This window comes from Leuciscus leuciscus (genome assembly GCF_965113295.1).
Source record: "Leuciscus leuciscus genome assembly, chromosome: 13".
NCBI lineage: Eukaryota > Metazoa > Chordata > Actinopteri > Cypriniformes > Leuciscidae > Leuciscus > Leuciscus leuciscus.
The window spans coordinates 37,487,206-37,559,294 of record NC_138737.1 but is presented as its reverse complement, the minus strand read 5'-3'; the positions used below and the strand labels follow the sequence as shown (position 1 = coordinate 37,559,294).

Below are 72,089 nucleotides of genomic sequence, written 5' to 3'. Positions count from 1 at the left end.
CAGGTGTGTTCGAAGAACCAAATTAGTCAGATCATGATTAGCACGATGATATCATCTTGGATGTCTCGTTTGATCTCAGATGTTTTAAGCAACGTACGAAACACGGGCCCCAGTTGCTATGACAGCAAGTCCAGGATGAGCGTCGAAGACCCAAACAATCCAAGATCATGCCAAATCGCCAACAATCAAATCCAGCTAACTGAGTTCTTCGACGCTCATCCTGGACTTGCTGTCATAGCAACTGGGGCCCGTTCTTCGTACGTTGCTTGAAACATCCAAGATCAAATTATGAGACATCCAAGGTGATATCATCGGCCTAATCATGATCTGACTAATTCGTTTCTTCGAACACACCTGCCAGTTATGATTAGTATAGCTGGATTGAGTTATCTGAGATAACTGCGCGTTCATGCGCTGGTTTAAAAGGGGATATGTATCGATAGTAGAAACATTGATCAGCAACGCTGCTATTGGCTGCTCACCATGGCCAAAGAGCGCGCACAGTTTTTCTCCGCAGCAGAGCAAGAGTTATTGAAGGTTATGCAGAATATGAAACCTTAATTAAAACGCCAGGGAACACCTCAAAGTGTGCAAAAGCCAGGAGAGAGGGCTGGGAAAAAGTAGCAGACAAATGAAATGCGTAAGTGTTCCATGTTATGGTTATATCACTTATTACAGTGTATATTCTTGTATTTTAATCATTTCATAATTGCTTAATGTCAGAGCCACCTCAGGACCCACTAGAACAGTGTTCTTCAACCCTGCTCCTGGAGGACCCCCAACACTGCACGTTTTCTTTGTCTCCCTAATCAAACACACCTGATTCAACTCATCAGCTCATTAACCCATGTGATAATGAGTTGATGAATTGAATCCGGTGTGTTTGATTAGGGAGACAAAGAAAACCAGCAGTGTTGGGGGTCCTCCGGGAGCAGGGTTGAAGAACACTGCACTAGAACATGGGAACAAGTAAAAGGGAAGTACAAGAATATTCTTCAAAATGGTAATCTTTTCTACTTCTACTGTTCTTTGTCTCTTTTACAAAAGAAAAGCACCGTTAAATGTGTTTGTCTGTTTATAACAGCAACCAAGAAAAAGGCTGAGCTGAAAAAAAAACAAACAGGTGGTGGTCCTGCTCCCTCACATTATACCACATTATACCCCAGCAGTAGAGCTGGCCCTGGGGTTAAATGTGAACCGACCCATTGTGGAGGGCATCCCTGGGGGCAGCTCTTCCTCAGACCAACAGCCAGGAACCAGTAGCAGCAACACCTTCATTACTGGTAAATGAGCTTTAAATGATCTTGCTACACTGTAAAATATATCTCTTTTTTTTGCCGCATTAAATTAAGTAGGCCTATATAATCCAAATGGCTGGTACAGTAATTTCAGCTGTTAAATGTTGAGTAGTGATCAATTGCTTTGACTTGTGAAGGTGAAAACTGCTGAACTTAATGTAAGAATATTTTGCCATGAGTTACTGATCACATTTGTTCATATAGTGTAGTTCATTGTAATGCCATTGTGTTTCCTCTTTTGTGCAGTTTTACATAATACACCAACACTTGTACCTGTTCCCAAGAAAGTAGTGGCTGAAATGTGTGCAGTAAGTGGACTTTTTCTAACTTTACATCAAAAGGGAAGAAAGTGCAACACTTTGTAATGCCCATTTGTTTCCATTGCACAGGACAGTGAAGAAACCCTCTCAGATGACTGTCCTTTGGAGGAAGTACTTGTAAGTGCATAAATAACTTTACTTCATTTATAGTAACTTGTGTACATATTATTTCTGACTGCAATATGAGTTGCAGGAGGAAAGGCCTACTGCACAAAGTGATACAGAGGTGGGCAGTGTAGTAACCTACTTGTACTTTTTATTTTTGTTGCATGAGGCTTGTGTTGACAGTTCTTTTTTATTTTTTTTTATTTTTTTATTCTTTTTATCCAAACATGGCACAGGGTGATATCCGTATATAAACGGAATCTACAACAGAAAATTTAGTATTTTGACCTGAAAAAACAGAAAAATGAAGGGGAGAAATAGAACTTGACACCTTAAAGAAGAAAAAACTGGCACTAGAGATTGAGTTGCTTCAAAAGGAACTTCAGAGTAAGTGCTAAATACACTATTTCACACAGAGTACTATTGCTGACCTTGGATAACAATATATCTTATTGCAGGCAAAAGATGACCATCATTGGCTTTTCTTGACAAAGAATAATTGAAATAAAACTCAAGGAACTAAGCATGTTGTCTTGTCTTCTATTCATTTAATGAAGGTTTTTGTTTTGAAAAAAAATAAATAAAAAATGGTGTTCCACAATTCTGTCCCGTGCAGCTCTGCCACTAGGTTGGTCCAAGTGCACTGGCTGGAGGTCATCATCAGGCTGCACCTCCACCACAGGGGTCCTCTCCTTTCTGATGGTGGCACTATTGTGGAGTATGGCACATGCAACAATAATGTCACAGGCCCTGTCAGGTGCAACCCTCAGACACTGAAATCTTTCCTTTAGTTGCCCAAAGGTCATTTCAATGCGTGCCCTTGTCCTGGCTAGAGCTGCATTGAAACGGGTTTGGGTCAGGGAATGGCGTCATGAAATACTGCCTGCAGGTATAGCCCCTGTCACCAAGCAGGATCCCGTCGTAAGCACCTGGAAAAATGCAGTTTTGTTAGGCTCAGAATAAATGTATGTAATACAGTGAGCTTGATATTAAATATTTCCTTACCACGTTCAAATAATGTGCATAAATGTGACTCTCTGAAAATCCTGGAGTCATGCACAGAACCAGGCCATTTTGCTTCCACATTTGTGATGTAGGACATGGAGTCACACACCATCTAAGATATTTTTAATCAGTCAACTGCATACTTTTTGATTACATTACTTTTTGTATTATTTGATATATTCTGGACTCGCTTCTCCAAGGTAAATGGTGAATTGTTTGATGTCAGGCTGCATGCTCAGAAAGCGGCAGTGGATTGTGCAGCGTGAGACCACCTTCAGCGACAGGTTCTTGTCGTAAAAACGGACAAGACATGGCTGCGAAAGACTTCCCGTATCACCTCCGCTTATAAAGCCGGGATCTAATCCTGTTAACATGAAATAAGCCTTCTCCCGAGCAGGTTTAAGCTTGCGCACCTGCTGCTATGACAGCAAGTCCAGGATGAGCGTCGAAGAACCAAACAATCCAAGATCATGCCAAATCTCCAACAATCAAATCCAGCTAACTGAGTTAGCGACGTACGAAGAACGGGCCCCTGGGGCCTGTTTCAGAAAGGAGGTTCAACTGAGTTGACTTACCCTGAGATGGGAAACTCTGAGTTTTCGGTTACAGAACAGCGGAAATTAGTTAGTTCAATCAACTCTGAGTTGACTGACTCTGAGTTAAGCGCGTGCACCACCACTATAAAAAGCCATTATCAATGGAGTGCAGATATTATGAGTCACCATGGTAACAGCGCCAGACAAAAAGAGGTCTGCATATTTCTCACCAGCTTCTGCAAGCGTAAGAAGACATATTATTATTTTTTAAATATCGGCTGCAGCAGCGAAGGACAACTAGAGTTAGCTAGGGAGAAAATAGTTGCTCGAGTCAATGCGTATGTTTACATTTTAATTAGTTATACAGTGTTGGGTGTAATTAATTACCAAGTCATCTAAATACTGTCATTTAATTAAAGGGATTACTCTTAATTCTTCTGTAATTTGAAGTAAAATCTGATGTAATTGCATTAGACTATAGAACAATTCTGTATATTTAACATACATTTTTAAAAGGTATATTTTTTATGTAACCTTCTCCCTCTACACACTTTGGTCAATTCAAGAATAATCCATGCAATTGTATATTGTTTATTTGAAAGCATTAAAGGTGCAGTTTCTTGTCTCTCCTTGTATTGTTCAAGTGGTTGAGGTTGATATGGGATTTATTAATAAGTAGACCAATACTTTCTAAAGATAGTCATTATTACATGAATCTAATTACACGGTTGAAGATGTCATTTGTAGTTAGTAATTAATAACTATTTTAGAGTAACTTACCCAACTGTTATAATATCAGAGGTGAAACTGGAAGAACAGTATGTTATTCAACCTAATTTTAATTTTCATGGGTGCAATCCTGCAGGTATTAAAAGAACATGGCAGCAGCTGAAAATTAAATATAAGAACATAATTCAATCAGGTAAGGTTTGAGCATATCATGGGTGTAGGGCTACCTGAATTTACAAATATTTGACATATTAAATAACTAAATAGCATCCCAGTGTCTAGCAGTGCAGCAGCATTTTTGGCTGGGGGAATTCCTGGAGGGACTTCAGAGCCAGTCACTCCCGAAGATCCAAGGGCCTTCATAAAATGTAAGAGGTTTACATATGTGTTATTTCTTATATAGGCTATTTTTGATATTTCCATTTATTTTACTTTGGGTTGGGTTTTTTGTTGGTCCCAACAGATTCCGATGGTAATATCTGTCTTTTGGAGCCTCCTGTCCCAACAAAACCTGCAGGCAGTTGTAAGTAGCCTACTCAATACACCAGAAATTATGACAAATCGTGTTATAAAGTGTACTCATCTTCACAGGACGATGGGGATAATGTTATGTGTCACATCAAACAATCTACACATTCAGATTTTTTCACATTTTTATGTGGAGTAGAATCTAAGTTTAAAGCTAAGTATAAATGGGTAGTCTTATCTCTCCCCCCCGCCCCCAAAGTGGAAGAACAGCAGGAGGACGGTCCATCAACTTCTGTTGCACAGATGAACAGAGTTCAGTGATTTTCAGTAAATGCCACAGTTTAATTCTGTAGAATTTGTTTAGAACTACATTATGTAACTCTAATCTACTACTGTATATTCAGTTGCCAGTTAAGGAGTTAATAGACTTCATCTTATTTAAAAAATTGAAAAAAAAAAAAAAAACAGTAAAAATAGCAATATTGTATTTATTAATTAAAGATTAATTTTATTAATAAAAATGTACTGAAAGAATGAATGAGGTGTTTAAACACCACTTCCTCTTTAAAAAAAGGGGAGGAGACCGAAAGAAACTCTGGGTTTACCGAAGAAAACCTGCTCCCGGCCAGGTTAGGTTCACAGAGTAAGTTACCATGGTAACTGACTCTGAGTATAAGTTACCTCTCTTTCAGAAACGGGCTTGACTTACTCTGCTTTCTCAGGTTTAACATACCTCCCATTCTGAAACAGAAAACCCAGAGTTTCCCTCATTTCAGGGTTAACATACTCTGAGTTTTCACTTAACCTCCTTTCTGAAACAGGCGCCCCTGGTCTTTTCACGATCGGATAGCTATCCGATCTGAGAAAACGCATGAAGTGGCCAGGTGTAAACAGCCCCAGAAATCATTCTAATATTCTGATTTATTATGAGTGTTGGAAACAGTTCTGCTGCCTAATATATTTGATGAATAAAAGGTTAAAAAGAACTGCATTTATTAAAAAAAATATATAATTTCTAATAATATAAATCTTCTTTACTATCACTTTTTTTTAAATCAATTTAACACATCCTTGCTGAATAAAAGTATTGATTTATTTAAAAAAAATAAAAATAAAATACTGACCTCAAATTACTGACCAGTAGTGTATATTGTTGTTACAAAAGATTTCTATTTTAAAAAAAATTGCTTTTTTTTTTTTTTTTTTTTTTACTTTTTATTCATCAAAGTATCCTAAAAAAAGTATCACAGGTTCTGAAAACATATTAAGCAGCAGAACTGTTTCCAACTTTGATAATGAATCATCATATTAGAATTATTTCTAAAGGATCATGTGATAGACTGGAGTAATGATCCTGAAAATTCAGCTTTGCATCACAGAAATAAATGATCATTTAAACCAATTATTTTAAATTGTAAAAATATATCACAATATTACTAGTATTTTTGATCAAATAAATGCAGGCTTGATGAGCAGAGGAAACTTCTTTCAAAAACATTCAAAATACTAATACTTATACTTGCCCTGTAATACATGTATTCTTTGTTTTAGATGTATTAACTTAAATTCTTATGAATAATAAAAATGTTGTAATGTCTATTTGTTATTTATGGCCTGTACGCCTCATTATTGATCTGAGCTTCTACATCTTGAATTCGAATAACATTCGATAAAACATAATTGCTGGATTATTTTGACTATAATAAATAAGCAGATGAAACATAGTAGGCCTATACACTGTTTATCACAGATTACTTTGGACCAAAGTTACCATATTATAATTAATTATTATATAGTTCTATTCATTCATTTTATTTAAATTAGCACTGGTTAAAATGTATAAAGCATGAACAAGATATGAAACAATATTTATTAATAATACACAGTTTAAATATCACAAATATCAAATTGTATTTTCATTTGCGTCCTATGCTGGCTAATTACGACGTTTAACCTGTTATCATAATGAAATTCATGCATTTATTTGCAGTGGTGGAATGTAACCAAGTACAAATACTTCGTTACTTTACTTAAGTACATTTTTCACGTATCTGTACTTTACTTAAGTAGAATCAATAGTGCATACTTTTGACTTTTACTTCGTTACTTTTTGCAGCAATTATTATACTTTCTACTCCACCACATTTCTACAACGTTTCGTTACATTTTCGGATCAGTTTTTCCCCTGCCAAAACAGGGATTGAAAAAAATCTCCATGTTTTCGGTGCTGATCGCGTTGGTGGCGCTAACAATAAAGCACCTAAAAGCTGTCACAAAGAACCAGCAAAAGTAATGAATTGTCAAATATAGCAAGAAGACATTTTAATTGTTTATTAATAAACAAGTGTTTTCTGTGTCGGCTGCAAAGATGAGGTTGACGATACTGATACGCGATCTTCGCAGTAGTGAACGCGCCAGAGAGAAATGCGCATTTCATACGGATTATAAGCAGAGAGCAGTCGGTTTTCTTTCGTTTTGAATTGTTCTGTTTAAAAGTACACATTTAAAGCTGTCTAAAGATATATTTATCAGGTCTGTGAGGCAAGTAGGATACCTTATAGCCTACGCTGAGTTTCGGTTCATTTATGAGACGAGCTCCAGTTCACTCGCCAGCGCCTACGTGTCGTGATTATCTATTTTCTACTTATTTATTAAATCCTGGCAATTGTTTGATGAAACATTGATTAAAATTGAGATACAATTAATACAAAACGAAATTCAAATTTAAAAAAGGCTTTGTGCTTTCTGTTTGAGGTCTTTTAGTGCCTTTCAGAGCGGTCACGTCTGTAACATTGTTTTTTCCTCATAAATGGGAACACGAAAAATAAAATAAAATGAATATGTTATGTTCTGTGGAGAGAGCCAACCCTTCATCCGGTGGGTATTACTTTTGGTTTGCGCAGTGTAATTCACAGAATTACAAAAAAATATTTTTCTACCTAAAAGTTAAATATTGTTTGTGTCCCGTAACGCATGTGTAGCCTAGTTCTCTTACGAGAGGTCTCTCGTACTGCGTAAGATATCTTACGCTAGGGGAAAATCCTTTTTCCGCGAGATATTGAAGCCAAAAATTATCCTTAATTTTGTTATAATGCAAAACGCGTTGCAGCAGCAATGCAGACATAGGCGAGACAGCTCGCGCGCCTATTGGCTGCTCTGCGGCAACTGCAGCAGCCTATCGAGCGAGGCCTGGCGTGACGTCAGACCCAATCAGGGCACTTCGCGCCCGCTACGTCACGTCCCGCCGAAATGGGCGTGGTCTAGGCCTATAAATATCGCTCGCAGGCAGCTATTATCTGATTTTTCATCCTTCAAGCGAAGCACACGCATCGCTGGAGCTGGATTAGGAGCCGCGCCGTCGAGAGAGAGCACCTTCAGCGGGACGAGTCACTGAAGTCGCTGGCCGCGCCGCCTTCCTGCCTTCCTGCTGCGCTTTCCGGCGCTTATATCCTTCTCTTTTATTACACTGTATTTCTGTGTGTGTGTGTCGCCGCTGCGACACACATTTCTAAAAGAGCTAGCGTCTTTTTAAAGATGCCTTCCTGCGGCTCGTGCAGAGCCACACTCAGCGACGGGGACCGCCACGTGATCTGCGTTTCCTGCCTGGGTGAGGAACATGCAGCTCTCGCGCTCGCTGACGGCGGATGCCCTCACTGCGAGCTGATGGCAATGGCGACTCTGAGGACTCGCCTAGCCGTCTTCACCGAGACTGCTCCCCCGCCCGCCGCGGCGTCGCGCCGTAAAAAGCGCCGTGCCCAGCGGGCCCCGGAACCCTCCCTCAGCCGCCAAAGCTCGCCGGTTCGCCCGCTTGCTTCCCCGGCTTCTTCTATTTCGCTTCCTGACGGACAGCGGCCGCCGTCTGCCGCCGCTTCCGTTGATATCGCGGATGAGGAAGCCCTGCTGGGAGAGGATGATTCCTGCTCTATCCTGGCGTCAGGCAGTGAGGATTGGGCGGGCTCTGAGGACCCCGCGCCCCCTGCCCGCACTTCGTCAGGCAAGAGAGCTTCCATAGAGACGGAACTCATGCGAGTACTCGCACAGGCCGCGGCGAGCCTCGGCCTCGAGTGGTCTTCGCCTGAGCAGCCCGCTCACAACCGGCTGGATGGATTTTTCCTGCCTGGGGAGCGCGCTTCACCTGTGTCCAGGCCGGCGCCCTTTCTTCCTGAGTTACACGAAGAAGTCGCCAAGTCCTGGAGCGCCCCCTATTCTGCTAGAGTGCGTCCTGCTGTTTCTTTGGCATTCTCCGCTGTTGACGATGCCAAGAACAAAGGATACCTCTCGCTGCCGCCGGTTGAAGAGGCGATAGCGGCCCACTTATGCCCGCCCTCCGCTGGACGGCGCGCTAAGCCGGCCCTACCCTCTAAAGCTTGCCGCACGACGTCGAGCTTGCTCCACCGCGCTTTCTCCGCCGCCGGGCAAGCTGCGTCAGCGTTGCATACCATGGCAACGCTCCAGATCTTCCAGGCCGATCTCCTCCGTAAGCTGGATGAGGAAGGACCTGACGCGATCTGCGTGCCGGACTTAAGGAGTGCCACGGACCTCGCCCTTCGTGCTACTAAGTCCGCAGCGCAAGCCATTGGACGGACTATGGCTTCTCTCACCGTGTCTGAGAGACATCTATGGCTGACGCTCTCGGAAATGGCCGAGTCTGAGCGCACCGCGTTCCTCGACGCCCCGCTTTCCGCCGCAGGCCTCTTCGGATCCTCCGTCAAAGATTTCGCGGAGAGATTCGCAGAGGTACAGAAAGCGTCTCAGGCTATGAAGCACTTCCTCCCGAAGCGCTCCAGCTCTGCAGCAGGCCGTGCGAAACCGTCTGCTCAGAGCTCACAGCCACAGCCACCGTCCACTGCCTCCACTTCACAGCGCCGCCAGGCCAGAAGCGCGAGACCGCGCTCCCGCTCATCCGGTCGCCGCCCCGCAGGACGCGGCCCGCGACCTAAGGTTACGGTGATGCCCGAGGCCCCGAAGTCGTCCTAGCACAGCTAGGAAAACGACGGTGTTCCAGTCCCGCTGCGGCCGGACTCACACCAAAGCTATTCGCTCGTCCAGTTCCAGAAAATGTGACTGTTCCAGTGTTTTCTGCAGCCAACAAGTCGGTTCTGTCACCCGCTTGCCTGCACACAAATGCCGTTTTCACGGCTACCCAGATAAATCCCCAAAAGAGCGTATTTTCTGGTGTCCCGGCCACGGCCGATGGTGTTTCGTGTGTAGTAAGAATGCCCACTGCCCAGTGCCCATCCCTACACATAAGCACAGCCTGTCACACAGGGCTCGCGCACATAAAACCGACTCAGGTCGGTTGCGCTTCAAACATGGTGAATGTGCCCACTACCCAGTGCCCACTAACACCACGTTACGCATGTCTCACGGTTTCTGTAAAAACGAAACCAACGTGCACTCGCTTCACGCAAGCGAACGATGTTTTCGGTGTGATAAATGTGCCCGCTGTCCCGCGCCCACATCCACACATAGACATGACAGTTCCCACGGGAACCGCCCAGCCCTCCCCCTCGCGGTTAACCACCGTAGAGGAGTCGAGCGCGGGCAATCTGCCCGCTGTCATCAGCGCGCCCCATGCCTCAAATGTCGCGAGCGACACGCTTGTGTTACAGCACACAGAAGCTTCTCCATCGCTGAGCGAGCGGAGCGCGCTTCGTATTCGACCCCTAGCTATCCATGCAGACGCATGGGCAAAGCTGCCCGGGGTTTCGAAGTGGGTGCTGAACATTATAAAAAGAGGCTATTCGCTGCAGTTTCGCCGACGCCCTCGCCGCTATGTGGCGCGCGTCGAGACCACGGTAAAAACAGAAGTAGCACATCTACTTCGAGCCGAAGTGACGAAACTATTGAGAAAAGGGGCCATAGAACCCCTCTCTCAAGATCAGAGCGAAGGAGGGCTATACAGCAGATACTTCCTGGTACCGAAAAAAGACGGGGGTCTCAGACCCATACTAGATCTAAGGCAACTGAACAAAGTGCTTGTGAAGCGACAGTTCAGGATGCTCACGACCAGGCAAATCCTTGTGCAGATTCGCCAAGGAGATTGGTTTGTGTCAATAGATCTGAAAGACGCGTTTTTTCAAATACAGATAGCGTCACGTCACAGGCGATTTTTGAGATTCGCCTTCGAGGGCCAGGCATATCAGTACACAGTCCTGCCGTTCGGCTTGTCCCTAGCACCCCGTACATTTACGAAGTGCATGGACGCGGCGCTCGCACCCCTCAGAATGAGAGGCATACGAGTGCTGAATTATTTGGACGATTGGCTGATTCTAGCGCAATCTCGCGCAGTGCTCATAGAACACACGACCATTTTACTCGATCACCTCGAGGATTTGGGTCTGAGTGTCAATTGGGCGAAGAGCTCCCTGTCACCCAGTCAGAAAATATCTTTCCTGGGCACAGAACTGGACTCACTATCCATGATAGCGCGACCATCACAACGGCGCGCGGTAGACATTCGACGCACAGCGAACTCTTTTCGCTGCGGCGCGTCTGTCCTGCTCAAAAGATTTCAGAAGATGCTAGGTCTCATGGCCTCAGCATCGTCAGTACTCCAGCTGGGTCTGCTCCGCATGCGCCCGCTGCAGTTTTGGCTGAAAGCGCGAGTCCCACGCAAAGCGTGGGCACCCGGTTTGCTTCGCCTCAGGGTCAATCAGAAATGCGTTACAGCGCTGAAACCCTGGAAAGCGAACGACTGGTACCAATCAGGTGTAAGCCTGGGGACTTCCTCGAGGGTGAAAGTGGTGTCCACGGACGCGTCCACCTCGGGATGGGGAGCGCTGCTCGAGGGCAGACCGTTCTTCGGCCAGTGGTCAGAACGGGAGAAGCTCCTGCACATAAACTGCCTCGAAATGCTGGCAGTAGACAACGCGCTGACGCGTTTTTGTCCCCAAATAAAAGGTCACCACGTCTTGGTCCGCTCGGACAACATGTCTGTGGTATCCTACATAAATCGCCAGGGCGGCATCAGATCCGAGAAACTGTACAGGCTGGCAGAACGCCTCCTGGTATGGGCTCAGTGCAACCTGCGCTCGCTCAGAGCAGCGCACGTGCCAGGGATCATGAATATAGGACCAGACAGACTGTCCAGGAACAACGTTCCGGCAGGCGAATGGTCCCTACACCCACAGACAGTCCAACTGCTGTGGAAGAAATTCGGCAGAGCGGAAGTGGACCTGTTTGCGTCTCAAGAAAACGCTCACTGTCAAGAATTTTTCTCCAAGAGCAGGAGCGCGCTGGCCCATGTGTGGCCCCGCCGCCCGCTCTATGCTTTTCCCCCCGTCTCTCTCCTGCCTCAGGTGATAGAACGGATCAGGGAAGAAGGATGCTCAGTACTGCTGGTAGCACCGCTCTGGAAAAACCAACCTTGGTTCCCAGCCGTGATGCAGTTAGCAAGTACTGCCCCGTGGCCAGTACCAGTGAGGAGAGATCTCCTCTCACAGGCCCGCGGCTCGATCTGGCATCCTCACCCGGATCTATGGTCCCTTCATGTCTGGGCCATCAACGGGTACATGTTGGACTCCCTAAAGGAGTATTAAACACGATCACGCAGGCTAGAGCTCCGTCTACAAGACGACTCTATTCTTCGAAATGGTCAGTGTTTTCGGGCTGGTGCACAGCCCGTGGTGTGTCACCCACAAATTGTGATGTGACGGAGGTGCTTTCCTTCCTACAAGAGCTGTTGGATGGGGGCAGGGCCCCCTCCACGCTCAAAGTTTATGTGGCGGCTATAGCAGCGTTCTCAGAAACAACGCTTGGTCAGTCAATAGGAAGGAACGATTTAGTCATCCGCTTCCTTAAAGGAGCTAGGAGACTGAATCCTCCCAGACCTCCCTCAGTCCCCGTATGGGACCTTTCTACGGTTCTGGAAGCCATGAAAGGTGCGCCATTTGAGCCTTTACAGTCAATCGATTTGAAACACCTGTCTTTCAAAACGGTGTTTTTGCTGGCTCTCGCTTCGGTGAAGCGCATAGGGGATCTGCACGCGCTCTCTGTGAGCGCGGCGTGCATGGAGTTTGGGCCCAATGACTCAAAAGTTATACTCAAACCTAAGCACGGTTATGTTCCAAAATCCCTCAACACACCGTTTAGGGCGCAGATTATCTCTCTGTCAGCCCTACCGGTCCCTGATGAGGAAAGAGACGCGAGCCTCCTTTGCCCAGTCAGGGCATTACGAGCTTATGTGTCTCGCTCGTCTGTTTTCAGACAGACGGAACAGCTCTTTGTTTCGTTTAGCGGACGTTCTAAGGGACTAGCCGCGTCGAAACAGAGCCTATCCAGATGGATAGTTGATGCTATAGCGCTGGCATACGCCTCCAAGGGCATGCAGTGCCCTTTGGGTGTCAGAGCGCATTCCACAAGAGGCATGGCCTCTTCGTGGGCTTGGTCGAGTGGGATTGCCTTGCAAGATATTTGTATGGCGGCAGGCTGGGCCTCCCCGTCTACATTTATAAGGTTCTATAACCTAGAGGTTCCCGCCCTGCAGGCCAGGCTGCTGTCGGTCTAGACTACCAGTATTATCTGACCTGATGCGTTCAGCTCAGAATGCTGCGTTTACTGAGCACAGCTCAATTTTCGACAGTTTAAAGCTGGGCAAACTGTGTAAGACCCACATTTTTTTTTCCATCAGTTCAGGCCGTACCCCGCCCTGTCTGTATGATGAAATTTGCGTCCCTTCGACGCTACTCTATGTGGAAAGTGAGGCTGCACCCCTCCTTCTCCCGGACTCTCTGTGAGTTCACTGAGTGATTGTGCACTATATGTACCCCGGGCTTTTCGCCCTTGGGTCTTTGGTGTCAGATCTCAGCACGCACGGCGTTTTACACTGGGTCCCCTAGCGTAAGATATCTTACGCAGTACGAGAGACCTCTCGTAAGAGAACGTACTCGGTTACTAACGTAACCTCGGTTCTCTCTAGAAGAGGGACCGAGTACTGCGTATCTTGCCGTGCATGCACACGCTCTGGTTGCTTCGATGATGAAAAACCAGATAATAGCTGCCTGCGAGCGATATTTATAGGCCTAGACCACGCCCATTTCGGCGGGACGTGACGTAGCGGGCGCGAAGTGCCCTGATTGGGTCTGACGTCACGCCAGGCCTCGCTCGATAGGCTGCTGCAGTTGCCGCAGAGCAGCCAATAGGCGCGCGAGCTGTCTCGCCTATGTCTGCATTGCTGCTGCAACGCGTTTTGCATTATAACAAAATTAAGGATAATTTTTGGCTTCAATATCTCGCGGAAAAAGGATTTTCCCCTAGCGTAAGATATCTTACGCAGTACTCGGTCCCTCTTCTAGAGAGAACCGAGGTTACGTTAGTAACCGAGTACGATTTCCCATTAAATATAAAACGCATACTGATATTTTTCAATATGTATTAAATGCATTTTCTGAGAATTTATATTTCAAGTTTTTACTGCAAATGTCCCGTTTATAACGATGGAATTGCCAAATATTAAATAATTTATCCTCAACTAGTTTTGTGGTGTAGGTCTACGTATTGTATAATGTTAACTTCAAAAAAGGGGTGTGTCGCGATTCTGCCTTCTCCCTTCTCACACCGCGACACAGGTTCGTAGATCTGAGTGTAGCGATTTCGGATTCATATTGTTACAGCCCTAATTATTAGAATATAGACATTAAGAGAATAAATTGTTATGCAAGTACTTTTACTTTTAATACTTAAAGTACATTTAAAATCAGGTACTTTTTACTTTTTACTTAAGTAGGGTTTTCATTGTGGTAGGCTACTTCTACTTTTACTAAAGTAAATATGTCTCTGGTTATTTGTACTTTTACTTAAGTACTGAGATTCAGTACTTCCTCCACCACTGTTTATTTATTTGTCATTTAAACTGATGCAAACAGGGAAAGAGAGTAGAAAACACTTATTATCCTGTCGCCCCCTCTAGTGGACAGCATTAAGTATTACGGCCTTCATTGCTCAGATAACTCAAGTCGATGGATTTTTTGGGAAAGTCTGACCAGTTAGAAGCAAGTTAGACCAGTCTGAGGGTCTGAGCTGAGTTTGGTGAAGCATCAAAGTTCTAGGCGGAGTCAATTTCTCATAATAATAATAACAATTAATCCCAAACCTGGTCATTTTGTCAGTATTTAATTTACGTTCACTGATTCTGGCTTCTCTCTTTTCTGTCTCTTTCTTTTCATGTGAACTGAGTAGGCTACACATGCTTAAATTAAAAAAATATAAACTTTATTTCTATTCAAAATTATTTATAGCCCATAGGCTATATGTCACACACGCCTACCTGCCTTTTGATGTAAATAAAAGACTAGAGTGGTAAATGTTACGGACATATTATCATGGTACAGTTCAGCCTATTATTGATTTTTATTTCCACTTCCCTTTTATCCAAAGAGACGGAACTATTTGCACTGTATTTGGGAGATATGCTAATATAATCTGTCATATACTGTGGCTCACATTAATGGGGTTGCTTGCAAGTCGCAGCAGCACGAATTACTTGACCAGCAACATATTTCTAAATCAAATAGTGTGTGTAGTTAACAGTGAGTGGTGGTTTCAGACATTATTTCATTAAAGGGCATTTGTCAGTGCCGCACTCGTAGCCTACTGACTCTTATTCTGCCTGACAGAAAGAAAAGCTCACAGCTTACTGAAGGCGGAGCGGTTTGACCAATCAGATGAAAGGGGCGTTTCAGCGCCGCCCACGTGTGCAAATGAAATATCGAACCCATAAACCGACTTGTAAACCATAAACGAAAAATGAAAAATCTAGCCAAAATCTAGCCAAAAAAAAACGAATAAACGAGCTGGTTTTCATTTCTCCTTATTCCATTCTAAACAGGAAATGAAATGATCAAAAAGTGCACGGACCCTATGACTAGATGTCGCCTTGGCTACGGCAGTTTGGAATATTCTGGGCTCATCTGATTTTTTTGTACATAGCATAACCTACTTTTGTTATGATTTTAGTATCATAATGATTAATAAATGCACGCACAATTATCATGAACTTGATTTGAACAAATGCCTATCAACTTGTGTGTGCAAAATTCAGAATTAAATGAATGTGCAGCAATTTGTACAAATAGAGAGTCTGTAGGCCTATACTGTTGTAGCCATTAAATAAGCGCATTTATTTTCATATTTGTTCAAATGTTATAATGTTATTTTTTCCCCCATGTATGTTGATTTATGAAAAGTGAACAGCACGAGTAAAAGTGAATTTCGTTTTGTATAAATTGTATCTTAATTTTAATACATTTTTCATCAGCCTGTATTTAATAAATAAGATAAATAAGATTTAATAAATAATAATAAAAAAATGATAATCTTGCATTGCACGTTAACTGGAGCGCATCTCATCCTAACTTAACGAAACTCATTGCTGTATGCCTCACACACAGACATGAGAAATACATCAAATACACAAAGCTTGAAATGTCTTTAAACGAAATAATTCAAAACGAAAAGAAAAAGGCTACTCTCTGATTATGTAATCCATTATGTGCATTTCTCTCTATAGGCGCGTTCACTATACGGCGATCGTCAACTTCATCTTTGCAGCCGAGTCGACACTGTCAGAAAACACTAGATTATAAAAAAAAAATCAATGCACGCGTCACCGGATTTACAAATGCACATCTTGTTGCACCCACACATATTATGTCGAAATAACGAGATATTATGTTGAAATAACATTATTAATAATAATACATATTTTAGAATATTTGATTGAATGCTGAATGTTGCGCTTGTTCAGTTAATAAAATTCAAACTTTAATTGTGATCATTAAAATAATTGAATATGAAATATTTAGTGTCCAAGTTTTGCTAATTAATTAATTTATATATGTAAGGCATTCGTTCCAATCAACTGCCTTAGCCAAGGCCACTGGTCTAGTGTATATATCTATGACTTGATCAGTCAAATGAAATACAATAAACGTATAAATAAATATTACAAATTAAAAACCGATCGGAAATGTGGTCCAATTTTCTAATACTATTATTTGATGACAACAATAGATTTGTAAAACAAAATCCAGCCATTTGTGTTTTTTTGTTTAGTTTTTTTAAAGCAAAAAACCAAGCTGCACCCTTTTTAAAATGTCATCTTTCATTCCGAAAGAGAATAATGAACGGGGCGATGTGCAGATTGTAAATATTTAAAATGATTGAATGATTTGATTGTGTCATTATGATGAAGAAACAAGGCAAAAAATGTCAAAAAAACCATTTGTGGAAGGCAGCCGATGAGTGTCAACCCGGCCAGATCAGCAAGTGCATCAAGGCAACCACGATTAGCCGGTGCACCAGCCAGCAAAGTGATTCAATGGTTCATAGGTGTAGCTCGCAGCCTCATCGCCCTACCCTCCACATCTTAAAGAGTGTACAGGCGGTTATTTATATAGGGCAGATAAGAGCTGTGTTTCTCTTCGACGGTAACTGTAAATTGAATTCAAGCTGCGATTTTTGAAGTTGGATATACTCGCGCGGGCAAATACAGATGTGTTAAACACGATAAGAACACAAATTGTACCTTTATTCGTTAATACAGTCGGTATTTCCCACAATGATTCTGCTTTGCTATTGGCCCACGTCACGATCAGTAAGCGCTGCTATTGGCGGTCACGATTATTAAGTATGAAAATGAAAATTCTGTCAGTAATTCCTCCCCCTCATGTTGTTCCAACCCCTTCGTTCATCTTCGGAACACAAATTAAGATATTTTTGATTAAATTACTAAATTGGACTATATTAACGATGTGTTTAATGAACTTTTCTGGGCCAGCAAGTTTCAAAGCCTTAGAAGCCTGAAGAAGTCTCGTTCCGAACACATCGCGATATTTGGCATCAGTTCACGTGTGTCAGATGTTGGTAAGTAGTAAATACGCTGTCCGAATAATGTGTGATATATAATGTATTTTCTGTTTGTCGATATTAATCAGATTAGCTCACGTTCAGTCACGGCATTATATCTGTCATCTCCGTCCACTGAGGCTTTGCGTTTTATTGCTTTCTAATTCAAAACAGGGTGATTAAGTTACACTGCCTGTCACATGACGTGAGCATAGGCCTAAAGACCTTAAATCAGTTAATCATATTCATATCAGATTAAAAGTAGTACAATTAGTTCCAAAGTTGTATTTGTAGTAGAAGCACAGTACAAACAACACTTACCATGCTTTTACCACATTAACATTAGTTTTACTGTGGTAAGTGTAGTAAAAAGACAGTAATCACAAAACTTACCATGCTTTTACCACACTATTGGTAGTTTTAATGTGATACTTATTGTAAATGCACATTAACCACAACGCTTACCATGCTTTTACCACAGGAATGATGTAAAACAACATAATGATATTTTATTTTCTCTTTTTTCAGCTGAAAAGACCAAAAGGACCTTTCGGACTATTATTGTTTGAGGACAAGTAAACGGAGGAGACAGACAGCTGCAAAGGCAAATATTCGCAATGGTATATACATGTGTTGGTTCGAACCCTAAATCAAACATTTTATCAAGCATTTGTTGTTTCTTAAACCTTTTCTCGCAAAACCCATAGCCCAATCAGTACGAAGATAGTCTGAAAGTCTTAATAATTCACAAGATTTTACAAGTTGTCAAATTCGTACGATACTCGTACATATTTGTATACTCGTACACACACTGTCAGAAAGTTGATATTAATTGCATTGTATTGATTACAATTAGTGATGCACCGATGTGAAAATTGAGGCCGATACCGATAACCGATATTAATATTGCTGTTATGGCCGATACCGATATTTGCCGATGTCGATATCTCTGTATAGAAAACAAATTTGAATGATTATCAAATAAAGAGCTATTTTCCAAAACACTTTTTTTTTACTTTAGAAATGACTGATATTGGGCACCTTTACCTGTGTGCAAAATATGTCACACAGACACACATGCATTATACTGCATTGCATATACAGTAATGTGTGCTGGTCAACTTGTCTAAAATTAAGAAACCCTTAGAAAACAGTAAAAAAAAAAAAAACACACAAAAAACAGGAACATTGTATAAAATTAAGATAGGCTACTTTATTTATTATTCCAATATCCAAATATCGAGGGCTTGGAACCAGAGGGGCGTAAGTGGCATTTGACAAACTTTACAGGAGAGCCAAAACAAAATTTTGACCACACTTCAATCAACTGTATTTATTAACCTTCAACCACAACATTGCAACCACATACATACTTATATGAGTAAGTTCTTAAGTGAACATATTATGGAATATTAACACGATGAACATATTCTAAAACCTTGCAAAATCTTGAAAATATGGCAAAAACATCAAATACGCCTTTTTGGCACTTTTTGGCACCAAACATTTCCAATTCTTCTAAAGAAAAATAGGGCGTATCTGCTGATCAATGCAGAAATGATTGGTCAAAACATTGGTTAAAAACACTCTAACTTCATAACTTTTCATTTTATTTAAAATACTGTATACATAGTCATTTCATCATTTCAAACTGTTTAACATTTCATTTCTAACCGTTTAATTTCAATTCTCATTTATGAGTTCACATTCATGTCAAACAGTTTAACATTTAATTTCAAACAGTTTAATTTCTCTTGTTTATTACACATTTCACTTTTTAGTTCACTTTAGTTGAACTAAAAAGTTCACTCACTGCCCACTGTCAGAGTGTTATAGAACTCTGCATAACAGTGAGGAATACTCCCATTGGTGCACAGGGTGAGTAGGTCTTTTTTCTTTAAGGCACTGATCACTGGAGGATTTTCATACAATGAGCTGGGGTGTGTGGTTCTGGTGCCTCTGGTGCCTCTTGTTGCCTGTTGTGCCACCGTCAGTTTTCGAAAGGTTGGGGCGGTGAAATCATACTTGAAGAAGATTGTTTTTGGTTCATCTTTCGTGTAGCGGAACCATTTAATCTTCTGCTAATGAACTGATTGTCCCTCCTCATCTTTTGTTCTGTTTTTGAGTATGTGGTTGGAGAGGGACTTGAAGTCCAGAAAGTCCTTGTGTCCAAGTTCATGTACACTGTATGGGTCGTTCCTTCTTGCCATTCTCACAAGTGTGTAGTAGCCATCAGTAAATAGAAGTATGGGAGTAAATAGAAATTGGAGTAAATAGAAACTTTTCTTCTTGCAGTTTACACTGCAGCATGCACACTATCACACTCCATGTCTAGTAGCCATCCATGATGGCTACTACACACTTGTGAGAATGGAAAGAAAGAACGACCCATAGTGTACATGAACTTGGACACAAGGACTTTCTGTACTTCAAGTCCCTCTCCAACCACATAACTAAATAAAAAAGTTAGGCGCACCAGTGCAACCAAGGCAAAAAGTTAGTCTGGAGCCCTGTACAAGAATATACACTGTAATAAGTGATATAACCATAACATGGAACACTTACGCATTTAATTTGTCTGTTACTTTTTGCCAGCCCTCTCTCCTGGCTTTTGCACACTTTGATTCCCAGTGTTCCCTGGCGTTTTAATTATATTTTTCAAACTCTGCATACCCTTCCAGTAAAAATTGCTGCTCTGCTGCGTTGAAAAACTGAGCGCGCTCTTTGGCCATGGTGAGCAGCCAATAGCAGCGTTGCTGATCAATGTTTCTACTATCGATACATATCCCCTTTTAAACCAGCGCGTGAACGCGCAATTATCTCACTAACTCAATCCAGCTATACTAATCATATCCGGCAGGTGTGTTCGAAGAACCAAATTAGTCAGATCATGATTAGCACGATGATATCATCTTGGATGTCTCGTTTGATCTCAGATGTTTTAAGCAACGTACGAAGAACGGGCCCCAGTTGCTATGACAGCAAGTCCAGGATGAGCGTCGAAGACCCAAACAATCCAAGATCATGCCAAATCGCAAACAATCAAATCCAGCTAACTGAGTTCTTCGACGCTCATCCTGGACTTGCTGTCATAGCAACTGGGGCCCGTTCTTCGTACGTTGCTTGAAACATCCAAGATCAAATTATGAGACATCCAAGGTGATATCATCGGCCTAATCATGATCTGACTAATTCGTTTCTTCGAACACACCTGCCAGTTATGATTAGTATAGCTGGATTGAGTTATCTGAGATAACTGCGCGTTCATGCGCTGGTTTAAAAGGGGATATGTATCGATAGTAGAAACATTGATCAGCAACGCTGCTATTGGCTGCTCACCATGGCCAAAGAGCGCGCACAGTTTTTCTCCGCAGCAGAGCAAGAGTTATTGAAGGTTATGCAGAATATGAAACCTTAATTAAAACGCCAGGGAACACCTCAAAGTGTGCAAAAGCCAGGAGAGAGGGCTGGCAAAAAGTAGCAGACAAATGAAATGCGTAAGTGTTCCATGTTATGGTTATATCACTTATTACAGTGTATATTCTTGTATTTTAATCATTTCATAATTGCTTAATGTCAGAGCCACCTCAGGACCCACTAGAACAGTGTTCTTCAACCCTGCTCCTGGAGGACCCCCAACACTGCACGTTTTCTTTGTCTCCCTAATCAAACACACCTGATTCAACTCATCAGCTCATTAACCCATGTGATAATGAGTTGATGAATTGAATCCGGTGTGTTTGATTAGGGAGACAAAGAAAACCAGCAGTGTTGGGGGTCCTCCGGGAGCAGGGTTGAAGAACACTGCACTAGAACATGGGAACAAGTAAAAGGGAAGTACAAGAATATTCTTCAAAATGGTATCTTTTCTACTTCTACTGTTCTTTGTCTCTTTTACAAAAGAAAAGCACCGTTAAATGTGTTTGTCTGTTTATAACAGCAACCAAGAAAAAGGCTGAGCTGAAAAAAAAAAAAACAGGTGGTGGTCCTGCTCCCTCACATTATACCACATTATACCCCAGCAGTAGAGCTGGCCCTGGGGTTAAATGTGAACCGACCCATTGTGGAGGGCATCCCTGGGGGCAGCTCTTCCTCAGACCAACAGCCAGGAACCAGTAGCAGCAACACCTTCATTACTGGTAAATGAGCTTTAAATGATCTTGCTACACTGTAAAATATATCTTTTTTTTTTGCCGCATTAAATTAAGTAGGCCTATATAATCCAAATGGCTGGTACAGTAATTTCAGCTGTTAAATATTGAGTAGTGATCAATTGCTTTGACTTGTGAAGGTGAAAACTGCTGAACTTAATGTAAGAATATTTTGCCATGAGTTACTGATCACATTTGTTCATATAGTGTAGTTCATTGTAATGCCATTGTGTTTCCTCTTTTGTGCAGTTTTACATAATACACCAACACTTGTACCTGTTCCCAAGAAAGTAGTGGCTGAAATGTGTGCAGTAAGTGGACTTTTTCTAACTTTACATCAAAAGGGAAGAAAGTGCAACACTTTGTAATGCCCATTTGTTTCCATTGCACAGGACAGTGAAGAAACCCTCTCAGATGACTGTCCTTTGGAGGAAGTACTTGTAAGTGCATAAATAACTTTACTTCATTTATAGTAACTTGTGTACATATTATTTCTGACTGCAATATGAGTTGCAGGAGGAAAGGCCTACTGCACAAAGTGATACAGAGGTGGGCAGTGTAGTAACCTACTTGTACTTTTTATTTTTGTTGCATGAGGCTTGTGTTGACAGTTCTTTTTTATTTTTTTATTTTTTTTTATTCTTTTTATCCAAACATGGCACAGGGTGATATCCGTATATAAACGGAATCTACAACAGAAAATTTAGTATTTTGACCTGAAAAAACAGAAAAATGAAGGGGAGAAATAGAACTTGACACCTTAAAGAAGAAAAAACTGGCACTAGAGATTGAGTTGCTTCAAAAGGAACTTCAGAGTAAGTGCTAAATACACTATTTCACACAGAGTACTATTGCTGACCTTGGATAACAATATATCTTATTGCAGGCAAAAGATGACCATCATTGGCTTTTCTTGACAAAGAATAATTGAAATAAAACTCAAGGAACTAAGCATGTTGTCTTGTCTTCTATTCATTTAATGAAGGTTTTTGTTTTGAAAAAAAATAAATAAAAAATGGTGTTCCACAATTCTGTCCCGTGCAGCTCTGCCACTAGGTTGGTCCAAGTGCACTGGCTGGAGGTCATCATCAGGCTGCACCTCCACCACAGGGGTCCTCTCCTTTCTGATGGTGGCACTATTGTGGAGTATGGCACATGCAACAATAATGTCACAGGCCCTGTCAGGTGCAACCCTCAGACACTGAAATCTTTCCTTTAGTTGCCCAAAGGTCATTTCAATGCGTGCCCTTGTCCTGGCTAGAGCTGCATTGAAACGGGTTTGGGTCAGGGAATGGCGTCATGAAATACTGCCTGCAGGTATAGCCCCTGTCACCAAGCAGGATCCCGTCGTAAGCACCTGGAAAAATGCAGTTTTGTTAGGCTCAGAATAAATGTATGTAATACAGTGAGCTTGATATTAAATATTTCCTTACCACGTTCAAATAATGTGCATAAATGTGACTCTCTGAAAATCCTGGAGTCATGCACAGAACCAGGCCATTTTGCTTCCACATTTGTGATGTAGGACATGGAGTCACACACCATCTAAGATATTTTTAATCAGTCAACTGCATACTTTTTGATTACATTACTTTTTGTATTATTTGATATATTCTGGACTCGCTTCTCCAAGGTAAATGGTGAATTGTTTGATGTCAGGCTGCATGCTCAGAAAGCGGCAGTGGATTGTGCAGCGTGAGACCACCTTCAGCGACAGGTTCTTGTCGTAAAAACGGACAAGACATGGCTGCGAAAGACTTCCCGTATCACCTCCGCTTATAAAGCCGGGATCTAATCCTGTTAACATGAAATAAGCCTGCTCCCGAGCAGGTTTAAGCTTGGGCACCTGCTGCTATGACAGCAAGTCCAGGATGAGCGTCGAAGAACCAAACAATCCAAGATCATGCCAAATCTCCAACAATCAAATCCAGCTAACTGAGTTAGCGACGTACGAAGAACGGGCCCCTGGGGCCTGTTTCAGAAAGGAGGTTCAACTGAGTTGACTTACCCTGAGATGGGAAACTCTGAGTTTTCGGTTACAGAACAGCGGAAATTAGTTAGTTCAATCAACTCTGAGTTGACTGACTCTGAGTTAAGCGCGTGCACCACCACTATAAAAAGCCATTATCAATGGAGTGCAGATATTATGAGTCACCATGGTAACAGCGCCAGACAAAAAGAGGTCTGCATATTTCTCACCAGCTTCTGCAAGCGTAAGAAGACATATTATTATTTTTTAAATATCGGCTGCAGCAGCGAAGGACAACTAGAGTTAGCTAGGGAGAAAATAGTTGCTCGAGTCAATGCGTATGTTTACATTTTAATTAGTTATACAGTGTTGGGTGTAATTAATTACCAAGTCATCTAAATACTGTCATTTAATTAAAGGGATTACTCTTAATTCTTCTGTAATTTGAAGTAAAATCTGATGTAATTGCATTAGACTATAGAACAATTCTGTATATTTAACATACATTTTTAAAAGGTATATTTTTTATGTAACCTTCTCCCTCTACACACTTTGGTCAATTCAAGAATAATCCATGCAATTGTATATTGTTTATTTGAAAGCATTAAAAGTGCAGTTTCTTGTCTCTCCTTGTATTGTTCAAGTGGTTGAGGTTGATATGGGATTTATTAATAAGTAGACCAATACTTTCTAAAGATAGTCATTATTACATGAATCTAATTACACGGTTGAAGATGTCATTTGTAGTTAGTAATTAATAACTATTTTAGAGTAACTTACCCAACTGTTATAATATCAGAGGTGAAACTGGAAGAACAGTATGTTATTCAACCTAATTTTAATTTTCATGGGTGCAATCCTGCAGGTATTAAAAGAACATGGCAGCAGCTGAAAATTAAATATAAGAACATAATTCAATCAGGTAAGGTTTGAGCATATCATGGGTGTAGGGCTACCTGAATTTACAAATATTTGACATATTAAATAACTAAATAGCATCCCAGTGTCTAGCAGTGCAGCAGCATTTTTGGCTGGGGGAATTCCTGGAGGGACTTCAGAGCCAGTCACTCCCGAAGATCCAAGGGCCTTCATAAAATGTAAGAGGTTTACATATGTGTTATTTCTTATATAGGCTATTTTTGATATTTCCATTTATTTTACTTTGGGTTGGGTTTTTTGTTGGTCCCAACAGATTCCGATGGTAATATCTGTCTTTTGGAGCCTCCTGTCCCAACAAAACCTGCAGGCAGTTGTAAGTAGCCTACTCAATACACCAGAAATTATGACAAATAGTGTTATAAAGTGTACTCATCTTCACAGGACGATGGGGATAATGTTATGTGTCACATCAAACAATCTACACATTCAGATTTTTTCACATTTTTATGTGGAGTAGAATCTAAGTTTAAAGCTAAGTATAAATGGGTAGTCTTATCTCTCCCCCCCGCCCCCAAAGTGGAAGAACAGCAGGAGGACGGTCCATCAACTTCTGTTGCACAGATGAACAGAGTTCAGTGATTTTCAGTAAATGCCACAGTTTAATTCTGTAGAATTTGTTTAGAACTACATTATGTAACTCTAATCTACTACTGTATATTCAGTTGCCAGTTAAGGAGTTAATAGACTTCATCTTATTTAAAAAATTGAAGAAAAAAAAAAAAAAAGTAAAAATAGCAATATTGTATTTATTAATTAAAGATTAATTTTATTAATAAAAATGTACTGAAAGAATGAATGAGGTGTTTAAACACCACTTCCTCTTTAAAAAAGGGGAGGAGGCCGAAAGAAACTCTGGGTTTACCGAAGAAAACCTGCTCCCGGCCAGGTTAGGTTCACAGAGTAAGTTACCATGGTAACTGACTCTGAGTATAAGTTACCTCTCTTTCAGAAACGGCTTGACTTACTCTGCTTTCTCAGGTTTAACATACCTCCCATTCTGAAACAGAAAACCCAGAGTTTCCCTCATTTCAGGGTTAACATACTCTGAGTTTTCACTTAACCTCCTTTCTGAAACAGGCGCCCCTGGTCTTTTCACGATCGGATAGCTATCCGATCTGAGAAAACGCATGAAGTGGCCAGGTGTAAACAGCCCCAGAAATCATTCTAATATTCTGATTTATTATGAGTGTTGGAAACAGTTCTGCTGCCTAATATATTTGATGAATAAAAGGTTAAAAAGAACTGCATTTATTAAAAAATATATATAATTTCTAATACAACAACCTTTATTTTTGTCATAAAGGTTGTTGTATTACAACCTTAAGAATCTTTATTCTTAAATATAAGAATAAAGATTTTTCTTGGCAAGATAACTGGTGTCCAGTCCCGTGAATCAAATAATAACGGGGAAAAGGCTACAGCATCAAATTAAATTTACAAAAGTAAAGTCTACTTTAAAGGTGACATATTATGCCCCTTTTCACAAGATGTAATATAAATCTATGGTGTCCCCAGAAAGTGTCTGTGACATTTCAGCTCAAAATACCCCCAGATCATTTATTATAGCTTGTCAAATTTGACCCTTTTTGGGTGTACCTGAGTAACAAGCGCATGTCATTCAGTGAAATGCCACAACACACTTAGCCTATATTGTTAGATATGTTCAACTTAATATTTTTTTATTGTTTGTTAATAGTTATAATATATAAGTTGAATCACTTATATTTCCCACAGGGGGCGCCAGAACTAAAACAACTATACAAAACAATACATTGTTGAGTGACATTTAAACTAGAAGCAGAACACTCCCCACCAGACATCCTAAGGATGTCTCATTTAAGTCTTAATTTTCCTTAGGGAACAGAAGAACAACCTCTGTAATTGGTCTGAGATACTTTACTTCCTTTCCAGATCCATTTTTAGTAACTTTCAACTGAACCTTGCGTACTCTCCCATCAGTGCTTTAAATACTTGGGACACAAGAGCCATAGGCCACTTGTTACGAGGGCTCTGATTGTCTTTTAGAAGTACAAGATCTCCTTCTTCAAGTTTAAAAAAGGCAAGCAGTTTCAAAACATAAATCATATAGGCTAAATGGGGAATCATATTAAATACAACAACTGTGTTATATACTGCTACTGTGTATAATTTCTCCTGTTTTTGTCTACTTTATCTCTCTTTCAACACAAGAAGCACAAAGCGGGTTCAGAGGATCCTGAAGACTCCCTGCAATGACGCTGTACCCTCACCCTGAGTCTCAGCTCAAGACTATGGAGGTATTTTTGGTGCAAAACTACTGAACGCCTGTGACAGTGGAATTTGTAGTTGTAGAGAATAGCCACACATGTGTATCAGTAAATTTGAAGTCACAGAGAGAAATGTTTTAAGAGTTGCAAACTTGTAGACTTTTTTTTATCTTCCACAAACACAACACAACAGTCACACCTTCTCAAATTCTTCATTGCAGGTGCACAAATCCTATTCTTCAAATCACAAATTAAGAAACTCATACGCTCACATTTTTGCTACAGTTGCTGCAGTGAATATGGTGCAAAACGCATTTACACCCCGCATCAAGAAATGTGAAGTCACAGAGAAATTTTGCTGCTCATCTGCAAATCAGTATGTGAATTCATCCAATGAGAGTTGCACACTTGTAGAATATTTTCTCACAAATGTCTTGTATATTTTTCTAGCACAAACACAAGTACATAACCACAGCTGCTTGAATCTGCTGCGACCAATCTCAAACACTGTTTTTCGCTTTCAAGTGACAAGTTTCGCCCGCTCTCCCTTTTGCACCAAGTGCACCGTGAAATGTGGGGCAAAAGTGAGTTGTGCAACTGTAGAGGCAGTGGGCGGAGCCTACATGAATATTCATGAGTTTCCCGGGCATGCGCGTGGAATTGCTCATTCTAGTTCACGCTCCTCGTTTCTCAGCAGGTTTAATGGATTATTTCAAAAAAGGTAAATATAGTTTCAGCGCGAACTTAAACTACAATTGTGTATCGTTTTGTTAAATTCCTAATCTTTTTATTATTTCGTCACTGACTGAATGATTGCTGGCATTCACTTCGTGTAGGCCTATATACAGTAGCTACAGCAAACTTCAACTCGCCATATAAATTGCACCTTGCGAAGCTTTAAAACTGTGGCTTTTACTAATTATTATCATTTGTTGATTGCAATAAATTAAATAAACCTTCACAAATGTATCTGTGGGCTAACACTTTTTAAAATATATATAATATATCCTGGTGTGATTGTTCTTAAATTCTTGTTCGTTTAAATAAGCCAAATCATTTAAGACCAAACTCAAGCATGAATGTGTTGCTTTAATACATACGTACAATTTGGATTAAACAAAATTGTATGGACAAAAGTGGATAAATTACATTTGATACAACTAGGTTACTGTAAATGAGAAACAAAAAACACTTAACATTATTTTACGGAATATAATAAGCCACCAATTTGATGTTCTAAAAAAAAATATTTACAAACATACTGGCAAAATAATATAAAAATATTATTTTTAATGTTTTGATTGCAAGGTGTGCTTGTGCTGGTTTTGATCTAATAATATATATACACGGTTCAAAAGTATGGTATTAGTAAGGTTCTAAGGTAAGGTACCTCTAAGGTACCAAGACTACATTTATCTGAAAAACAGTAATATTGTGAAATATTTTTATCAACTGTTTTCTATTTTAATGTTTTTAAAAATATATTGTGATGGCAGAGCTCATTTTACTCTAGATTTCAGTGTCACATGAGCCTTCAGAAATCATTCTAATACTGATTTGCTGCTCAAGAAACATTTCTGATTATTATCACAGTTGAAAATGGTTCTGCTGCTTAATGAAGTGTGGAAATTGACCTTGCCTGCTATAAAAGTATAACATTTCTTAAATCATAGTGATTCCAAACTTTTGTCATGCAAATCTTAAATACCAGAATGTCATGTTTTAACATTGATCCAACAAAGTTTAAAGGTTTCATTTTCAAGAGTTCAAGTCAGAAGTAGATCATGCATTTGTATCAATGGTCATCATTGTGTATCATCCACGCACACAGAGCAACACATAAGGTCAAAGAAAGAACATGACAACGAGAAACATCAGTATAGGGTGCAAAATGTTTATTTGGACATGGATATGGTTGTGGAGTTATTTCCCAGAGATTATTGCCAGAGATGACACAGTTGTAAAGCTTCATAAGGTAAGGTATCAGAAGAGCTTAGCAATAAATAAATTAAATGGTAATGGTTCATGTATTTAGGAATATTCTGCTCTTCTGTTGTAAATAAGTGTTGCTGTAATCATTCAGGTGTTCTGGAATTTTTGGTTTTACGGTAAAAGTGGAACGTTATTTTTATTTTATTTATTTATTATTTTTTTTATTGCAGTGACATTCAACAAATGATAACAAAAGACAGTTTAAAGCATTGCAATGTACAGAGGAAAAGCACAACGAAATGAATGAGTTGAAGTTTGCTGTGCTTTATATAGGCCTACACGAAGTGAATGCCAGCAATAATTTAGTCATTAACGAATGCACAAAACGTGCAAACTAATAAAAACATTATGAACTTTATGAAATGATACACAATTGTATTTTAAGTTCGCGCTGAAACTATATTTACCTTTTTTTAAATAATCCATTAAACCTGCTGAGGAGCGTGAACTAGAATGAGCAGTTCCACGCGCATGCTCTTATTCCGTAAAATAATGTTAAAGACCCACTCCGATGAAAATCATGTTTTTCTAGGTGTTAACATGTTCTTGTTGTATTTTTCTGATGTTAGAGGACATATCTTGAGAAAAATAAATTCAAAGTTGTATTTCTGAGTATTTCTGCATTCAAATGGCTGTGAATCAGTAACAGACGCTAAAATGCCGGCTAAAATAGACTGGAGTTGTGACGTAGTAACTCCACTGGGCGGGGCCACAAGCTCATACTCCCCTCCGCCCCGCCCGCTCAGGTTCTGAGGAGTAGAGAAGACGATGGCGGATCAATACCTATGTGCGGTAGCGGGTTGCAATGCTAAGAGGAGAGATATTGGTATTAGCTTTCATGCTTTACCAAAACATGTTGCTGTGAGAGATGAATGGAATCGTCGGAAGACCAAAGTTTCATGTGGAGCATTCTGAGATTTTTTTATTTTTTTCTGAATTGCCGCTGGGTGTGAATTGTGCTAAATAAGTTGCCTTATCTTCTCTGAAAAGCGTTCCGGACATTCAGCTGACATAAAACAACACTTTAATTAAACGAAAAAAACTATCCAGTGATGAAATGTTTTCTGTGTTGACAGAAAGAAAGAAAGACATAAAGAGGCTGTTGCTGCCTATGTATCTCGCTTCAGCCAACGGCTCCGCCCACAACGCAGAGGCGAATTGCTTATGAGCTACTGCCGCTCTGCTGAAGCGAAGTCCCAGAAAACGGCACAGGTTTTGTGATTTTGGCTAAAAACGGCATACTCATCATTTAAAGACCACTGAGAATGTTTAAAAATAGCTCAAAATATGATCGGAGTGGGACGATCTCCCCTTTTGTTCGGCTCAACAAGGCCGCTGTTCTGCCTAAATGTCTCAAACAGTCTTACATAATAGTCACCGACCCATTCATCTGGCCGTTGACGGCAGCAGCTTATCTTTTCAGTGTCCACACGTGCTGGAAAACACATCTCTTATTGCTCGTGCCAGGTCCAGGACAGCTCCTCTGTAATCGCCTTTTGCCCTGTCCGTCCAGTCCCTGTGCATGCGCCTGTGGTCTTCAATCTGTATTCGACCGGTCACCAGCTGCCACTTAGCGGCCCCTAGCTTCATGCCTAGCAGCCTCTTCAGCTCTTGTGTAGTGGGGCTGAATTCTTGGCAGAATTTGATCAGTTCTTCAGCAAATCTGTCCCCCGCGTCTTCAGGGTTTGGCAGAACTGTCATGCACTCTTTCAAGTCGGACCCGTTCCACGGTCTGTGCACGTAAATAGGGCCGTCAGTACCTGCTACTTCCACCATTGGCGCGGTGAAGCTCTCTGACTCGCTTTTCACCTTTGATTTTGTGTTCATCGGTCTCTTTCGTTTGCCGACCCCCTTGTCTTCATCCGGAGTGTCCTAAACGGCGTCATCCTCTTCTTCGTCCTCCGTGTCCTCTTCACCTTCCGTGTCTACTGGTCGTGCTCGCTTGATTGGCTTTGTCGGTTTGACGGGCTTTTTTGGGCTTTTTTGCAGTCTTTACTTGCTTCTTTGGTTCTGGCTCTGTTTCGGATTCCGTCTCTGTCTCTGGCTTTGGCTGTCTCGGCGGAGAGCGGTCAAGGTCGTGGTCAAGCTTCAGGGCTGCCAATTTCTGCTCAGGGACGTGTGTCAGTCCTGCATAAGCCGGCGGAGCATTCTGCGCGCTCGGCGCACTCGGTGCCGGGTTTACATGTGGGAAAACACAAACACAAACATTCCGTTCATTAGCTGGTGTAGGTGTCACATGTCTCTCACATGCATTCATATTTTCCTCACCACATTTCCTCACGCACACGCTGTCAGGTGCCGTGGGCACAGATTTTTCACACACATCACTCTGCTTTTCATTCATAGCCATTTCTTGCTTTTTCTGCATTCTGCATTCTCTCTTTCTTGCTTCTTCCATCCAACATTCAACCGTTGCATCACAGTTTTTACACACATGTCTAGCGCACGCACAGCAGCCTATTGTTTTGTTGCTGCGCTTCTCAATTGACTCTTTAACCACTCTTAATCTTGTGGTGCTTAATGTTCCTTCTTTCGGAAAATCATGATGTCTTATGAGCTTCCCTATGTCTTTCAAGCCCTTTTTCCCATGATTTTTCTTCATTGCACAGTATACCGACCGGTGTGCAGTATTTACTATTAGAAATCCCCATAATGGCTATTATTCCCCTTCCTTCACTATTGCCCGTGGATTTTACTTCAGCGCGCTTACTCTGACTTTCACCGGAAATCAGGAAAGGTTTGGAATGAATTTTTCTGCATACTCTCAATTGACTCCCTGGAAGTGTTCCAGTGATCAATTATTTCAGCTCCTATTAATCTCACAATAACGAGTACTCGGCTTCGGTCTGGACAATCTCTTGACCTACCCTAGGTCTCAATTTCCGTTCCCTTTTTAAAAGCCTTCTTTTCCTCGTACCACAGCTCTAGTTTCAGTTCTCAAATACAGCCACTATGGTTCATCCACAAAATTTTCATTTCCAAAATCCCCAAATGAAAAAATAAATTTGCTATCTCTTACCCAAGATTTTCTTTTGCCACCTGGGTTCTTTTCCGAATTCCAGTGGAAGTCCTCCCGGGCCTGAAGCGGCTGGTTCTCCTTCTCTGAACACTTTCGAGGTGAGACTGAAGCCTATTGCATTCAGGGCGTTTTCCCTCCACCGTCCGCTGATCAGGTCCAGAAGGCCTTTCAAGGAATATCGATCCCACTTCTGACACCAACTGTTGTGGCAGTTTAATTCACTAAACAATCATCTTTGGCATAAGAGACAGTCTGGAATCAAATGATCATTAAAAAGTAATTTATTGTCTTGCAAGAGGCCCAATTGCCACACAGAGGTAGACAGTACAGTCTGTGAAACAAGTGCGACCAGGAGGGAGGGGCAGGCCAGTCTTTATACTCTGTTATTGTTATCTTCCAAGGTTCTTTAAACTCCAGAGATGGATAAGACACCACCAGTGATCCTATTATACTGAACTTTAGTTTAGCTTAACTTACAGCCTGCAAGTCCTAAATTGGACAGCCCTTTGACCTTAGGGGTCAGGGCTTCAGCCTTCAAAGCTCTCCCCCTCTTTCTCCTGCTTCGCAGGCGTTTCACATCAATCGTTATATCACATAGTCAGCAACACACATAGTAGTCAATCTAGTGTATGGTAATGAAAATCAAAGTAAGTAATGAAAATCAAAAATCTCCCATTACACAATTTTTCTGTGCTCTTGTTTCATGAACACCCACTGATAGTTAACGTTAGCTGAACTGTTATCATTTCAACCGTTGTCTTCCTATGCTGGCATGTTTTGTCTACTATTTGAGAACTATTACAGCCTTTTGCAGCTCGTGTGGCTCTAATGTCCAGTTTTTGGCTGAAGAAGTTGAACTTGGTAAGTACGCGTTAAGTCTGCCTTGGCACCTAAAGTGTAAGTCTAAACCTTGAGTTAGTGTTATTGGAGCACACTGTTTATTAACTGAATTCTGAGGCAGGTGTTTCTACCAATTAAAGTTGTTGCTCAATAATACCCTCTCTATTATGTATTGAAAGCTTTAGTGTGTCAAATTAAATTTAGTATTATTTATGTCCTTCTTTGTATAGAGATATAAAACATCTTAATGCTATATTTCATTCTTTGTTGGTGGTTAGAGTCACCAGTCCATGTTTGTGGAATTCGTACCCTAAAAAAAAAGAAAAAAGAAAAGAAAAAGTGAACAGACTGTCCTTGTACAAACGGAAAAACTACTCGCCTTTGGACATTGTCGGGACAGCTATTATTGACTGAGTTGAATGGACCCTGCGTCAAAAAAACAATCTTACAGGGAGAAGGCAAGATGTAATGCTTATAATGGCAGAACTTGATCCATAAGGCATTGAACAACACTCAAGAAGAAGATTTGTGAGAAGGGTTTACCATTCTCTGGGGCCAAATCATGTCTGGCACATTGATGGCTATGACCAATTAAAACCCTGTAACCCTGTTGCTTTTAGTTGCCATCTCGTTTTGAATATTGTTTTGATTCTTCTCCCTTTACGTTTTCTTTCTGCCTTTTGATGACGTTTTGATAGAGTAAAGTGGACAGGTTAGATGTCACGTGAAACAACACCTAGGTAACTCGATGTATAGATACCCCAGGTAAGAAAGTGAATGCCACCCTCTGTATGTTTTGTATTAGTTAGTTAGAGTAATTACAGTAAGTTAGGGTGTTTGACGCTGAAGATTTGATGTATTTTCCTTTATTTATTTTATTAGTTAGATTAGAGGTTTAATTACAAGTTAGAATGAGTTTTGTTTTGTTCTTTTCATTTCTTTGGCTTCACTAATTGCGTCCCCTTTTTCTCTTGGGTTATTTATTTATCTGATATCTTTTTGATCTGTAAATGTTTTGCTTATTTTTCCTTGCTTATATTCACCATTATTATTATTACTATTTTCCATCTTTTTGGATAATTATTTCACTTATGTATAATAAATCATCTTTCTTTCACATCACTTCATTACATGTTGTCTCTTGCCACTCCAATCACACCAAATGTTATCATGACCTCAAAGTTACCTCTTCTGGCCTTAGATCATGAGAGTTCGTAACAGATGTTACTCACGCAAAGTGACTGTGGCGCTAGCAATAACAACCCAGACATTATAGCTGCTTATTACCTACAGTGTGCCACTCAATTTGGAGTCATACCAAAGCTTCTTCGCACAGACGGTGGCACTGAAAATGGAAATATGGCTGCAATCCACTGTTCTGGGATCAGTCACACAGATGATGACCTTGCAGGGGCTTCAGGCCATATGTACAGTGTGACTCCTCAACCACAAACCAACGAATTGAAAGCTGGTGGTCATACTTCAGGAAAACAAAGGTGTAATAGTCCACACAGTCATGATATTTAGGGGGTTTATTTAATATACCTTTTCTTGCAGAACTTTAAATTAGTTTGAATTTAATATTCAAATAAAACACGTTATAAGAAAATAGTCTATTAAATGTATACCCGGCTTCAAAGACAAGGCAAAGAACACTCACACCATTAGGGCAGTTAAAGGCACACTATGCAGTTTCCATTTTTGTCAAACATTGACCCCTAGAGTCGCTGTAGAGTACTTGTGTTTAACATTACTGTCGTAAATAGCACTCACGCAGAGCCGTCTCTGCACTCTTCCGACCGCGCTTTCTTCGTCGACTCTGCCATGATTCACGTCTGAGGGTGCTTTCACACCTGCCTCATTTAGTTCGGTTGAATCACACTAGAGTTCGTTTTCCCCATTGGTGCGGTTCATTTGGGCAGGTGTGAATGCGGCCATCGCACTCGGGTGCGCACCAACAGCGGACCAAACAAGCCTACCGAGACCTCCTCGAAGAGGTGGACTAAACCAGTTGCCGTACTCAGCTGCGCTGTGCATTATGGGATGAGGAGAAATGTTTGTTGACAGATTGCACTTTAAGCATGGCAGCTCGCGGACACACTTGGAGTTGTGAGGAGTTGCGGAGCCTGATAGATATTTGGTCTGATGACCATATTAGGTCCCAACTGTCAAAAACCCACAAGAACAGCGAAATATTCGCTTTGTTTAGCAAGCAGCTCAGGGAAAGGGGATTTAACAGGTCTGTGGAGCAGTGTCGGGTTAAAGCAAAGAAACTTCGCCAGCAGTGCATACAAGTGCGGGAAGCACTTAATAAAACAGGCAGCTCAGGTAAGGAGAAAGACAAGTTCCCCTGGTACGATGACCTCGACAAAACACTTGGGACAAAACCTGACGTTGATCCGGTCGATGTTGTTGAGCCCTGTCGTGGAAATTTTAAACTGAATATTAAACTAACCATGTTTCTAACATCTAACCTTATTTGAACAGGATGTACTGTACGAAACCAAGGGAAAACTTGTGTCTTTGACTGTGTGCGTATGTATGTGTGTAAAAATAACAGTTTGGGAAATGAAACTAGACAGTCTGTTAGAATCTTGTGATTAACTAATGAAGTCATCATTAAAACAAAGTTTGCTTGTGCCAGTGACAGAGGAAAAGGGTTGGGGCTTTTGAATCAATTGAACCAATATTGAAAGTGACATGTTAGTCTTATTTGTTTTCTCGATTCTATAAAAACCGGTGGGATTCTCAATGGAATTTGTCTGAGATCCTCCGGCCTTGCTTCTTGGGAGAGATTCCCTGAGAACTGCTCGAAGACTCTCCTGGCCGTTATTAAAGCATTTAGAGGACATTTGCTGATGTCTGTCTGTTCATTTCTGCTGCGCATCAGGTCAGTTTAGGGAAGCAAGGAAGTTAGGGTAAGAGACTCGGCCAGTTGTCGACTGAAGACGCAAGAGCTGGAGTATAAAAGTTATTAAGTGTCGATTTGTAGACGCTCTGTGTCGATGAGTAGACGCAACAGTTTTATTCTAAATAGTTGGGTTTAGGGGGAAAAATCCACTACAGTCCCATGATAGTTCAACATACATAATACATAATACTGGTTACAGAGAGCACACAAATTTACTTTTCTTAAAATCAAAAACATTAAAATTCATTGACCTGGTTCATTTTCAAACACCACAAATCATGTACAAAGCAATACACAATAAACTTCCTGGAAATATTCAAAAATAGTTTATTAACAGAGAGGGGGGTTTCATTTAAAACATCAGCGGCACGTACAACAATAAAAAGTTTTTGTGTTTCTGTTTGTGGAGTGAGGTTGTGGAACAGTTTGTGTGTGGAGCTTAAGCGATGTCCAAGCGTGACCCAGTTTAAGAAGCAGTACAAACACATGGTTTTCACAAGGTATAGGGAGGAGGAAGGGATTTAGCAATCGGGTGGGGTTTTTTTGTAAATAATTTATGTATTTGTTTTCTTATTTTATTTATTTTCTATTTTTTGTAGATAGGTATTATGTAAACATGTTTATTAGGGAAAACTGGTTGTTTATTGAATAGTGGAGAAGGGGTAGGTTTTAATAAGCTTATGCTTCATCCTACTCCTTTTCGGACATGTTGGTTTCATATTATTATTATTAATTGTTTGGTTTGTTTCTCTTTTATTTTCAGTCTACTTTTTTTTGTTACTTGTTTTATGTTTATGTTTGAAATAAAGCATTAAAAAAAAAAAAAACATAAAAAAAAAAAAACATTGCCATCGTCAGATTCCAATGATGCTACTGATGCTAGCACAGTTGACCGGGCTATACCGCATCTGACACAGAGGTTGACGGTGAGTTTATTTAGTTTTTGCACTTGCCAATACCAACCACTTGTTTCAGAAGTTATGGCGTAACTTTAGGCATAGATAGTATACTTTGCCTTGCCAATATGACAGCCAGTTAGGATACTTCACATTAACCAAAAGCAGCTAAATAAACCTGTTGCTTGTTTTCATGTTATATTCTCTTCGTTATACTCACTCACTCACACACACACTGCATTGTGTATATAGCAACATGCATTGTGATATTTTTTTTCTGCATTAAAATGACATAAGTAACACAGAGAAATTGTGCATTTCAATAAACAGTGGGAGATTCAAGCAGCGTTTCCTGAGATGTCACAAACACCATTGCTGATGCAGGACTGTCTACTAACATTTTATTTTCGAAATGGAGAAAAAGAATGTTTGTTCAGATGTGTCAACTTTACATTTGTTACCAATTAAACAGGAAATAAAACAGTATTTCAAACTAAAAAGTATTCCCATCCCATCCATTTTAAATCAGACAAAACTGGTTCAGTATGTGGTGGTTCCTATACTAGCACATAAGAATAAGTGAAAATGAACTCATCAAGGGAGATAACACACCTTAACTATTTAACATAGTGAATACTAAATGCAGAGTATTTGCAGGTGTTGGCCATTCATATAGTAGTGAAGTAGCTACACAATGCATTTCTAATGTCGTGTTGCTGCTGTGCGTGTCCCTGCTCATCATGTACAGATCCTTCTTCCTCTGCAACGGTTTCTCCCTCCAGAAATTCCTCCTTCTGTATCTCACAGAAATGATGCAGCACACAGCAAGCAGACACAATGCGGCTTACAAAAATTATGTGGGTCTCATTTTCTTTAAGAAGGCAACGCCAGCGTCCTTTGAGGCACCCAAAGGCACGCTCAATGGTCATACGGGCTTGGCTCAATCTGTGGTAGAAGTTGAGCTGCTGTGGTGTTACTGCTCCTCCCTCTGGGTAAGCTTTCATGAGCCAAGTTAGTAGAAGGTAAGCCGAATCACCCAAAAGAAAAACAGGCACGTCGACCCCCTCAAACGTTTCAGTCCAATGAGGTAAAAGAGTGCCTGCGCTGCCACGCTCATACAATGATGAGAGGGAGAAAACACGGACATCGTGTATCTTACCTGGTCGTCCAACATTAATGTCCCAAAATCTCATTCTATGGTCCACCACACCTTGGAGAATGATGGAATAGTCTCCCTTCCGATTGTAATAACAAGATGAGTTGTCAGGTGGAGCTCTGATCTTGATATGGGTTTCCATCTATCGCACCTGCCACCTGAGGGAATCTCCATTTGTCATGAAAACCCTGTATTATCTGCCTGAACTCGGCTGCAGAGGCTTCATTACCACAGTTATGGCAGTCACAACCTCTTGGGTGATAGTGCAACATGTTGATAACCCAACACCAAACAGTTGTGAGATGGATCTGTACTCCAGGTTTGTGGATAACCTCCAAAATACAAATTGCAACACGAGCCTCTATAGGCACAGCCTGTCTGAATTGAGTGGTCTGTCATGTCAGCCAGGGCCGGAGAGTGTCAGTAGTTTGAAACTGCCTCTTCCCATTCTGAAGTTCTTCAGCCAATCATCGTCTGTCCAGGAGGCGTAGATGTGGGGCCACCAACTTTCATTACGTGGGTGTGTCCAAATGGCCCTGTGTTTAACAGAAAGATCTAGTCATTATGATAACTTTCAGAAAAATAACTCTTAATTTAAATTATTATTATCATATGTAAACTGCTTTCATTAATATTGTTAGATGAATTAGAGCTATGTTATTTTTGCTATTAGGATTTTACACCTTTAATAAGGTTTCTCACTTAATACAATTACTTTATGCTATAACATATGCCTGTAATCTGGACAGATATTTTAAACTGTTTAAAAATCTTAAAACGAGCTTATATAAAAATTGAGTGCACCTCAAGGAAAGCTGCCTTTTCCTCATCTGTTTTATCTTCAACTGTTCCATTAATGCCAACTCTCCCAGTGAGGTGATCGTCCACCACCTGGACCTGGACCACCGTGAACAGTAGAAACTGCAATCATCCGCCCAGCAAGGAAGTATTCATCTTCTCTGGCAGCTGTAGTAAACTGTTATTGTCCAGTTAGTATAAAACAAGACAATTATGAACAGGGCAGATAAAAGGTAGATGTGAGTAAATCATTTACTTGTGTTGTTAAAGGTGAGAAATCTCCTATTTTCTGGACCATCAAAGATTCTCCGTGCCCATAAACAGTCCATTAGGAGGGTTAGAAACTCACGTTTGGGAACACCTGTGTCCACTGCATCTTCAGTTGTGCCTTTGTCATCTGTGAATTTAACAAGCATGTTGTGTAATGGGTCGTATGATGCTTGAATCCACAAATTGCTCCATCCCAAACATTGGCTCTATTTATGTTGAATCTGCGGCAAGACGTTTTTATGATCTTCAATGAGAGATCTGACACAATATCTGCAGCAGTTAATACATCTGTGCTGTAATAAATAGAGGTTTTGATTAAGTTAATGATGAAATAAAAAAATAGTCAATAAATTTGGGAACATGATATTGAGACAGAGTCATTAATAAATGAATTAAGAACCTTTCTTCTTGAACATGTTGTCTGCTCTCATCTGACTCTTCCCAGTCACTTTAGATTATTATTGGTGCATAGAGACGCGTGTAACTGCTGTAAAAAGACAAAGATTAACAGGAATTTACATCTATGGACATACAAAAGTAATTAGGCTACTTGAAAAGCAATCATGTGTGTGTTCTTGGATATTTGTTCAGTTTTTTCCTGCTTCCTAGATTTGTCAGAAATATAACAATTATTAAAATAACATTAGAACTGACCATTATAAAGACAGACTACATTTTTTCATTTGTTGTAACAAAGTAACTTAGCAAGGTATGAACATTATGAACTTACTTGGTCCAAAAAAGGCAGAGAGAGATCAGGGGGTCTGAAAAACAACAACTATGTATTAATTTGAGCAACTCCACTCCTAACCTCCAAATAATGTCTTGTTAACTAATACCTGTTTGATGTGACGCGAGTTCGCCTCATTCACGCGTCCAGTTCACGTCAAACCTTTGCTTTTTACACGGGTCAATTTCGCTCTGGACGCGCGAATGGATTCAAAATGTTCAAACGTCCAACTAGACGAGGTAGACGCGAATTTGACGCGCTATTCGCGTTTGGTGTGAACGCACAGTAACAGGGAAACTTGCTACTGAACACTGACTGTTTCTGCTGCTCCCTGATGAAAGATACCTGTTGATGCCTGTTCAGAAAAACAAACAAAAACAAGAAAACAGGACTCTGATGGTAACTTGTTTAACAAGCTAGATAAAAGGTAATGCCCTGGCAGTGGCAAATAGCTTTGGTTTAATATTTTATTTGATTACATTAATGTTTAAGTTGAGATTTACAAGAAATATTTTATTGCTATTGTGTAAAGGGAATACTGCTGGTAAAAAGCACATTAGGCTATTTGTTTAAAGTTTTTGCAAACCACATGTTATTGCACTTTTCTGTATATAGCAGTACATTTAGATTTGCTATATACACTACTTTAGAATTCATTATTAAATTTTGCTCGTGACAATGCGATTAATCGTGATTAAAAATTAATCGTTGCCCAGCACTAAAAAAAACAAACAAACACAAGTCACGTGTTAAAATGAGTTACATTTAAACGTTATATTTATGTAAGCTTTACTCTCATAATGTGGACTGTGAGACTTTATGTGCACTTCATTGTCTTCGCTAGAAGAATCCCTGGTACAGTCTTCAAACAACAATGAAAGTAATGAAAATTCACTTTGATTTAAACCCATTCATGTAAATAGTCTTTTATACATATGTCTTTGTAAGATTTTCATTAAATTAAATATGCTCACCACTGGCTAAAAAGTCTTGAAATGTGCTTATAAACAGTGTTATTCAATGATAAGCCTTCCCGAGTGCCTCTTTGTACAGCTGTAGTTTGAAAGGGCTTTTTGTTCCTGGAATGTTTTTCACCTCTGAAGCATCTGGGTCCAGCAATACATAGCAATACCAGAGCCCGTCTACGGAGAGCCTGGCCACTCCCTTTTAAGTCCTATTGTACCGAATTTTGGTTGTAGTTCCACCAGAGTTCCACTGGGAGCGATCGCCCATGAGTGCGAAATGAATGGGAGTCTATGGGGCAAGACGGCTAAATTTGTCTCTTTCACCCGATTGCCATTGAGAAATCTCAGATTTGATTGTAGGATTTGCAAGTTCAACATGGGTTATAGGTCGAAAGTTGAATGAACAAGTACTTGGTCTGTGTACTTTTTGATCATTTCATTTCCTGTTTGGAATGGAATAACGAGAAATGAAAACAATCCGTGTATCATTCGTTCAGTCGTTTTTTGATTTAATATTGAAAGTAGAAAAATGAGAAAACAGTTCCTTTTTCGATTTTTCATTTTTTCCCAAAAAACGAAAAACAAGAATTCAGCTTTAGTTTTCGTTTTTCGTTCTGAGGTAGCAAAATTAATAAACAGCTTGATATTCGATTTCTACACATGGGCGGGAATGAAACGCCCCTTTCCTCTGATTTGTCAGCCGAAGATCAAACTGTCCCGTCATCAGTTCAGTTCTGCACTGCAGAATAAGAGTCCTCCGTTGTGCGGATTCTTAACGCGTTTATTGCAACTTTTTCATATTTTTTCCATCAACCAGACTAACGAATGGCTCGACATAACCCGTACTGGGGAATAGACTAGACAGGGCTTTCTTCTGTGTAGACCAGAGTTCTCAAGTGCCAGGGGTTTGCTATTTTCCGAACTGTAAAGTCACGTTTTTTTAATTTTTTAATTTTATTTTTTTTATCATGAACCACGCTGTGTTTTAATCCTAAGTGACTATATAATGCATTTTACTTAAAATAATCTAAATGTTGACTTTCAAAAGTAGGCGCGTCAGAAGGCTATTCACTCTATTTTGGTTCATTTTTGGTGTGCGCCAGAAAGATGTTCAAGGAGTTTGAGACGCAGCGCATCATGTTGTTTTCTTTATTGTTTAAAGGTCATTTGTAGTCATTTTGAATGTACACAAATAAAAATATAAATTTGACTGCTTCGAATGACAGAGTATTAAACGACAGAATATTAAGTTATTTCCCCTGCTGAGCAACAAACGAGATATTATCATTCGTGCTATAGATACGCACTTCCAAGTGATGGCGCTGGCGCATCGCTCGCTCACACAACAGGCTATTATCAGTTCACTTCTGGCATTGCTAACTTGACATCGCAGCCTATTCATTATTAAAATAAAACACAGTCAACCAAATATATAAAAATTATTCTGCTTAATTGAATTGGTCTTTTGTACAATATAAAGGCTGTGCTGCACAGTCGCTGTTATTCCAAACTCATTTCCCTTGCTGTGAAGATGATGATTTAGCATATACGTGTATATTGGGACTCGACTGAAGTACGAAGCCTTCTTTACATTACTAGTTAGCATCCAAATGTTACATTGCAAATATGGAAACCTTGGACCGAATGAGAGATGCGCGAAACCAATGTCCGTACAGTTTCAGTTTCAATAAAGGACATAATAGGCTATTATTATAAGTTATTAGTTTAGGCTATATTTTTATTATACGGGCTACTTATTTTTCATTCTTGTTGTTTTCTGAATACCATTCATTTAAGGATTTGACATAGGCTACAGTAAGGGGAAGTAAAATACGCATAGACATAGCCTATATGTTATTAATAGTGTTTATAATGTTAATGTTGTATTTTATTTACGGTCTTTTACACTATTTCTGAATAGGCTAATAATAAAATGCGTTTGTTTCCCTCTCAACGTGACCGTGCGCTGCGCGCAAGCGCACATCTTTGAGATATAAATTAATAAATTTTAATAAAACACAAGGCCTACATAATAAAACTCAGAAGAGTATGTATTTTAATATCTCTGTTGTTCTCTGTTCTCCGGTTGTTAGATAGTCAGTCTGAATGACAGTTCATGCGTTTACGTTAAAATAGGCCTATTATATAGGCTAGTCAATGCATTATTCTTTTCTTTGTGTATTAGTGTTAAAAATATTTAATTTACAACTAATTATATTGATTTATATCTTCATTTATTATTAAAAAAATAAAATAATTACTGGGTGAGGCGACCATGGTAGGCTTAACAGCCGTCATTTACCCTGAATACCCAGCTGATGCAATATCTACACAGAAGAAAGCCCTGTGTCTGGTTGTTTGATGAAAAAAAGATGAAATGTAGCCTAGTTGCAATAAACGCGTTAAGAATCTGCACAACGGAGGACTCTTATTCTGCAGTGCAGAACTGAGGAAAATCTTCGGCTGACAATTCAGAGGAAAGGGGCGTTTCATTCCCGCCCATGTGTAGAAATCGAATATTCAAGCTGTTTATTATTTTTTCTACCTCAGAACGAAAAATGAAAAAAATCAAGCTGAATTCTTGTTTTTCGTTTTTTGGGAAAAAATGAAAAATCTAAAAAGAAACTGTTTTCGCATTTTTATACTTTCAATATTAAATAAAAAAACGACTGAACGAATGATACACGGATTGAAAACCAGCTCGTTTATTCGTTTTTTAGTTTAGCTTAAAAAACGAAAAATGAGATTTTGGCTCGATTTTTCATTTTTCGTTTATGGTTTAAAAGTTGGTTTATGGGTTCGATATTTCATTTGCACACATGGGCGGCGCTGAAACGCCCCTTTCATCTGATTGGTCAAACCGCTCCGCCTTCAGTAAACTGTGAGCTTTTCTTTCTGTCAGGCAGAATAAGAGTCAGTACGAGTGCGGCACTGACAAATGCACTTTAATAAAATAATGTCTGAAACCACCACTCACTGTTAACTACACACAATATCTGAAGCAGAAATATGTTGCTGGTCACGTAATTCGTGCTGCTGCGATTTGCAAGCGACCCCATTAATGTGAGCCACAGTATATGACAGATTATATTAGCATATTTCCCATTGATAAATACAGTGCAAATAGTTCCGTCTCTTTGGATAAAAGGGAAGTGGAAATAAAAATCAATAATAGGCTGAACTGTACCATGATAATATGTCCGTAACATTAACCACTCTAGTCTTTTATTTACATCAAAAGGCAGGTAGGCGTGTGTGACACAGCCTATGGGCTATAAATAATTTTGAAAATTGAATAGAAATAAAGTTTATATTTTTGAATATAAGCATGTGTAGCCTACTCAGTTTACATTAAAAGAAAGAGACAGAAAAGAGAGAAGCCAGAATCAGTGAATGTAAATTAATACTGACAAAATTACCAGGTTTGGGATTAATTGTTATTATAATGAGAAATTGACTCCGCCTAGAACTTTAATGCTTCACCAGCCTCAGCTCAGACCCTCAGACTGGTCTGCTTATATCTTTTCTAACTGGTCAGACTTACTTTCCCAAAAAAATCCATCGACTTGAGTTATCTGAGTAATGAAGGCCGTAATACTTAATGCTGTCCACTAGAGGGGGCGACAGGATAATACGTGTTTTCTACTCTCTTTCCCTGTTTGCATCAGTTTAAATGACAAATAAATGCATGAATTTCATTCATAATAGGCCATATCTGTGTATCCACTCTCTAGTTTATTTTAAGATATTGTTATTCACACTGGTTTTTGCATTTAATGTTTGTCCATCTGGAACTTTTATTTGTCATGAGCTCTGTAGCCTACTAGAAAAAATGTAGGATTCAACAACACAAACTCTGTTTTTACTCGGCAAATTTGTTTTTCTTTCAAGTAAGCTATAGCCTACAAGTTATCCTGCTTTTTGCCATGGCTTTGCCATACTGGCCAGAATAAACAACATTTTCCCCACACGAGAAGTTTAAAAACCCTGCATTTAGTTTTTTGTGAAGACGGGCGCATATCTTACAAAGGTTCCAGTTCTGTTTAGATGGAAATATGGCTGCAATCCACTGTTCTGGGATCAGTCACACAGATGATGACCTTGCAGGGGCTTCAGGCCATATGTACAGTGTGACTCCTCAACCACAAACCAACGAATTGAAAGCTGGTGGTCATACTTCAGGAAAACAAAGGTGTAATAGTCCACACAGTCATGATATTTAGGGGGTTTATTTAATATACCTTTTCTTGCAGAATTTTTATTTAGTTTGAATCTAATATTCAATTAAAACACGTTATAAGAAAATAGCCCATTAATTTTATACCCGGCTTCACAGACAAGGCTAGTCCTAGACTAAATTGCATGTTTGAGCTGTTTTAAATGAGAACGTATCTTAAAATATGTCAGTGCAATTGTTTTGTCACAAGATGCACACCAGTAATGTTTTTTTCTGGGACATGTTTATAAATATATATTCGGAGATCGACTACTTTTGACTGACAAAATTCCAGCCACCGGAAAACTGATAAAGTGAGTCGTACAAAACCTTTCTTTTTAGTAAACTCTGTGTCCACAAACCATGCTGGAGTTCATGTGTAGAGCCTCTGGTGATACTTCAGCACAGTTTGGTGTTGTGTCGAGCCGCATTAGTGTTTTAAAAATAGCGATTTTGATGCCATCATAGAAGTGCCCCATTCACTCCCATTCAAAAGGCATTTTGACCTAAAACGAAAATACAGTCAATCTTAAAAGTGGCGTTTCCATCCTATTTATGCTTTTACACGAAAGTTTGACTCGGGTAGATTAACAAAAAGAGCCTAGGTTCAATTTTGGCGAGAGTTACCCTTTAATGAGTGCAAAGAACACTCACAATCTACGCTCTTCCACACAGGTCGGTATATGACTATATTAAATATTTAACTTATTTACATTTTTGTAATGGAATTGTTAAAAGGACAGTTAACAACTTCAAACTCTCCCATCATTCACTCACCCTAATGTTGTTCCAAAGCCATATGGCTTACTTACATATAACAACATTTTTTGATATTATACACAATGTTAGTCTCACTCTCCGTTTACTTTCATTCAGTGTTCTTCTGTAAAATTAAAGTGAAAGGAGATTGTGGATAACATTCTATTCCACAGAAGAAAGTCATTCAACTTTGGACTGACGAGGTTTAGTAGACAGTTTTATTTTGGGGCAAAGATAGAATTTATAATTAAATACAAATTAACCTTTATTGCTGTACCTTTAGTTATCACACCAAACTTTTTCCTCTTTTACTTAAAGGTTTAATGGGAGAGAATGCGGATTTCGTGTCTCAGAGGAAGACTTGAACCAGTTTTTCATTGAAGCTACTCTTAGTACATGTGGAGATGAACAGCTTCAGGCAAACTCTGAAGAACTACATGCTCAAAGCAATCTGACTACACCTCACACCTGGAGACTGGTGTGGAGAACTATATAACTTTATAAAACATGGCCCGCATTTAAACTCTGGTTAGTTCAGAATTTTTTTTTTTCCAAATTAAAGAAAATGATAAAGGGATAGTTCACCCAAAAATGAAAACTGTCATCATTTACTCACCCTCATGTTCCAAACCTGTATGAGTTTCTTTCTTGTGTTGAACACAGATGATGATATTTTGAAGAATGTTGGTAACACATTTGCTTCGTTTTAAAAGTCAAGACAGTCATCTTTATTTATATAGCGCCTTATTTATGACCAATCTGTATATACTGTATAAATAACAATATGGGTCAAAGACGATATTGTCACAGTGTCTGGTTTGTGTTTCCCCGGGTGTCCACTAGAGGTCTCTCTCCCTTACTGTCACCATTCATTCTGGAACTGCATTTCCCACGATCCTTTGTCTGTTCTCATCACTCATCATTGCACGCAGCTGTTTCTCATTAGTTTCTGTGTATAAATAGCCTGTCTGTTTTAGTCCTTGTCATGGAGTCGTCATATATTGTCACTACACTTCTGGTCTGCGTACGACCTGTTTCTTGTTTTGTTTATTGTGTATTTTGGATTGCTATCATGGATTTTGAACCTTGCCTGGATGACTACGAGATGGATTACACTTCAATAAACAACTATTTTCATACTGCATTTGGATCTACCTACTTTCCTGTGTGTCCCCGTGACAGATATGTCACCATTTTGTGTCTGAATCTTAAGACTAAAATTTAATTATTTAATATTATGTATCTGTATTATTATTTATTAATATTCATAATCAGTTGTATTATCTTATGAAGTGTAAAATGCACGAGTTAGACTATAGATTGCATGGACACACGTGTTTAAGGAACATATTTTAGACACAAGGAGGGTAGCTGGGAGGATCATGTATTCTGCTTAAAGGTACGAGTAAAATGCAATGTTCACTTAGCAGAGAGTTCCAGTGATGATGATACTTCAGATGTGTACACTTGGTTTGCTCTTTGCAAGAAAATGAATGTTTCGACTGATGCAAATGTAGCATTTGTATACCACTAATATACACTGAGAAATAGTTTCTTAATGTGGAAAGGGGATTGTATCATGTGTAAGCATTAGCATATACGTTCTATCTTTAAACAATGTTTTTTCCACCTTACAAGGAAGTCGAAAGTCGTTCAGTTGTGTATTTAAGCCATAGACTAAAAAAATATGGACGTAGTGTCCGTGACGTCACCCGTAGGTTTCTGAAGAGCATTTTTGAAGCCTAAAGTGGGCGGATTCGGCCGTCGCCATCTTGGCCTCGCGTCACTCCTTGATAACAGAAAATGAGCAAAGAGGCGGGGCGTGAGTAGCCTGGCTACCAGAGTTAGCTCAGGGAGGTAATGCTATATGCTACTGACAGTACCAAGTCTGCGACTGCACAGAGCCTCGCGCTAAAGTGACAGTTGATGATGTAAAGCCAATTAAAAGTTCCTGTTTTTGCCCTTCGAAATATTATAATAGTTAAAAGACATGGCTACAAGTAGGGGTGTGACGATAACCGCATCACCGCAATATCGCGTTAATGAGATGCCTACCGCGGTGTGAGGTCATCACCGCACTTTTTTTTTTTTTTTTTTTTGAAAGTTACAGGAGTGCATATGGTGTGTGATATGAACTATAAACACATTAATATTTGCTTATAATTTACTGTATTCTCCGAGTCCCATGTTCAAGTGCTTCTGGAAAAAAAAAAAAAAACGCTTCCTGCACAAGGGAGGGACAGTCCGTTAAACATATGGGGGATTTATTTTTTTGTGCGTTTCTGAATTATTAATTAACTGCTAGGTTTCAGTACTTGTGATGTTTACATATAATGTTCAATTAAATACAAACAAACACAGGCATAAAAGGCAAGCATAACGTAAACAGTTGGAGTTAGATTTTAATTGCAAGTAGCGATCTCTCTTATGTGGTATAGGCAATAACAGTTGACGGCGCTAGCCAAATGACATTATTCAAAAAATAGCCACGAATCTAGTGTCTAAGCCAAATACTGTGTCGCCTTTGAGGCAGGTGACAATTAAGGGGAATCCGGTGAATTTGGACAAGGCAATATGCCGTATTTGTCGCACAAAAGTATCTGTCTCGCGAGGAAATACCACTAACTTAAGACCACATCTTAGAAAAATTAACCATCCTGTGGCGTTTGCTGGACTTAAGTGCAGCACACCTACCTTAGGTCGGCGACACACTGGCTGCGTGGCGTGTCCGTTTTTATTTCGGCTCCCATGTTAACAGGTTAGAGCTTGCACACTGTGAGCCTGCGTGAGACGCGCGTCTCAGTTGCGGCACGAGGCGCGCAGAAAAAAGCGTGCATGCTAGAAATAGAACCGACGCCTATTTTTCACACAAGCCTGTTGGAAGCGTTTCCTGGCAAAATAGAATAGGAAAAAAATGTTTGTATGTCATTTTGACATGAATACATATTAATAAATTACATTTTGATGTTTGAAAGTTTAGGTTTTGACATAAATGCAGATATAAATGTAATAAAAAAAAATATGATCGATTTTCAAATATTGCACCTGTCAATAGAGAACGAAATATTCTGTAGCCTATTTTGCCATCAATACTGCCGATGCTGTCTTTGCTGTTATATATTTATGTTTAACATTAAGTATAGGCCTTCCACAACTCTCTCCCCATATGTCGAATATATCACCAATTAGGCTTATATGTCACCTAGCAGCAGCAGCGCTGTTTCTGGTGTGCAAAGACATAAAAAAGCCACGCAGCTGACACGCAACAGAAACGCCACACTCACACCATGCAGCCAGTGTGTCGCCGGCCTTAATTAATAGTTAATTATTAATATTTACAATTTAATATAAATGTTAATTTGTTTATTTGTTAATAAAGAATACTGCTTTATGTTATTCATTTCCATTGTCATTTACAAGCTACATGCGTTCTTGATCGCGTCTGCAGTGTGTGACGCGGCCGCGGGTGATTTTTTTTTTTGGGGTGGGGGTGGGGGGGGGGGGGTCGGTTAACCGCCAAACCGCGAGATTTGTTGCTTCTTTACCGCGGTAAGAAAAAAATCCCATACCGTCACAGCCCTAGCTACAAGTGAGACTGTGTATCGTGATTCTGTACTATTCTGCTAGTTGAAAATGTATTATGCAGTAACTTAATATGAGAGAGTGTGTGTGACAGTGATTTATGTGCATAACAGTTACATGTCAGTACACTTTTTTATAGTCTATGGTCCGTCAGCGCGGCATCGCTCGTCAAGTTCGTAGAGAGCTTATTCAGTCCATTTTAAATTCTGATTTGGCCACCTCTCAAATGAGTTAAACCATAGATATATTACCTATGAAGTTCAAGTACGTTAAATGCGCTAGAAATCTGCGCTCATTCAAGGATGTGCATTTATTACATGGACGGAGAAAGTGCCGACACCTGCAGGATTTCATCTGACGGTACATAAGCATATTATAATCGATCTGTTCCGTGAGAGCAGAACAAACGAGCCTTTATATCTATAGACGTTTTTAAATCTGAAAACTCAAAAAAAAAATCAACGAAATTGTCAGACATCCATTAGTGCATGTTCACAGAGGAAAACAACTGAAATACAGCGCTGGTTGTTCTCTCGAACGATACTCGACGACAACGACGGAATCCTAAGCCGTGGGCGAAGTAATGGGTGTATTAAATTGTATGAAATAATCCCTAGAAAAGCACAAACACTGCAGAGATGGCAAGTTCAGCAGCTAAAATTTGCTGAGGTGAAGTGAGTAGTGACGCGGCTAACAGCAGACAAACGGCTAGCATTGACATCAGTGGGAATCCACCTGTCACTCAAAAGTGGACACACCCTTAATTATGCAGAACTCTAAATATTAATTAACTAAACGATGAGTTATAAAAAAATTCACCCCCCTCACAGTTGTTATGAAGGGCAAAATTAGCTGTATAGACCAAAGCCACATAGAGATCCAGGCTGTAAACATGTTTTTTTCTGCTGTAAAGTTGGTAATTTTAACATGGGGGAGATACAGATTTGACTCACTTCTGCAGCCAGCCTCAAGCGGCCAGTCAATGAATTGCAGTTTAACTCACTTCCGTGTTGGTTTCAAGAGAGAGACGGGGAGGTTGTCGCTTGATTTAAGCTCAATCTTACTGTACTACGGCAGAGAAACACAGAAACGCATAGACCTGGCATGAATATAACATTTTCTCAGAGTTGCTCTCCTGACATATAGACCTTGAGGCTGGGTAATAAGCTGAAGATGGCACATATTCTGTGGAGACATCAGAAGATGAAGGTAAATCTTGCTGCAAGTTTTCAGCAGCAGCGTTGCAGATGCCCTTGAATTCTGCAACAAGGAACTTCGCTTGCCTCAGTTTCATGGTTCAGAGGAAACCGTCAAATTTCTGAGAACAATCGACTTAGCTTTTGATGTTCTCAACAGCAGGAACCCTCTGGCAAAGGGTTACGAAGCTCCTTCCAAAGTTGTAATAAACTTCACATGCTGAGTCTGTTGGAGAGAGCTGAAAATGTCCTTCTGCAGCTCAGAGATAGCTCTGGGAGACATCTTCATGCAGGTCCTAGGAAAACGGGTCCCATTGGATTTGTTGCCAGCTCCAGAAGCATTTCCAACATTTTTAAAGAGCTGGTTGAAGCACAGGATGCACCTTGTAAGTATCTCCTCACTTACAAACTCAGTCAGGATCATCTTGAGCTGTTCTTTTCTGCAGTTAGGGCACGCGGAGGCTACAACAACAACAACCCTACTGCCCGACAGTTCAAAGCTGCGTACAAACGCCTCCTAGTGAGACATCAAATGAAAAATGGAACCGGGAACCGTCTCATTAGAGATGGAACCAACATGTTGGCAGTGACAGTCGGTCCAGCTTCTCGTCAATTTGATGTCACACCAGCACTCCCTCTGGATTCTGACCACGACTACAGCATCTCACCTTATGTCGATTCAATATCCGAGTTCAAGGACGCCGCTATCCATTACATTGCTGGATATGTGGTGAAAAAGATGAAGGAGAAATTCTTGTGCATGCCCTGTTCTGTTGCACTGAGTTCTGATTCCAGCATGCATGCTTTCATTGCCCTGAAGAACAGGAGGCTTACAGAATCCACCAACAAGCATTGTGGAGGTGTGTAAAGCCTCTGAAAGGTGCTGTCAAAGACTACTGAATACTAGTGGAGGAAAGCTTCCTCAAGGAAAAGGAGTGACAGCTGCCATTATAATTCAGGTTCTGAGTGATTGTGCTGACAAGAATATTTTTTCAGAGTTGCACGACCACATGTTTGAGACCAGTGTTGAGGACAATCATGTTCACACCTTGGTTAAGATGGCAGCCTCCATGTACTGCAAGATACGCCTTCATCATTTGGCAAGGCGAGAAACTGAAAAAGTATCAGGGGCTCTTGTGAGAAGGAGGATGAACAAATGAATACTTTTCCATCCCCAATAGTATGGTGTTTTTAGTGCACATCTTCCTGTTCAAATAATGTTTACAGCACTTTCTGTGTGTATCGCTCACACTCAGAGCCGGCTCTCCCTATAAGCGAACTAAGCGGCTGCTTAGGGCCCCGCCGCCACTAGCGGGCCCCCTAACTACAGATGGTACTCGCCGGTGCCGCGGTTTAACAGTCAACCGACCGTGTAAAATCGTTGTCTTGGAAATTTGACCGCAAAAATGAAACGAGTCTATCCATTGGGTGCAGAAAAAAGGAAAAAGAAAAAAAAGGAATCCCATTATAGTAGAGCTGCTACTCTAACGAAATCCACATTTTAAGCAGTTTTTACTGTAGAATTATTTTGAATGAATTTTTGAACTTGACATTACACAATGCACAAAGAGCCGCCTATTGCATTTTCTGCACAATTCGCGGTGCTATTTCACGGCAGTCTCGGAGGGTGCGTTAAAGTGGACATTATCCCATCATCAGTGTTGTGCATGAACGCGTTCAATGAACGACGTTCACTGAACACGTTCATATTTTCGCCGAACGCTGAACTGAACGAATCACTTTTCATACAATGAACGTGAACGAGAGCGGCGCTCACTCTGGCAGGAATGAGCAGCACGCGCAGTTCACGTTCACGCTCATTTGAAAAGTCAGGTTTTACGACACTGTTTATGGCAAACACCTTGATTGTCCAGCATGGCTAGTGCTAGTACACGTGATTCAAACTTAGCTACTGCTGAAGCCAGTTTTGAAGAGCACTTAGCAGAGTTGTATGTACAAACAAAGGAAGACTCAGACGGAAAAAAAAAACTTACGTTTTTGTGCAAACTGTGCCCACCGGGACTAAACAAACAAGTACGTACGTCAGCCACATCGGGCTCAAATTTGAAGCGACACATCGAGTTACGGCATCCGAGCTATCTTGGCAAATATCTGCGACTGACTGATGAACGCAAGAAATCATTAACGAAGAGAGGACCGCCGCCAAGCACACCCACCCAAGTTAAGCTCACTGCATTTAGTAAAGGACCTGCTGTTTAACTTAACCTTATAAAAAAAAAAAATAAAAAAAAAAAAAAAAAAATAAAAAAAAAAAAATCCTTTCCCTTTGAAACATCACTTATCAGGCTTATGCTACTCTGAATAATACCAGAACTTCGTATTTTGAGCACTTCCTGCGTTGTTGTTGCTTTTGCCTCTTTATGATGACTCGCTGAACTTAGTCCTAATTTGTAAGTCGCTTTGGATAAGGGCGTCTGCTAAATGACTAAATGTAAAATGTAAATGTAAATGTTTCCTTCGTTTCCCAGCAACAAGTGGACAAGCTTGTATTGGATTACATTGTGGGAGATCTGCAGCCTTTGAGTAAGGTCGAGAAGCCATCATTCATCAAATTAGTGACAGGTTTGCAGCCATCCAGGCATGTGCCTTCAAGAAAGCAGGTACAGAAACTACTGAACAATGCATTCCAGGAGAATATTTCTGACTTAAAGAATGAACTCTCTGAAGTTGCAGTCTGCAGTGAATAAAGCGTTTTTAGGCATTACTGTTCATTGGCTCAACAAATATAATATCTCTCAGAGAAGCTCTGCAGTGCTTGCATGCCGTCGTGTTCGAGGAGCACACACACATGATGTTCTCGCCAAAGCATTGTCAGAGGTGCATAAAGAGTTCAGAATCCAAAACAAGATTGTGTGCACTGTGACAGACAATGCTTCTAATTTTGTGAAAGCATTCAACTGTTTCACAGAAGATTTTCCCACTGCTGATAAAGATCCAGATCCAGATGTTGACAGTGATAATGCAGCAACTGAAAATGAAAATGAACCAGGATCTACCTCGCCTCCTGCTGTAGATGAAGAGGATGACATGGAACCTAAGCCTCTCTCAGCATTGGAAGACCCCCGTCTTTGCCCTCACAGAAGGTGCATGGCTCACACCTTAAATCTTGTTGCCAAAGACACAGAGAAGGTAACCGATAAACAGTACAAAACACTGTCGAGGGCTGTTTTTGCTAAGGCATCTGCTTTGTGGAACCGGATTAAAAGAAGCCCCAAAGCTTCAGATTTTATTGAGGGAAAGCTTGGGATTGGTTTTGTGTTCCCAAATGATACACGGTGGAACTCTTTGTATCTTGCTATGAAGCGACTGTCTCACATAGCAACATTAATTCCCCAGGCAGACACCAATGAAGCTGCTGATACTGTCACTCTTGCATATGACAACCTTATCCTGCATGCTGTCTGTGATGAGTTTGGCTTTAGGCGGTTCTCTGCAGAGGAAATCAGCTTCATCCACAAGTTTGTGGATGTAATCAGGCCCCTAGCATCTGCACTGAACATCCTGCAGGGAGAGAAAAACGTCTTCCTCGGGTATTTGGCTCCGACCATTGTACAACTACAAAATGATATGAATGGCCAGCTGGAGGAGAGCACAAAGCCCACTGCTGCACAAGGTCTGATTACATGCCGTCCTCTCATACTAAACATCCTGCAGTCACTGAAAACAAGGGTTGAAGCCATGCTTGAGAAGGAACACATATTGTCAGCCATGCTGCTGCCAATATTCAAGCTCAACTGGGTGGAGGATGAGGAAAAACGGCTGCTTTACCGAGTTATGCTGAAACGAGAACTTCTAACTAGCAACTCAGATGACTCAGAAACACAAAACTCTGATCAGTCTCAGCCTAGTGGTGATACTGACAAAGACACAACAGCTTCCTTCTTCAGGTTTAACCAAAACCCTCAGAATCTCAAAAAAAATTAAGCAGACACTTACTTGGATGCACCAACCACAGATGGCTTTGCAGAGTACATGCTGCTGCCCAGGCTCAAAAAGCTCTTCCTTAAATACAACACTGCACTCCCCTCAAGCGCTCCAGTGGAGAGACTTTTCAGTATCGGAGGCCAAATATTCAGGCCCAGGAGAAACAGGCTTGGTGATGAAAACTTTGAGAAGCAACTGCTCTTGAATGCAAACAGAAAGCTTAAAGAAGTTTAACTTCTTGGTTGATGTATTGGACTAGTAATATCCACTGTAACTCTTTTGTGGTGCTATAAGAGTGGGACATCTTGTAAAGATGTTCCAGCATGACAAAAACTCAGGAGTCAACCTTCTTTTTTATTTTCTCCAAATGTTTACGTTCAGTAAGTTATGCTGCTTGACTATTGCACTTTGAAGCCTATGACTCCTTTCTGTACAGATAAATCCAGCATCTGAAATTGAATGCTATGTTTGTTTATTAGAGCTATATGCTGTATAATTTTCAGTTTTCAGACAAATATAAGTCAGGAGGAGTTAGAAAAAAAAATATGAATGAATGTAAATGGCATTGTCATTGTTTACTCACTGTTTACTGTCTTTTGAGGATGCTAGAATGTGTTGGTCCAGTATTTCACATTGAGCAGGGTAAGGTCATCTTAAGTAAAGTTGTTCAGCTGCTAGCTGTTCATTTTCTTTAGACAAATATAATCAGGAAGATTGTTTTATTATAAATGAATGTAAATGGCATTTTCATCGTTTACTCACTGTTTACTTCCTTTTGAAGGTGTGGAAATGTGTTGGTTGAGTATTGCACATTGAGCAGGGTAAGCCCAAGCTAATTTGACATTACAGTACATGACTACTTTGGTCTGGTTTACATAGTTACTGCCGTTCAGAATATGCTGGATTTTTGTCAGTAGACTGATCTTTTCCCCATGAACCTGAATATACCTTTTTTTTTTAAGTCCTGGGTAATTTGGTTCATGCTGGCTAAATAAAAGTTTCACTGAACATACAGTATACCTTGACTGCACCTTGTATTTTCCAATTTCTACATATCATGATTACACATTATTTAAGGGGTAAATATATTCTCTATCTCAACATTATTTTTCTCCTGGCTATAATAATTGTCTCTTGTTTATTGGTACAATAATTTTGATTAGTTTTGGAGTGGCAGTGATTTGCAGCTGGTAATGGATGGTAAAGAGGTTCTATTGAGTAAGATAGTGGCCTATCTTAAAAAGAATTTAACAAATGAACGTGAACTAGTTCATTTTTAGATATGTGAACTTAGTTCATTTAAAAAAAAAAAAGAACTATGAACATGAACTAGTTCATTATCATCTGTGTGAACTGAACTTTGAGCTAGTTCTTTTCAAGTATGAACTGGCACAACACTGCCCATCATAGTAGACGCACAACTCCAACGAAATCCACATTTTAAGCAGTTTTTACTGTAGAATTATTTTTGTATGAACTACATGTAACGTGTAACAATGTTTGTTTTTTTACTGTAAGTCGTTCCCGCCGCAATGAATCAGCAGGACATCCGGGGCTGCTCTTCCTCTAAGGGACCGGTAGAAGAAAGGAAGGAGTCCGTGCCATCGAAGTCCACCCCAGCCAAACCAGTGAACCTTGGCCCCTATGGTCTCTCTGGCCCTCTCTTCCCCACGACGAATGTAACTGCTGCCCATGATCCAAATCACTGGACCTGTTAATAGCATACAGCATTCAACACATATTTTAACACACACAAGTAACTTGTGTCGGCCATTGATTTCTTTCTATCCAAACAAAACAGAAAAAAATGATATGCAGCAGATATACAATAAAACACAAATGAATTGCTCTTATCTGTTCATTGAAATAATAATATGACAGTATAGGTATTACACAAGGGTAATTTATTATTTTATTCTCTCTTACGGTCAATGTGTTGCTTTCAATATTTGACTTTAATCTAAATTACACTATAGCTACATGGCTTACCTTTGTTGTTAGGCATGGTGTAGTGCCACTTCAGTCCAGCTATTAGTATTTGAACCTATGAGGAAAGAAAAATTAAAAGGGCAACCATTAGTTATAGATGTTATGGGTGACATTTGTTATTGTCCATCTATTATCTAGATGTTATTTAACAGGCCAAAGCAGACGCTTTTGTCCAAAGCGATTTACTGAATAACTTTTTTATATGACTGATTCGTCCATTTCTCTTGTGATGTAGATAACAGTTAACGCCATTTTGTGGTTATATTCGGCGACCATTAACGTTATACAACATCATGTGCATCAATTAACCAGAGGTGGGTAGAGTATCCAAAAACTGTACTCAAAGTAAAAGTACAAGTACTTATAGAAATATTTACTCAAAAGTAAAAGTAATAATATCTATCTATCTATCTATCTCTATATCTATATCTATATATGAAGACTTCAGATGCAAAAGCCTCTGAGTGCCATCTGAAACTTTCTTCTAAAACAAGCATTTTTATCGAGCTTGTATATTTAAGTTCAGTAATTTCACTTTAATGACAATTAATAGGTACTTTTCATTGCCATTTAAGTGAAATAACTGAACATAAACATACAAGCTTGATAAAAATGCTCTTTTAGTAGAAAATTTCAGATGGTACTTAGAGGCTTTTGCATCTGACGTCGTCATATATATAAAATGATTTTTTTTTTATTTAAATGACTATTATTATCATAAGTAGATAGGCTATCTTTGCAACAAAAACAGAAGAGACAAGCATTATTTCTGCCATCTGTAGCCCGAAAATCATTGCCTGTCCTTTGGTTTGTATAATAGTAACTTATACAACTACATTTGGATTATTAGACATGTAGAAATAAAGTGAATCTGCAGAGTGTTGCATTCAAAGGCATGTAATTGACACAGAGAAGAAAGAGTTAAAACTCTCCACATGTGCTCACGCTCATGACTGCTACTGAACATCTGAACACAAAAGTACATTGACGGATCTTCTTCTGTCTGTTCTCCAAAATATAATCAAATGTATATTTCTGCAAGCATGTTTAAACTGGTTAACTGTGTCTACGGCAGGCAAAGGCATTCGTTTTCAAGTCGAGTTCGCACCCCACTGCGCAACAATACACACAAACTACCGCGGGACGGCGGGTGTTCATAAACTATGAACAATGGTAGCTTATTTAATGTATAAGTTAATGTATATGTCCAAAAAACGGGTAATGTCATACTTTCTAGTAGTGCTATCGTAGCGTAATAATCTGTTTGGTTGTAAAATGTATGAAATCGAATATATCGTCCTGTGGAATCATTCATTCACAGACAGCATACGAAGATGTTCAACTAATAAAGATCTTCATCGCTGGCAAAAATATGATGCATTTGAAGATATTTAGAAATAATAATTAGAATAATTATTAATATTGACAGTTGCTATTAAATGGTTTACCTCATCCTTTAGAAAAGGTGCAGTCGGCAGGCCATCTCTCTCTGAACTCCTCAACTACTGTAAATACATAATGAGCAAACATCTCATTTGATATGACAAAACATACAGTTGATTATAAAAATGATAAATACCAGACATGTTCACAAGTCCCTAAAGGCCAAGTCCAAGTCTTTGTACCTAAGCAATATTTAAACAATATTTATTTCAGGAAACCTAGTTATTGTAATTATCAGTGTTTTGAACTTTCAAAACGGATTTCTACTTAAAAAATGTATAATACAGCACATCAATTATTACTTAAATCATTTATTAATGAATGAATTTATAATAAATGTATTCACAATATATAAAATACATAACATTATGCCATTTGGAATGCAGGGAGAGTCACCACGGAAAAAAAGAAAAAAAAACTAAACCTGGTGTGTATTTTGAGCTATTTGAGTTGCCGTAGTTTGCTGTAGTTCTAGGCAGTGATGGGTAATGTAGTCTTCCAGAGAGCGCCGGCGGTAACAAACCCTTTGTATAAACAAGCGATACAGTGAACAACACAAAGAACAATATTCCCGTCAGTGTGTCGTTAATACACACCAGTGACTCTTTAGAAACGCTGGATTGAATAGGCAGGACACCGCTAGTTAACAACAGCATTGACAAAAGCACCCAAAAGTGTGCGAAATCGGCAGCACTGGTGAACTAGATCAGGCCATCAGTTTGGGAAGAGCACAATATACATCATATATGACAAATAACATACAGTCGATTATAAAAATGATTAACACATACCAGTGATTCTTTAGAAACGCTGAATTGAAGGCAGGACTCCGCTACCGACTTCAAAATTCCGGCCAGTTAATACAGGGTGTCTACAGATATAAACAAGTTAAATTTAAGACTTTTTAAGACCTTTTTAATGCCACTTTGAATTAAATTTAAGACCAAACCTGTGATGGAAATACACATTATATTGCATACGTATATGTAATATTTAACCTAAGTAATTGAAATAATTTAATATTAACTACTTGTTTATTGAACTAAAATAACATTTGCAATCGTGAGAATATTCAGCAAAATAGCTCCCGTCATGTTATGTTACTTAACTATATCACATGTTATAAAAAAAATTAAAAAAATAAACATTTAGAATTTTTACCTCAGTATGTTTCTTCTGTGAGTTTTTTTATGTTTGCCGTTATGCTCATTTGTTTTGATTTCTTACTATAAAATCTATCACAGAGACAAGCAGAGCGAGCCTCAACAGCGTTACCAGAAAAAGCCTACATTATCATTATCAATAGCTGTTTAAGTAATAAAATCTGAATCATTCTCGCGATTCGATGCTTCACTGGTTATTTGACGGACATTAGGTCCGTCAGACTGGAGAAATTTTAGCGGTAATGTGACCAGAAATATTTAAGACCTATCGAATATGAATTTAAGACATTTTAATACTTTTTAAGGCCTTTTATTAGGAACATTTTATTTAAGACTTTTTAAGGACCCGCGGCCACCCTGATAGTTTGATAGTTATTACTTATAATTTTGTTTCTATTACATGCAGTTCTAACTTGAGCTCTTAGCTCTCCGGTTAGAATATTGGCTTCTTACTGACCCTTTAAAGGGATACTCCACCGAAAAATGAAAATTCTGTCATCATATATTCACCCTCATGTTGTTTCAAACCTGTATGAATTTCTTTCTTTTGCTGAACAGAAAGGAAGATATCTAGAAGAATATCAGTACCCAGACAGTTTTAGATACCATTGACTTCCATAGTATATCTTTTTCTTACTATGGAAGTCAATGGTATCTAAAACTGTCTGGTTACTCACATTCTTCTAGATATCTTCCTTTCTGTTCAGCAAAAGAAAGAAATTCATACAGGTTTGAAACAACATGAGGGTGAGTATATGATGACAGAATTTTCATTTTTCGGTGGAGTATCCCTTTAAGAAACACAGAACTCACTCTTGCACTCACACTTACAATCTCTCTCACACACACACACTCAGATATGTGGTTTATGAGGACTCTCCATAGGCGTAATGGTTTTTCTAATGTACAAACTGTATAATCTATCCCCCTACACTAACCCTACCCCTAAACCTACCAATCACAGATTTAGTATGTTTTTTAAGCCGTTTGGTTTAGAAGGACACATATGTCCTCATAAACCATGTTTACGTTGTAATACCCATGTCATTATACACATTTGTGTCCTCATAAACCATATACAACACACACACACACACACACACACACACACACACACACACACACACACACACACACACACACACACACACACACACAATAACAATATGCTCTGACAGGAGGAGGACAGAGTAAAGGTACACAGGACCTACAATTTCCACACTTTTATTAGCCCCGGGTCTAGCCGGACAGCCTGTGTGTGTGTGTGTGTGTGTGTGTGTGGGTGGGTGTGGGTGTGTGGTGTGGTCATTGAAAATGTGTTCAGATATATATTCTTCACAGAAAATGAGCCAAGACCAATGAGTCTGAGTTTGAAAAAATAATGAATCGTGTAATTTTTCTCTTGATAAAAAATGAAACCGGGTCCTACAGACCCGAACACCATACAAGGGTTAAAACGACACTAACGAGACGCTTAACAACACAGCGTACAAAACAAACATTTTATATAGATATCATATTCTAATTAAATGAATACCTACAATCACAGAAATAATGTCCTTGGCGATGATCAATTTGCTGCCGCCGCAGCTGCTGCTCGTGTCCGAAAGCTGAATCATACGTGTAACAGCTGTTCTAAATAAGCTACATCTGATTGGTTAATAATAATCCTATTTCAGTATCTTGCCGCACTATTGGCTCGACTGATATAGTAGGCAACCGCGTTTGCCTGCATATTTACGGGTCGTGCAATATAATTTCGGGGGAACATGTGCAATAAATGGGAGTGGCAACACTTTTCATATCGTTGAGAATAAAACAACCGTCCCAACTTTACAAATCCAGGTTCTCCCTCCATGGGGATCATCCATTTCGAAAAGTAAAGCAGATACGGAACCTTGGCCCACGCGAGATGCAATGCGATTGGTTGCTGGACCAGCCAATGGAATTAATATGTGTAATATTAATATTTAAAATTGCCTAGTCATTAGATTTGTGAATTCTTTTTCTGAAAAACAAAATTATATCATTAATCTTTTAATTATTTTGGCGAAGTTTTATATCCATAAGACAAAAATAACTCAAAAGAAACCCTCCTATATTACCTTTTATAACACTGATCTCACAATATACTTAGAATATCTTTTAAACATGAGATCATAAAACAAAAAGCTTATAAAAACAATACAAATTTTAAAGCTTTTCAAATACATATAACTGCCCTGATATTATAAACTTTAATTTCTGTATTTATTATTTATTTTATTATTATCATGTACATTTATACTTTAGTTGTTGTTGTTATTCTTTGGTTTATACATTTTGAATTGTATTTACAGTGCCTTGTATTCATTTTGTTTTTTGTTGCATTGTAGGCTACTTGAAATGTTTGTAATTTAACTAAATAAATAAAAAGCACAATATGTTATGTATACCATACGTAATAAGATATATTTCTAAAATCAATACTTTCAATATTATAATATTATATATTATATGACGTTACTGTCACAAAAATAGCTTTAATGGTTCTGTTTTTTTGTTTTTTTTAAGCAAGTCTGGAGGCTAATGAAATGAAACAGATGAGAATCATTTTCCCATCTAAATACAGTTGATTTTATTGTAATGTGATGAATCAGAAAAATAAACAAATATAACATTCGCTTAGGCTGTTTTTTAAATGGACCAAAACAAAGTGAAACCAACGTAACAATTTGAAGTGACCAGACCACTGACATACATTGATAATAAATATTATTAAAAAAATATATAAGATGGCACCACAAGACGACGTTCACTTGCAGAGCAAATTTAGCACGTTTATAGTTAACTCAACTGGGTAGCAATTGTGAACAATTTTAATAGAGAATTCAAAAATAATTTGGATTTCTTCACCACTACTACTAACCGGTTGGATGGTGTATTAGTGATATTGAAATCTGATTGGCCTTGATATATATGCGGAAAAGGGCCAATTTAATTATTAATTTATATGATGTCCGATTTATTCTCTCTTGTGCCTTTTTGCGCACATTTTCCACGGGTTTTAATAATAAAACTGGTCTGAAAGAATGAAAATCATATTAAAGAAAACGTCAATATTAAGGTTGCAATTATTTAATAAATCAGAGTCGATGCATGCGCATGCATGTGCATGCGTGATTCGAATTTTTGTTGCTATGTAGGTTATGAATTCTGACTGCATATATATTTACACTCGAACCGGTCGCTGTCTGGGCGTGCATGTTATGATTCGAATGTTAGTTGCTATGGCGACGCGTTTTATGAATTCTGCGATCTGCATGTATCTCTCTGCTCAACGATCGACCGCTGTCTGTTGGTTGAGAGACGAGGCGAATTAACAGACTGACTTTTGCGGAGAATTTTCTGGCCGAAACTTGCTACTTTGAAACTTTTCTGGATTGCTGAGAGGAGACTTATATTCTTGAAGGACATCGGAGGATATATCCTTTTTGAAAAAGGATATATAATTTAATTATATTATATAATTCATATAATTTCTGATAATACTTTTGTTTGATATTTTTTTTCAGGGGAGTAACGTTATTTCTGAGGAGATTTCTATTGTATTGTATTGTCTTGTATTTTGTTTGTACCGATTTTATTGCAGTTTGGAGGAGGTTGGCGATGGCTCGTAATTTCATGATGGGCGAAAGAGGAAGTGAGTGCTTTAATTTGTAATTTATTTGTTATGGTGTGTATAGTCACGTTACAATGACTGACTGATCACATTTGATCCCATTTATTTGATTCATTGCATGTGAAATAAACTTGAATTGAATTTGAGTAACTTAACTGAAGTAAAAATCTGTAATTGACCGCACAGACATTGATTATTGATTATTATGATTAAACTAACGTTATGTGATATGTGAAATATTCCATCCTAAGAGCACTGGAGATTCAGGAGAGCTGCTTTCGGTCAGACGGCTGGTCAGGAGGTTTGGAGGCCCGATTCTGATGACCGTGATCAGGATCCGCTGCCCAGAGATGGACAAAGTAAGTTACACAATTTCCTTACTTGAGTGAAAGTAAGTTACAGATACTTCTGGTCAAATATTACTCAGTTACAAGTAAAAGTTGAAAAGACTGATTTTTACTTGAGTAAAAGTACAGAAGTAACGTTACTTGTTTTTAAAAGTACTTAGGCTAAGTATCAAAAGTAAAAAGTAAATGTCAATGCATTGTTTTATTATTGTTTGTAATACTTACAGTACCTTATGCCTCTGAATCTATGCCTGCCTACCTACCCACCCTCATATCAATATATAATTTATTTCTAGAACACAGGTCCTGTAGTGGGATTGAATGTGAGATTGAATAAGTGCTCTCAATAACGTCCACAATAGTTTCGGGCTGTTCCCTCAAATAGTGCCCTATTTAAAGATTTTTGGCTTTTAGGATGAATATGTCAGCCACTGTTATAAGCTAGTGTGCTCCAAAACAATGACAAAATGAGCATTTAAAAGACCAAACCCAACATTGAAAATGAAAGTCAGATTGATGTCAGAATCCAACTACTTTCTACTCAAGGACCTTGACAGAAATGTAACGTTAGTGGAGTAAAAAGTATGATACTTGTCTTTCAAATGTAGTGAAGTTAAAGTAAAATGTTTCCAGAAAAAATAGTACTCAAGTAAAGTACAGATACTCAAAAAGTGTACTTAAGTACAGTACTCAAATAAATGTACTTTGTTACTGTCAGCACCTCTGCCGCTGCCAGACCCGACCCAGAGCCAGGATCGTCCTGGATATTTACCATCTCTGTCTTCTGAGTTTTCTGTTTCTGTGTCCACAGGTCAGGCTCAAGGGACGAGGGCGAAGCAGAACCCAGATGTTGGACGTCCGTCCACTTCATCTAACCACTCTCGCAGAGGTCAGAATAGGCTTTTAATAAAGATGTAATGGCTTAGTTTCTATTTCTATTTTCAATGGCTGATTTGTCAACTAAACCAACTAAAGTAACGATAACACTTTATTTTGATGGTCCCTTTTGAACATTCTGTCGACTATACGTAACTTTGCAACTACATGTCGACTAACTCTCATTAGAGCATCAGTAGACTCTCTCCTTAATATCTGCAAACTCTTTATTGTAATGCTCCACCAACAGACACTTGTACTGACAACAAGTAACTTTTCAACTACATGTCAACTTATTCTAACCCTACCAGTCTACTAATACTCTACTAATACAGGGTCCCCGCGGATCCTTAAAAAGTCTTAAAAGGTCTTAAATTCAATTTTTTTTTATTTAAGGCCATAAAAAGTCTTAAAAAGTCTTATTTTTACTTATGAAAGGTCTTAAATTTTAAAAATGACACTTTGACTTAGACTTATCTAAATGCTTTCGAAATTAAAACTATCTAATTAGCGTAGGCCTACGTATTATTATTTTTATTTCTATCTTTGTCATCTTTGTGGATTTGCTTGTTCACGTGACAATTCGCGTCACTTACGGCAGTATATTAGCCTATCTGTCTCCTGCACGCGAGAGGAGAGAAGAAAACGAGTAAATGTCAGTTCGATTGTAAGTTAATTCTTTATGTGCTTAGGAGTGTGCAATATTGTCTATGAACTATGATGATATTTTAATCATTGTTTTAACTATGTACGAGGCACTGCGAGTGCGAGCTGACATCGCGTTTGTCTCTCAGGCTTGCTTTCACTGCGTGATGTGTAAGTGCAGTTATAGATGTCCCCAAATTAGTTTTTGTCTTATATTTATATCATATTATGTTGTTATATTAGAATATCACATGATCAAGAGTGCCGTTTTCCTTTGCACAATTGCAAATGTGCTATTTATTTTATACAACAGTTAAATTAACAATAAAGTTAACATTGTGAGTTACTTTTTGGACACAATATTGTCAATTTTCACTTTATATCGCCGACGAGAATTTCATAATGAAGCCGTAGTCCAACAGACAGATTTGTTTTTTACTGAAATCCGCGTTTTGAACGAATCATTTTAACGATTCAATGAACAATCACTTGTTTTCAGAATGAATCAGCCATTTGAACCATAGACTTCATATAGATAGACGCCCTATCGACCGCTACTGCCTACTGGCGCGGGCGAGCCGTGGGGCCGCCATCTTAGACCGGTCACTCGCTCCACTCAGTGTAATCTGTATGGCAGGTGCAATGAGCTGTCAGCGCATTTAATTAATCATATCTCACTGAATACCGAACTGATTTTCACGCGGGTTTGTTTGCTGCAAAGGTCATTCATGTCTATTATACAGGACACATGGTTCGGCGTATTTTAATATTCATAGTAGGCTTAACAGTAATATAATATTCTGATATAAGATATAAAGTGACCAGACGTCCAAAATCAAAATATGTGATGTAGGATATAAGCTATTTTATAAATCACACACTATAAATATGATAAAGAAGCAGAAACAGATAGTTACAGTAAAGTAAGATATTTTAATAAGTTGAAGAAACGTGTGTGTTTTACATTTACATTGCTTCCTGATATCACGTGCGCAAACACAAATAACCTATATTTATATATATATATAAAACAGTTATGTCCGGTCGAACAATGTATGAATTAACTTAAGATTGGATTGCGGTAAAAGTAAGTTTCGTGCCTCTTACAAGTGCTTTCGAACTTCTTTCTGATCTGAATGGTATGTGGAAAACACTTGAGTTGAGGGAGGGAGAAAACACGCAACTGAATGCCTTTTCAAGCGTCTCAATACTTGAAAAACCACAGGAAACTACTTTTAAACACGAAATTACTTGATTTACAGAGGGTCTATTCGCACGTTTATAAACGTTAACGTTACCTGAGGTAATTTTCCTGGACCTTTTTACAGAAGGTAAAAGTCGCCGTAATCTTTACTGACATTGTCCGAAATGATTACTGAGATGCACATTCGGACGGGACTAAAATAACCGAGAAGCTCTTGTAATTATTACTTTACCCCACCTCTCCATGTCAGGTGAACACCGGCTGGTGCAGTAAACATTGCCTAGCTAACGTTAGCTGGCTACGATATCAGTACAGTAATATCAAAGATCCTTGCTCCTTCTCAATTATCTGGTAATATTCTATTCACAAAATACAACCAATAGTACGGTAATGTTAAAAGTAATCCCCCGGGCCCTATTTGCGATGGTCCGTCGATTAGAACAGGAAAATACTCCACAGTGCTCTAGCATCTTCACTGCTGCCACACAACGAAACTAGGAACACGACCGGTTTAAGATGGCGGCCGCATTTCTCAGTGCCCAGCGGCCAATAGGGCATCTAGTCTCTATATAATATCTATGGTTTGAACAAATCGGTTGAATAAATGACTCCAACAACTCGCTTATTAAGACAGTGAATTGCCGCCACCTACTGGTGGTTTTAGTTTCATATTTAAAGTATTCTTTAATTAAAACATTAAAAAACTGTACAGTAAATCATTAAATAATTTTAAAATATCATCTAATTATTATCGACAAAACGTTGAAAATATCGAGACATATTTTTGTCAATATTGCGCACCCCTAATGTACGGTATTCAGTTTGATTTCTTCAGGTCTTAAAAAGGTCTTAAAAAGCCTTAAATTTGACTTTAAAAATTGTGCAGGTACCCTGTAATACTCTAATGAGAGTTAGTAGACATGTAGGTGCAATTTTACTTGTAGACAACTGAATGTCTGTTGGGAGGAGCATTTGAATAGTAAAATGTAAGTTATATCATTATGTCATTGCTTAATTTGATGTCAGAGATGGGTCTAATAGTTGTTTTCATTAGTTTTTTCTTCATTTCAGAGAAAGCTCCAGAACGTCTTTGGCTCAGGATCTGGAAGGCTACGAAGGGTGTTTTCAGCTGCTGTTCCGGTAGTGCTGTGACTGAACCATCGTCACCTTCTCCAGATCACTCCGGCGTCAAGCCAAATAATGGTAAATCATTATTTCTCCAACATTATTTTAAACAGTATTATCTTGTTTTCCACTCAAAATAAGGCTTGTTTTTACAGAATATTAAAATTATTTCCCCCATTATAATATTATTTTCTCGACCAGCGCTGACATTTTTTAAATAAAACAATGGATCTAGCAACAGACACTCTACTGAATATAAGTAACTTTTCAACTACATGTCAACTTATTCTAACCCTAACGGTCTACTAATACTCTAATGAGAGTTAGTAGACATGTGCAGTGTTACTTATAGACCAATTATAGGTTTGTAAACATCCGGGATGCGTGCGCATATCGTGGTTGCAGAAAGACCCGTTTAACAGCTGATCCTTACACGGATACGGATAAGAATAATACTAATAGCTCGATTTAAAACATTTTATATTTAATTTTCGTAATGTTCTCCGCATATTTTTTTGATCACTTTTGGTCCCGACATGCGCAGTAGAACCTGCGTGACGCCGTGTGACGTAGGGTGATAATTCCCCTATAGACTCATAGAATGTCTTAAAGGGACCAAAATAAAGTGAAAACAATTTTTTCCAACATTCATCTGACATTTTCGGAACATTCCGAGAACATTCAAAAGTAACGTTCCCATAATGAAAAATTATAAAATAGAATGTTCCTTTAACCAAGATAAAACATTTTTGAAACGTAAAAAAAAACTGGACGTTTTGAACGTTCAGGGAACATTTAGAAATAATGTTTTCTTAATTGAATGGGAATGTTAGCAAAACGTTCTCAATAAGGCATGAGCTCGATGGCTGTCTGACACACACCAGAAACACACGCACAGAAAGCCGCTTCACAGACAGCATACGATCCAGAAAAGAATTCAATTTCACCACTTATTTCTCTTGAGTTGTCAAAAACATGCAAAATTGTCAAAATGGCTGTCGTGCCGAGCATTACAGAGTCGGTTATGTCATAAATAAGACATTGCTATGCATAATAAATGTCAGTGTTTAATAAAATATAAATATATATATATATTTAGATATGGCCCATATGATCTTTACCATTACAAGAACTGAGCCACATGTGCCAGAGTTGGCCAAATGAAGCCTGGAAATGTATGTTTTCTTTTTAATTAAAGATCAGATAAAATAAGAAAAATAACTTTAGCGTTGAATCGGAATCACCTCGTAATCGTGATAATAGTGGAATAAAATTACTATTAATATTGTGAAATAATATGTTGGGACATTTATGCAGGCATTAAGCAGAAGTCAGGTGGATAGCGTGAACAATTCCCATTACTTTAGATCTGTAACTTTACAGATAAGATTTGAATAGTAAAATATAAGTTATATCATTATGTCATTGCTTAATTTGACGTCAGAGATGGGTTTAATAGTTGTTTTCATTTGTTTTTTCTTCATTTCAGAAAAAGCTCCAGAACGTATGAAGGAACCTGGTCGTTTCCATAAGCTCTGGAAGGGTGTTTTCAGCAGCTCTTCCAGTGATGCTGTGACTGTTGTGGAGCCTTTTATGCCTGAACCATCATCACCCACTCCAGATCACTCCGGCGTCAAGCCAAATCATGGTAAATCATTATTATCTCCAACATTATTTTCAACAGTATTATCTTGGTTTCCACTCAAAATAAGGCTTGTTTTTAGAGAATATTAATATTATTTCCCCCCATTATAATATTATTTTCTCGACCAGCACTGGATCTAGCAAGCTAATAATTGTCTTTTACATTTTTTTTCATTATTTTTAAACTTTATTAAAGGAGACATTTCAATTGATACAAAAAGCTTTTAAGAATATAGAATAGACTTCTCGTCTCGTTTTCGTCAGGTGATAACGGTTCGTTGACGACAATATTTCGTCATAATTTTCCTTGACGAAAGCAACACTATGTACTGTAAATGTGTCTTATGGTGTGACATAAAAAAAACGAAGAAAAATAATACTCCTAATACAAATAGCATGAGAGATATTTATTTTCATTGTTAGACACTTATTTTCATATAGTGTTTATGTAGTGTAGGAACGGATTATGTCATGGCTGTGCCCTGGGCATGGATGTGTTTGGGTTCCTGTCATAGTTTTAACAAATATGCCTTGTATAATTTGTAAAAACACTTTTTTAATTATAACATGATAACATTTTTATTGTAATTATAACAAAATATAAAATATCTTCCACTTAAAACAATAATACATGTTAAATAAAAAAAACTAATTATAACGAATAGGCCGTAACGTTTTCCAGCTCTGGGAGAGACTGCGACATCAAACATATACTATCATACTGTATAGTACAAGGTTTAAAACATTTAAATAGACACATCAAGTAGTGTGAATGTGTGTGATTCAGTATCTTATAGTTGAGATTAGGCTCTTGACAAGTGATTTCTGAGAGACGCACAGAGAGACGGCAGCGCGGCTGGTTGGTTTCATTCATAGCCTATAGTTCACACTCATTTGTGTTTCATATAGTGGTTTAAAAAGTTTAAATAGACTCTTCAAGTAGTGTGAATGTGTGTGATTCAGTAGCTTGTAGTTGAGATTAGGCTCTTGTCAAAAGAAAAGTAGAAAATGTGCAGTATGTAGTATTTTCAAGTATTTTATTTGATCGGCTGTTATTGATAAAGCTCTGATTTCTGAGACTCATAAGGCAGCGCGATTGATTTGTGATCATGCTGTGCTCATTTCAGTCATAGAGTTCACACTCGTTCACATCACACACTCATTATTGAGTAGTTTATTAGAGGTTTATACAGAGCTCTCAAGTTGTATCAAGAGTTTGGAGTGAGATCTGTTAGGGGACGAGCCACCCACATATTTGCAGCAGCGGCCCCTCGGCCCCACCAAATTCGCTTCAATTTTTGCTAGCAGTTCAATTTTACCTATTGTTTATAATTGACCAGCATAAATGGAAATTATAACAATTGGTAAATCTGATAATTGCAATATACTCCACTGTTCTTTAAGATATTTTGAGATAAAAACACATCTTCTTTTATGCCAGGTCCCTCCAAGATGAAGCAAACGCCGGACAGAAATCCTGTGGATCATGAGATGATGATGTGCCTGCCAGGCCAGGTCTGTGAAGATCTGTGTGTGCCAGGTCCATCCAAGATTAAGAAAACACAGCATGCAGATCCTGTGGATCCTGAGCTGCCGCCTGTGCCAGATGCCTCCAGTTGTGATCTGGATGACAGTGAGTCATTATTACCTTTGTTTCATGAAATTTCTGCCATCTGTTATTTTCTACTTTTCTACTAGGCTATAATTCTCATACTCTGACATCACGTAAAGTAACTTTGATTTGCAGAAGATCAGAAATCAAAAGACTGAAGTCTTTTAAGATTCTTTAAATGGATATTTTATTTTTATTTGATGTATTTCTGTGCTATAGTTTATTTTTAAATGTAGTTATATTTGCATATTTGTATATTTACAGTAGGCATAATTCATGGCCATTTCAGCCTGATGTTTCTGGTGTTAGTCTTCATTTTTCCTTCTCTACTCCTGTTGGCTCCTCAAATATGCATTTAAATGTTTTGTTTGTTTGTTTTGTTAAACACCATTTTAAAAACCCATATATTTATGTAGTGAAGTCTGATGGTTGAGAATTCTTTCTGTTTTTCTTTTTGTTACATTTTTACTGAACTGTACTGTAAATGTGTCTTATGGTGTGACATAACAAAAATTATGAAAAAAAAATCTCATAATAATATACAAATAGCATGAGAAAGATTTATCTTCATTGTTTGACACTTATTGTCCAAAATGTTTTCTTATACTGAAGTATTAGGAGTTCCTTCCACTGGAACTAAGCGGCCAAGCCCAACCCCTGTAAAACACATTTTTAAAATGTATATAAATATATATTTGTATGCTCCTCGAATGTGTATTTCACCAGTCATTCTCGTCATCCTCAGGTTCATTCCTCTCTGAGGTCCATGTTGAGAGGAGATGTAGAGATTCGTTGAGTCTGAGCAGCCGAGACTCGAACAGCGTCGATGGATTGGAGAGCCCAAACCAACAGGGTTTGTCCAGGTCCAACAACCTCAATCCGCACCCGACCCAGACACAGATCCAGGATCTTCCCGGATCATTAACATCTCTGTCTTCTGAGTTTTCTGTGTCCACGGGTCAGGCTCACGGGACGAGGGCGAAGCAGAACCCAGATTGTGGACGTCCGTCCACTTCATCTGAACACTCTCTCAGAGGTCAGAATAGGCTTTTAATAAAGAAGTAATGGCTTAGTTTCTATTTCTATTTTCAATGGCTGATTTGTCATTGAAAATAGAAAGTTGAACCAACTAAAGTAACGGTAATACTTTATTTTGATGGTCCCTTTTGAACATTCTGTCGACTATAAGTAACTTTGCAACTACATGTCAACTAACTCTCATTAGAGCATTAGTAGACTCTCTTATTGTGATGCTCCTCCAACAGACACTCTACTGACTACAAGTAACTTTACAACTACATGTCAACTTATTCTAACCCTAACCCTACCAGTCTACTAATACTCTACTAATACTCTAATGAGAGTTAGTAGGCTTGTAGGTGCAGTGTTACTTATAGTCAACCGAATATCTTAAAGGGACCAAAATAAAGTGAAACCAAAGTAACAATTTGATGTGACCACTGACTGATTATTAATATTATAAAAAATATATAAAACATAAACAGTTTTTGATGTCTGAAATGTTCCATCCTCAGGATTCTGGAGAGCTGTTTCCACAGATTCTTCTCTGGGCTTCACGTCATCCTCAGGTTTGTCCAGGTCCAACAACCTCGAAGGGTTTCTGTGTCCTCCGCTGCCGGGTCAAGTTCCTGTCGAGCCAACAGAGTCTTCAGATGGTATATTTAGTATAAATATATATTTCTAAAATGTATAAATATATAAATATATATATATATTTGTATGGTCCTCGAATGTGTTGGAATATTGGTCAAAATGGCTGTCGTGCCGAGCATTACAGAGTCGGTTATGTTATAAATAAGACATTGCTATGCATTTAATAAAAGTCAATGCTTAATATAATATAAATATATTTTAAGATATGGCCCATATGATCTTTGCCATTCCCAGAACTGAGACACATGTGCCAGAGTTGGTCAAATGAAGCCTGGGAATGTATGTTTTCTTTTTAATAAAAGATCAGATAAAATAAGAAAAATAACTTTATCGTTGACACGGAATCACCAGGCTCTGCCCTCGTAATCGTGATAATTGTGAAATAAAATGACTATAATTATTAATATTGTGAATTGAAATAAGATGTTGGGACATTTATGCAGGCATTAAGCAGAAGTCAGGGGGATAGTGTGAAAAATCCCATTACTTTAGATTTGTAACATTACAGATAAGAATTTAACAGTAAAATGTAAGTTATGTCATTATATCATTGCTTAATTTGACATGTGTGTGTCTAATAGTTGTTTTCAATTGTTTTTTCTTTTCAATTCTTTTCAAATCATTATTTCTTATTCTTCTATTATTTTAAACAGTATTATCTTGTTTTCCACTCAAAGTAAGGCTTGTTTTTAGAGAATATTACCATTATTTCCCCCATTATAATATTATTTTCTCGACCAGCACTGATATTTAAAAACAAAAAAACAAACAATGGATCTAGCAAGCTAATAATTGTCTCATATTTTTCTGTTTGTTTTT

The 72,089-nt window shown here is 39.0% G+C and overlaps 1 long non-coding RNA gene across 1 annotated transcript; it reads right to left on the bottom strand.

The window, feature by feature from the left end:
- Window positions 1–39,160: 39,160 nt before the first annotated feature.
- Window positions 39,161–58,345, bottom strand: LOC309513090. The gene is made up of 6 exons (XR_014211290.1): window positions 58,111–58,345; window positions 57,744–57,843; window positions 57,325–57,378; window positions 55,877–55,931; window positions 55,400–55,598; window positions 39,161–39,258 (listed from the first exon to the last, which is right to left on the bottom strand). It is a non-coding gene; the product is annotated as an uncharacterized lncRNA (long non-coding RNA).
- Between the last annotated feature and the right edge of the window lie 13,744 nt (window positions 58,346–72,089).